We start from the raw sequence: 72,089 nt of genomic DNA, 5'->3' as shown, positions 1-72,089 counted from the left end.
TCGCCGTGTACTCACTCTCTGTCCAGTTAACCTCCCCTTGATCTAACTCGCTGTCCCTTTAAGTTCCCAGTGATCTCACTCTCTTTCCCTTTAGCCTTCCCATGATCTCACTCCCTGTCCCTTTAACCTTCCCGTTATCTCACTCTCTGTCCTTTTAACCTCCCCGGGATCACACTATCTTTCACTTTAAACTCCCCGTGATCTCAATCTCTGTCCCTTTAACCTCCCCGTGCTCTCACTCTCTGTCCATTAATCTCCCCATGATCGCACTCACTGTCCAGTTATCCTCCCCGTGATCTCAATCTCTCTCCCTTTAACCCCCCCGTGAACTCAATCTCTGTACCTTTAAACTTCCCGTGACCTCACACTCTGTCCCATTAACTTCCCTGTGCTCTCATTCCCTGTCCCTTTAAGCTCACCGTGAACCCACTCTCTGTCCCTATAACCACCCCGTGATCTCACTCTCTGTCCCTTTAAACTCCCCGTGATCTCACTCTCTTTCCCTTTAACCTCCCTGTGATCTCACTCTCTGTCGCTTTAACCACCCCGTGATCTCATTCTCTGTCCCTTTAACCTCCCCGTGATATCACTCTCTCTCCCTTTAACCTCCCTGTGATCTCACTGTCTGTCCCTTTAACCTCCACGTGATCTCACTCTCTGTCCCATTAACCTCATCGTGTTCTCACTCTCTGTCACTTTAACCTCCCCGTGATCTCACTCTCTGTCCCTTTAACCTCCCCGTAATCTCCCTCTGTCCCTTTAACCTGCCCGTGATCTCACTCTCTGTCCCGTTAACCTCCCCGTGATCTAAATCTCTGTCCCTTTAACTTCCCAGTGATCTCACTCTCTGTCCCTTTAACCTACCTGTGATCTCAATCTCTGTCCCTTCAACCTCCCCGTGATCTCAATCTCTGTCCCTTTAACGTCCCAGTGATCTCAGTCTGTCCCTTTAACCTCCCCGTGATCTCAATCTCTTTCCCTTTAACGTCCCAGTGATCTCACTCTCTGTCCCTTTAACCTACCCGTGATTTCACTCTATGTCCCTTTAACCTCCCCGTGATTTCACTCTCTGTCCCTTTAACCTCCCCGTGATCTCACTCTCTGTCCCTTTAACCTCCCTGTGATCTCAATCTCTGTCCCTTTAACGTCCCAGTGATCTCACTCTGTCCCTTCATCCTCCCCGTAGTCTCATTCTCTTTCCTTTCAACATCCCAGTGATCTCACTCTATCCATTTAATCTTCCCGTGATCTAAATCTCTGTCCATTTAACCTGCCCGAGATCTCACTCTGTCGCTTTAACCTCCCCATAATCTCTCACTGTCCTTTAACCTCCCCGTGATCTGACTCTCGGTCCCTTTAACGTCACCATGATATCACTCTCTGTCCCTTTAACCTCCCCGTGATCTCACTCTCTGTTCCACTAAACCTCCCCGTGATCTCAATCTCTGTCCCTTTAACGTCCCAGTGAACTCACTCTGTCCCTTTAACCTCCCCGTGATCTCAATCTCTGTCCCTTTAAGGTCCCAGTGATCTCACTCTGTCCCTTTAACCTCCCCGTGACCTCAATCTCTGTCCCTTTAACGTCCCAGTGAACTCACTCTCTTTCCTTTCAGCCTCCCTGTGATTTCACTCCCTGTCCCTTTAGCCTCCCCATGATTTCTCTCTCTATCCCTTTAACCTCCCCGTAATCTCACTCTCTGTCCCTTTAACATCCCCGTGATCTCACTCACTGTCCAATTAACCTCCCTATGATCTCACTCTCTGTCCCTTTAACCTCTACATGATCACACTCTCTGTCCCATTAACCTCACCGTGAGCTCACTCTCTGTCGCTTTAACCTCACCGTAATCTCTCTCTGTCCCTTTGACTTCCCAGTGATCTCACTCTCTGTCCCTTTAACCTCCCTGATGAAGCACTCTGCCCCTTTAACCACCCCGTGATCTCAGTCTCTGCCCCTTTAACCTCCCCGTGATCTCAGTCTCTGTCCCATTAACCTCCCCGTGATCTCACTCTCTGTCCCTTTAACCTCCCCGTGATCTCACTCTCTGTCACGTTTACTTCCCCGTGATCTCACTCTCTGCCCCTTTAAAGTCCACGTGATCTCACTCTCTGTCCATTTAATCTCACAGTGACCACTGTCTTTCCCTTTAAACTCCCCGTGTTCTCACTCTCTGTCCATTTAACCTCTCCGTGATCTCACTCCCTGTCCGTTTGACCTCCCCGTAATCTCACTCATTGTCCAGTTAACCTACCTCTGATCTCACTCTCTGCCCCTTTAACCTCCCCGTGATCTCACTCTCTGTCCCTTTAACCTCCCTGTGATCTCATTGTCTGTCCCTTTAACGTCCACGTGATCTCACTCTGTCCCTTTAACCTCCCCATGAACTCACTCTCTGTCCCGTTAACCTCCCCGTGAACTCATTCTCTGTCCCTTTAACCTACCCGTGATCTCACTCTCTGTCCCTTTAACCTCCCCATAATCTCACTCTCTGTCCCTTTAACCTTCCAGTGATCTCACTCTCTGTCCCTTTAACCTCCCTGTGATCTCACTCTCTGTCCCTTTATCCTCCCCGTGATCTCACTCTCTGTCCATTTAAGCTGCCCGTGATCTCACTCTCTCTCCCTTTAACCTCCCTGTGATCTCACTCACTGTCCCTTTAACCTCCCCATGATCTCACTCTCTGTCCCTTTAACCTCCCGGTGATCTCACTCTCTGTCCCTTTAATCTTCACGTGATCTCACTCTCTGTCCCATTAGTCACCCCGTGATCTCACTCTGTGTCGCTTTAACCTCCCCGTAATCTCTCTCTGTCCCGTTAACCTCCCCGTGATCTAAATCTCTGTCCCTTTAACTTCCCAGTGATCTCACTCTCTTTCCTATTAGCCTCCCCGTGGTCTCACTTTCTGTCACTTAAGCCTCCCCGTGATCTCACTCTCTGTCAATTTAACCTCCCCGTAATCTCACTCCCTGTCCCTTTAACATCCCATGATCTCACTCTCTGTCCATTTAACCTCCCCGTGATCTCACTCTCTGTCCCATTAATCTCACCATGATCTCACTCTCTGTCCCTTTAACTTCCCAGAGATCTCACTCTCTGTCCCTTTAACCTCCCTGATGTAGCACTCTGGCCCTTTAACCTCCCCGTGATCTCAGTCTCAGACCCTTTAACCTTCCCGTGATCTCCCTCTGTCGCTTTATTCTCCCCATAATCTCTCACTGTCCCTTTAACCTCCCCGTGATCTCACACTCTGTCCCTTTAATCTCCCAGTGATCTCTGTCTTTCCCTTTAAGCTCCCCGTGTTCTCACTCTCTGTCCCTTTAACATCAGCGTGATATCACTCTCTGTCCCTTTATCCTCCCCGTGATCTCAATCTCTGTCCCTTTAAGGTCCCAGTGATCTCACTCTGTCCCTTTAACCTCCCCGTTATCTCAATATCTGTCCATTCAACCTGCCCGTGATCTCACTCTCTGTTCCTTTAACCACCCTGTGATCTGACTCTCTGTCCCTATAACCTCCCCGTGATCTCACTCTCTGTCCCTATAACCTCCCCGTGATCTCACTCTCTGTCCCTTTCACCTCCCCGTGATCTCACTCTCTGTCCAGTAAACCTCCCCGTGATCTAAATCTCTGTCCCTTTAACCTCCCCGTGCTCTCACTCTCTGTCCTATTAACCTCCCCGTGTTAGCACTCACTGTCCATTTATCCTCCCCGTGATCTCACTCTCTGTCCCATTAACCGCCCCGTGATCTCACTCTCTGTCCCATTAACCTCCCCGTGATCTCACTCTCTGTCCCTTTCAACTCCCCGTGATCTCACTCTCTCTCCCTTTAACCTCCCTGTGATCTCACTCTCTGTCCCTTTAACCTCCCCGTGATCTCACTCTCTGTCCCATTAACCTCCCCGTGATCTCACTCTCTGTCCCTTTCAACTCCCCGTGATCTCACTCTCTCTCCCTTTAACCTCCCTGTGATCTCACTGTCTGTCCCTTTAACCTCCCCGTGACCTCACTCTCTGTCCCTTTCACTGTATCTGATCTCACTCTCTGTCCCATTAACATCTCCGCTATCGCTTTCTGTCCCTATAACTTCCCCGTGATCTCACTCTCTGTGCCTTTAACCTCCACGTGATCTCATTCTATCCCTTTAAACTCACCGTGTTCTGAATCTCTGTCCCTTTAAACTCCCCGTGATCTCACTCAATGTCCCTTTTAAACTCCAATAATGCAGCACACCCTCAATTATTGAAACTCCAATAGTGCAAAAAACCCTCAATTACTGACCCTCCAATAGTGCAGCAAACCCTCAATTACTGACACTCCAATAGTGCAGCACACCCTCAATTACTGACACTCCAATAGTGCAGCACACCCTCAATTACTGACTCCCGAATAGTGCAGCACACCCTCAATTACTGACCCTCCAATAGTGCAGCACACCCTCAATTGCTGACACTCCAATAGTGCAGCACACCCTCAATTACTGACACTCCAATAGTGCAGCACACCCTCAATTACTGACACTCCAATAGTGCAGCACACCCTCAATTACTGACACTCCAATAGTGCAGCACACACTCAATTACTGACCCTCCAATAGTGCAGCACACCCTCAATTACTGACACTCCAATAGTGCAGCACACCCTCAATTACTGACACTCCAATAGTGCAGCACACCCTCAATTGCTGACACTCCAATAGTGCAGCACACCCTCAATTACTGACACTCCAATAGTGCAGCACACCCTCATTTACTGACACTCCAATAGTGCAGCACACACTCAATTACTGACACTCCAATAGTGCAGCACACCCTCAATTACTGACACTCCAATAGTGCAGCACACCCTCATTTACTGACACTCCAATAGTGCATCACACCCTCAATTACTGACTCCCCAATAGTGCAGCACAACCTGAATAAATGACACTAAAATTTTGCAGCAAAACTTCAATTACTGACCCTCCAATAGTGCAGCACACCCTCAATTACTGACTCCACAATAGTGCAGCACACCCTCAGTTACTGACACTCCAATAGTGCAGCACATCCTCAATTACTGACACTCCAATAAATCAGCAAACCCTCAATTGCTGACACTCCAATAGTGCAGCACACCCTCAATTACTGACACTCCAATAGTGCAACACACCCTCAATTACTGACCCTCCAATAGTGCAGCACACCATCAATTACTGACACTCCAATAGTGCAGCACACCCTCAATTACTGACACTCCAATAGCGCAGGAAACCCTCAATTACTGACACTCCAATAGTGCAGCACATCCTCAATTACTGACGCTCCAATAGTGCAGCACACCCTCATTTACTGACACTCCAATAGTGCAGCACACCCTCAATTACTGACACTCCAATAGTGCAGCACACCCTCAATTACTGACACTCCAATAGCGCAGCAAACCCTCAATTACTGACACTCCAATAGTGCAGCACATCCTCAATTACTGACGCTCCAATAGTGCAGCACACCCTCATTTACTGACACTCCAATAGTGCAGCACACCCTCAATTACTGACACACCAATAGTGCAGCACACCCTCAATTACTGACTCCCCAATAGTGCAGCACACCCTCAATTACTGACACTCCAATAGTGCAGCACACCCTGAATAAATGACACTAAAATTTTGCAGCAAAACTTCAATTACTGACCCTCCAATAGTGTAGCACACCCTCAATTACTGACACTCCAATAATGCAGCACACCCTCAATTACTGACACTCCAATAGTGCAGCACACCCTCAATTACTGACACTCCAATAGTGCAGCACAGCCTCAATTACTGACTCCACAATAGTGCAGCACACCCTCAGTTACTGACACTCCAATAGTGCAGCACAGCCTCAATTACTGACTCCACAATAGTGCAGCACACCCTCAGTTACTGACACTCCAATAGTGCAGCACATCCTCAATTACTGACACTCCAATAGTGCAGCAAACCCTCAATTACTGATACTCCAATAGTGCAGCACACCCTCAATTACTGACACTCCAATAGTGCAGCACATCCTCAATTACTGACACTCCAATAAATCAGCAAACCCTCAATTGCTGACACTCCAATAGTGCAGCAAACCCTCAATTACTGATACTCCAATAGTGCAGCACAACCTCAATTACTGACACTCCAATAGTGCAGCACACCCTCAATTACTGACACTCCAATAGTGCAACACACCCTCAATTACTGACCCTCCAATAGTGCAGCACACCCTCAATTACTGACACTCCAATAGTGCAGCACACCCTCAATTACTGACACTCCAATAGTGCAGCACACCCTCAATTACTGACACTCCAATAGTGCAGCACACCCTCAATTACTGACACTCCAATAGTGCAGCACACCATCAATTACTGACCCTCCAATAGTGCAGCACACCCTCAATTACTGACACTCCAATAGTGCAGCACACCCTCAATTACTGACACTCCAATAGTGCAGCACATCCTCAATTACTGACCCTCCAATAGTGCAGCACACACTCAATTACTGACACTCCAATAGTGCAGCACACCCTCAATTACTGACACTCCAATAGTGCAGCACACCCTCAATTACTGACACTCCAATAGTGCAGCGCACACTCAATTACTGACACTCCAATAGTGCAGCGCACACTCAATTACTGACACTCCAATAGTGCAGCGCACACTCAATTACTGACACTCCAATAGTGCAGCACACCCTCAATTACTAACACTCCAATAGTGCAGCAAACCCTCAATTACTGACTCTCCAATAGTGCAGCAAACCCTCAATTACTGACTCTCCAATAGTGCAGAACACCCTCAATTACTGAGTGGTGTGGGCAGTGGTGTAGCGCTGTGGGAGTGGCGTGGGCAGTGGTGTAGCGCTGCAGGAGTGGTGTGGGCAGTGGTGTAGCGCTGTGGGAGTCTTGTGGTCAGTGGTGTAGCGCTGTGGGAGTGGTATGGGCAGTGGTGGAGCACTGTGGGAGTGGTGTGGGCAGTGGTGTAGCGCTGTGGGAGCGGTGTGGGCAGTGGTGTAGCGCTGTGGGAGTGGTGTGGGCAGTGGTGTAGCGCTGTGGGAGTCTTGTGGTCAGTGGTGTAGCGCTGTGGGAGTGGTATGGGCAGTGGTGGAGCACTGTGGGAGTGGTGTGGGCAGTGGTGTAGCGCTGTGGGAGCGGTGTGGGCAGTGGTGTAGCGCTGTGGGAGTGGTGTGGGCAGTGGTGTAGCGCTGTGGGAGTGGTGTGGGCAGTGGTGTAGCGCTCTGGGAATGTTGTGCGCAGTGGTGTAGCGCTGTGGGAGTGGTGTGGGCAGTGGTGTAGTGCTCTGGGAATGGTGTGGGCAGTGGTGTAGCGCTGTGGGAATGGTGTGGGCAGTGCTTTAGCGCTGTGGGAGTGGTGTGGGCAGTGGTGTAGCGCTGTGGGAGTGGTGTGGGTTGTGGTGTCGCGCTGTGGGAGTGGTGTGGGCAGTGGTGTAGCGCTGTGGGACTGGTGTGGGCAGTGGTGTAGTGCTGTGGGTGTGGTGTGGGCAGTGGTGCAGTGCTGTGGGAGTGGTGTGGGCAGTGGTGTAATGCTGTGGGAGTGGTGTGGGCAGTGGTGTAGTGCTGTGGGAGTAGTGTGGGCAGTGGTGTAACGCTGTGAGAGTGCTGTGGGCAGTGTTGTAGTGCTTTGGGAGTGGCGTGGGCAGTGGTGTAGCGCTGTGGGAGTGGTGTGGGCAGTGGTGTAGTGCTGTGGGAGTGGTGTGGGTTGTGGTGTAGCGCTGTGGGAGTGGTGTGGGCAGTGGTGTAGCGCTGTGGGAGTGGTGTGGGCAGTGGTGTAGCGCTGCGGGAGTGGTGTGGGCCGTGGTGTAACGCTGTGGGAGTGGTGTATGCAATGGTTTAGTGCTGTGGGATTGGTGTGGGCAGTGGTGTAGCGCTGTGGGAATGGTGTATGCAATGGTTTAGTTCTGTGGGATTGGTGTGGGTAGTGGTTTAACGCTGTGGGAGTGGTGTGGGTAGTGGTGTAGTGCTCCGGGAGTGGTGTGCGTTGTGGTGTAGCGCTGTGGGTGTGGTGTGGGGAGTGGTGTAGCACTGTGAGAGTGGTGTGGGCAGTGGTGTAGTGCTGTGGCAGTGGTTGGGTTGTGGTGTAGTGCTGTGGGAGTGGTGTGGGCAGTGGTGTAGCGCTGTGGGTATGGTGTGGGTTGTTTTATAGCGCTGTGGGAGTGGTGTGGGCAGTGGTGTAGCGCTGTGGGAGTGGTGTGGGCAGTGGTGTAGCGCTTTGAGAGTTGTGTGGGCAGTGGTGTAACGCTGTGTGAGTGGAGTGGGTTGTGGTGTAGTTCTGTGGGAGTGGTGTGGGTTGTGGTCTAGCGCTGTGGGAGTGTTGTGGTCAGTGGTGTAGAGCTGTGGGTGCGGTGTGTGTAGTGTTGTAGAGCTGTGGGAGTGGTGTTTGCAGTGGTGTAGAACTGCGGAAGTGGTGTGGGCAGTTGTCTAGCGCTGTGGGAGTGGTGTGGGCAGTGGTGTAACGCTGTGGGAGTGGTGTGGGCCGTGGTGTAGTGCTGTGGGAGTGGTGTGGGCAGTGATGTAGCGCTGTGGGAGTGGTGTGGGCAGTGGTGTAGCGCTGTGGGAGTGGTGTGGGCCGTGGTGTAGTGCTGTGGGAGTAGTGTGGGCAGTGGTGTAGCGCTGTGGGAGTGGCGTGGGCAGTGGTGTAGCGCTGCCGGAGTGGCGTGGGCAGTGGTCTAGCGCTGTGGGAGTGGTGTGGGTTGTGGTGTAGTGCTGTGGGAGTGGTGTGGGTTGTGGTGTAGCGCTGTGGGAGTGTTGTGGGCAGTGGTGTAGTGCTGTGGGAGTGGTGTGGGCAGTGATGTAGCGCTGCCGGAGTGGCGTGGGCAGTGGTCTAGCGCTGTGGGAGTGGTGTGGGCAGTGGTGTAGAGCTGTGGGTGTGGTGTGGGTAGTGGTGTAGAGCTGCGGGAGCAGTGTGGGCAGTGGTGTAGAGCTGCGGAAGTGGTGTGGGCAGCGTCTAGCGCTGTGGGAGTGGTGTGTGTTGTGGTGTAGCGCAGTGGGAGTGGTGTGCGCAGTGGTGTAGCGCTGTGGGAGTGGTGTGGGCATTGGTGTAGTGCTGTGGGTGTGGTGTGGGTTGTGGTGTAGTGCTGTGGGAGTGGTGTGGGCAGTGGTGTAGTGCTGTGGGAGTGGTGTGGGCTGTGGTGTAGCGCTGTGGGAGTGGTGTGGGCAGTGGTGTAGCGCTGCGGGAGTGGCGTGGGGAGTGGTCTAGCGCTGTGGGAGTGATGTGGGTTGTGGTGTAGCGCTGTGCGAGTGGTGAGGGCAGTGGTGTATCGCTGCTGGAGTGGTTTGGACAGTGGTGTAGTGCTGTGGGAGTGGTGTGGGCAGTGGTGTAGTGCTGTGGGAGTAGCGTGGGCAGTGGTGTAGCGCTGTGGGAGTGGTGTGGGCAGTGGTGTAGTGCTGTGGGAGTGGTATGGGCAGTGGTGTAGTGCTGTGGGAGTGGTGTGGGCAGTGGTGTAGCGCTGTGGGAGTGGTGTGGGCAGTGGTGTAGCGCTGTGGGAGTAGCGTGGGCAGTGGTGTAGTGCTGTGGGAGTAGCGTGGGCAGTGGTGTAGTGCTGTGGGTGTGGTGTGGGCAGTGTTGTAGAGCTGTGGGTGTGGTGTGGGTTGTGGTGTAGTGCTGTGGGAGTGGTGTGGGCAGTGGTGTAGCGCAGTGGTTGTTTAGTGGGCAGTTGTGTAGCGCTGTGGGTGTGGTGTGGGTTGTGGTTTAGTGCTCTGGGAGTGGTGTGGGCATTGGTGAAACGCTGTGGGAGTGGTGTTAGCAGTGGTGTAGTGCTGTTGGATTGGTGTGCGCAGTGGTGTAGCGCTGTTGGAGTGGTGTGGGCAGTGGTGTAGTGCTGTAGGAGTGTAGTGGGCAGTGGTGAATAATAGTCATCAATATTATTACAATATAAACAGTGCCACATCATAAACACTATATAAAAAGTGACCCATCATAAACACTATATAAACAGTGCCCCCACCATAAACACTATATAAACAGTAGCCCCATCATAAACACTATATAAACAGTGCCCCCATCATAAACACTATATAAACAGTGCCCCCATCATAAACACTATATAAACAGTGCCCCCACCATAAACACTATATAAACATTGCCCCCATCATAAACACTATATAAACAGTGCCCCATCATAAACACTATATAAACAGCGCCCCAATCATAAACACTATATAAACAGTGCCCCACCATAAACACTATATAAACAGCGCCCCCATCATAAACACTATATAAACAGTGCCCACATCAGAAACACTATATAAACAGTGCCCCCATCATCAAAACTATATAACAGTGCCCCCACCATAAACACTATATAAACAGTGCCCCCATCATAAACCCTATATAACAGTGCCCCCATCATAAACACTATATAAACAGTGTCCCCATCATAAACATTATTTAAACAGTGCCCCCATCATAAACACTATATAAACAGTGCCCCCATCATAAACACTATATAAACAGTGCCCCCATCATAAACACTATATAAACAGTGCCCCCATCATAAACCCTATATAAACAGTGCCCCCATCATAAACACTATTTAAACTGTGCTCCCATGATAAACACTATATAAACATTCCCCCCATCATAAACACTATATAAACAGTGCCCCCATCATAAACACTAAATAAACAGTGCCCCATCATAAACACTATATAAACAGTGACCCCATCTCAAACACTATATAAACAGTGCCCCCATAATAAACAATATATAAACAGTGGCCCATCATAAACACTATATAAACAGTGCCCCCAATCATAAACACTATATAAACAGTGCCCCCATCATAAACACTATTTAAACAGTTCCCAATCATAAACACTATATAAACAGTGCCCCCATCATAAACACTATATAAACAGTGCCCCCATCATCTACACTATAGAAACAGTGCCCCCATCATAAACACTATATAAACAGTGCCCCCATCATAAACACTATATAAACAGTGCCACATCATAAACACAATATAAACAGAGCCTCCGTCATAAAAACTAAATAAACAGTGCCCGCATCATAAAGTCTATATAAACAGTGCCCCCATCTTAAACACTATTTAAACAGTGCCCCCATCATAAACACTATATAAACAGTGCCCCCATCATAAACACTACTTAAACAGTGCCCGCATCATAAACACAATATAAACAGTGCCCCCATCATAAACACTATATAAACAGTGCCCGCATCATAAACACTATTTAAACAGTGCCCCCATCATAAACACTATTTAATCAGTGCCCCCATCTTAAACACTATATAAACAGTTCCCACATCATAAACAATATATAAACAGTGCCCCATCATAAACACTATATAAACAGTTTCCCCATCATAAACACTATATAAACAGTGCCGCATCATAAACACTATATAAACAGTGCCACATCATAAACACTATGTAAACAGTGCCCCCATCATAAACACTATTTAAACAGTGCCACCATCATAAACACTATATTAACAGTGCCCCCATCGTAAACACTTTTTAAACAGTGCCCCCATCATAAACACTATATAAACAGTGCCCCCATCATAAACACTATATAAACAGTGCCCCCAACATAAACACTACATAAATAGTGCCCCCATCATAAACACTATATAAACAGTGCCCCCATCATAAACACTATTTAAACAGTTCTCCCATCATAAACACTATATAAACAGTGCCCCCGTCATAAACACTATATAAACAGAGCCCCGATCACAGACACTATATAAACAGTGCCCTCATTAAAAACACTATATAAACAGTGCCCCATCATAAACACTATATAAACAGTGCCTCCATCATAAAAACTAAATAAACAGTGCCCCCATCATAAACAGTATTTTAACAGTGCCTCCATCATTAAGTCTTTATAAACAGTGCAGCCATCATAAACACTATTTAAACAGTGCCCCCATCTTAAACACAATATAAACAGTGCCCCCATCATAAACACTATATAAACAGTGCTCAATTACAAACACTACATAAACAGTGCCCCCATCATAAACCCTATATAAACAGGGCCCCATCATAAAAACTATTTAAACAGTGCTCCCATCATAAACACTATTTAAAAAGTGCCCCCATCAAAAGCACTATTTAAACAGTGCCCCCATCATAAACACTACATAAACAGTGCCCCATCATAAACACTATATAAACAGAGCCCCCATCATAAACACTATATAAACAGTGCCCCCATCATAAACACTATATAAACAGTGCCCCCATCACAAACACTATATAAACAGTGCCCCCATCGTAAACACTATATAAACAGTGCCCCCATCATAAACACTATTTAAACAGTTCTCCCATCATAAACACTATATAAACAGTGCCCCCATCATAAACACTATATAAACAGTGCACCGATCATAGACACCATATAAACAGTGCCCTCATTAAAAACGCTATATAAACAGTGCCCCATCATAAACACTATATAAACAGTGTCCCCATCATCAACACTATATAAACAGTGCCCCATCATAAACACTATATAAATAGTGCCTCCGGCATAAAAACTAAATAAACAGTGGCCCCATCATAAACACTATATAAACAGAGCCCCCATCATAATTACTATATAAACAGTGCCCCTATCATAAGCACTATTTAAACAGTGCTCCCATCATAAACACTATTTAAACAGTGCCCCCATCAAAAACACTATATGAACAGTTCCCCCATCATAAACACTATATAAACAGTGCCCCCATCATAAACCCTAGATAAACAGTGCCCCCATCATAAACACTATATAAACAGTGCCCCCATCATAAAACCTATATAAACAGTGCTCCCATCATAAACACTATTGAAACACTGCCCCCATCAAAAACACTATTTAAACAGTGCCCCATTAAACAATATATAAACAGTGCCCCCATCATAAACACTATGTGAACAGTGCCCCCATCATAAACACTAGATGAACAGTGCCCCCATCATAAACACTATATAAACAGTGCCCCCATCATAAACACTATATAAATAGTGCCCCTATTATAAGCACTATTTAAACAGTGCTCCCATCATAAACACTATTTAAACAGTACCCCATCAAAAACACTATATAAACAGTGCCCCCATCATAAACAATATATAAACAGTGCCCCCATCATAAACCCTAGATAAACAGTGCCCCCATCATAAACACTATATAAACAGTGCCCCCATCATAAAGATAAAAACAAAAAGCTAAAAGCTTCTGCGGATGCTGGAAATCCAAAACAAAATAAAAACAGAATTACCTGGAAAAACTCAGCAAGTCTGGCAGCATCGGTGGAGAAGAAATCAGTCAACGTTTCGAGCCCTCATGGCCCTTCAGCAGAACTGAAGCATAGTTTCAACAAGGGAGAAATATAAATTGGTTTAAGGTGGGTGGGGGGGAAGAGACACATTGAGGGTGTGGTGTGAGCAGATAATCAAAAGATGTCAGAGACAAAAGGGTCAAAGAGGTGTTGAAGGTGGTGGTCTTGGTCTGAGAAAAGTGCAATTAAGAATGCAAGACAGGATATTCAAGGTACAGCTCTAGTGGCCCATCATAAACCCTATATAAACAGTGCTCCCATCATAAACACTATTGAAACACTGCGCCCATCAAAAACACTATTTAAACAGTGCCCCATTAAACAATATGTAAACAGTGCCCCCATCATAAACGCTATGTGAACAGTGCCCCCATCATAAACACTAGATGAACAGTGCCCCCATCATAAACACTATATAAACAGTGCCCGCATCATAAACACTATATAAATAGTGCCCCTATTATAAGCACTATTTAAACAGTGCTCCCATCATAAACACTATTTAAACAGTACCCCATCAAAAACACTATATAAACAGTGCCCCCATCATAAACAATATATAAACAGTGCCCCCATCATAAAACCTAGATAAACAGTGCCCCCATCATAAACACTATATAAACAGTGCCCCCATCATAAACACTATATAAACAGTGCTCCCATCATAAACACTATTTAAACAGTTCGCAATCATAAACACTATTTAAACAGAGCCCCCATCATAAAAACTATTTAAACAGTGCCCCATCATAAACACTATTTAAACAGTGCCCCCATCATAAACACTATATAAACAGTGCCCCCAACATAAACACTATATAAACAATGCCCCTTCATAAAAACTATATAAACAGTGCCCCCATCATAAACACTACTTAAGCAGTGCCCCATTATAAACATTATTTAAACAGTGCCTCCATCATAAACCCTATATAAACAGGGCCCCATCATGAACACTATATAAACAGTGCCCCCATCATAAACACTATATAAATAGTGCCCCAATCATAAACACTATTTAAACAGTTCTCCCATCATAAACACTATATAAACAGTGCCCCCATCATAAACACTATATAAACAGTGCCCCGATCATAGACACTATATAAACAGTGCCCTCATTAAAAACACTATATAAACAGTGCCCCATCATAAACACTATATAAACAGTGCCCCCATCATCAACACAATATAAACAGTGCCCCCATCATTATCACGATATAAACAGTGCCCCCATCATAAACACTATATAAACAGTGTCCCATCATAAACACTATATAAATAGTGCCTCCGGCATAAAAACTAAATAAACAGTGCCCCCATCATAAACCTTATTTAAACAGTGCTCCATCATAAACACTATATAAACAGTGCCTCCATCATAAATACTATATAAACAGTGCCCCTATCATAAGCACTATTTAAACAGTGCTCCCATCATAAACACTATTTAAACAGTGCCTCCATCAAAAACACTATATAAACAGTGCCCCCATCATAAACACTATATAAACAGTGCCCCCATCATAAACCCTAGATAAACAGTGCCGCCATCATAAACACCATATAAACATTGCCCCCATCATAAACCCTATATAAACAGTGCTCCCATCATAAACACTATTGAAACAATGCCCCCATCAAAAACACTATTTAAACAGTGCCCCATTAAACAATATAAAAACAGTGCCCCCATCATAAACACTATGTGAACAGTGCACCCGTTATAAACACTATAAGAACAGTGCCCCCATCATAAAAACTATATAAACAGTGCCCCCATCATAAACACTATATAAACAGTGCCCCTATCATAAGCACTATTTAAACAGTGCTCCCATCATAAACACTATTTAAACAGTGCCCCCATCAAAAACAATATATAAACAGTGCCGCCATCATAAACAATATATAAACAGTGCCCCCATCATAAACCCTAGATAAACAGTGCCCCCATCATAAACACTATATAAACAGTGCCCCCATCATAAACCCTATATAAACAGTGCTCCCATCATAAACACTGTTCAAACAGTGCCCCATCATAAACACTATTTAAACAGTGCCCCCATTATAAACACTATATAAACAGTGCCCCCAACATAAACACTATATAAACAATGCCCCATCATAAAGACTATATAAACAGTGCCCCCATCATAAACACTACTTAAACAGTGCCCAATTATAAACACTATTTAAACAGTGCCTCCATCATAAACCCTATATAAACAGGGCCCCATCATGAACACTATATAAACAGTGCACCCAGCATAAACACTATATAAACAGTGCCCCCATCATAAACCCTATATAAACAGTGCCCCCATCATAAACACTATATAAACAGTGCCCCATCATAAACACTATATAAACAGTGCCCTCATCATCACTATATAAACAGTGCCCCCATCATAAACACTATATAAACACTGACCCATCATAAACACTACATAAACAGAGCCACCATCATAAACCCTATATAAACAGTGCCCCATCATAAACACTATTCAAACAGTGCCCCCATCATTAACACTATGTGAAAAGTGTCCCCATCATAAACCCTATGTAAACAGTGCCCCCATCATAAACACTATATAAAGAGTGCCCCATTATAAACACTATTTAAACAGTGCCCCCATCATAAAACCTAATATAAACAGTGCCCCATTATAAACACTATATAAAAAGTGCCCCCATCATAAACCCTATATAAACAGGGCCCCATCATAAACACTATTTAAAAAGTGCCCCCATCAGAAACCATGTATAAACAGTGCCCCCACCATAAACACTATATAAACAATGCCCCCATCATAAAACCTATATAAGCAGTGCCCCCAACATTAACACTATATAAACAGTGCTCCCATCATAAACACTATATAAACAGTGCCCCCAACATAAACCCTTTATAAACAGTGCCCCCATCATAAACACTATATAAACAGTGCCCCATCATAAACACTATATAAACAGTGCCCCCATCATCATCACTATATAAACAGTGACCTCATCATAAACACTATATAAACACTGCCCCCATCATGAACATTATATAAAAAGTGCCCCCATCATAAACCCTATATAAACAGCGCCACATCATAAACACTATTTAAACAGTGCCAACATCATAAACACTATATAAACTGTGGCCCCATCATAAACACTATTTAAACAGAGCCCCCATCAAAAACACTATGTAAACTGTGCCCCCATTATAGACACTATTTAAACAGTGCTCCCATCATAAACACTGTATAAACAGTGCCCCCATCATAAACACTATATAAACAGTTCCACCATTATAAACACTATATAAACAGTGCCCCCATAATAAACACATTAAAAACAGTGCCTCATCATAAACACTATAATAACCGTGCCCCCATCATAAACACTATATAAACAGTGCCCCCATCATAAACACTACATAAACAGTGCCCCATCATAAATTCTATATAAATAGTACCTCCGGCATGAAAACTAAATAAACAGTGCCCCCATCATAAATACTATATAAACAGTGCCCCTATCATAAGCACTATTTAAACAGATCTCCCTTCATAAACACTATTTAAACAGTGCCCCCATCAAAAACACTATATAAACAGTGCCCCCATCATAAACACTATATAAACAGTGCCCCCATCATAAAAACTATATAAAGTGTGCTCCCATCATAAACACTATTTAAACACTGCCCCCATCAAAAACACTATTTAAACAGTGCCCCATTAAACAATATATAAACAGTGCCCCCATCATTAACACTATGTGAAAAGTGCCCCCATCATAAACCCTATATAAACAGTGCCCCCATCATAAACACTATCTAAACAGTGCCCCTTATAAACACGATTTAAACAGTGCCCCCATCATAAACCCTAATATAAACCATGCCTTATTATAAACACTATATAAAAAGTGCCCTTATCATAAACCCTATATAAACAGGGCCCCATCATGAACACTATTTAAACAGTGCCCCCATCATAAACCCTATATAAACTGTGCCCCCATCATAACCACTATATAAACAGTGCCCCCATCATAAACACTATATAAATAGTGCCCCCATCATAAACCCTATACAAACAGATCCCCAAACATAAACACTAAATAAACGGTGCTCCATTATAAACACTATATAAACAGTGCCCCCATCATAAAACTTATATAAACAGTGCCCCCATCATAAACACTATACAAACAGAGCCCCATTATATACACTATATAGACAGTGCCCCCATCATCAACACTATATAAACAGTGCCCCAATCATAAACACTATATAAACACTGCACCCATCATAAACACTATATAAACAGTGCCCCCATCATAAACCCTATATAAACAGTGCCCCCATCATAAACACTATATAAACAGTGCCCCCATCAGAAACACTATTTAAACATTTATCCCATCATAAACACGATATAAACAGTGCCCCCATCATAAACACGATATAAACAGTGCCACCATCATAAACACTATATAAACAGTGACCCCATCATAAAAACTATTTAAACAGTGGGGCCATCATAAACACAATATAAACAGTGCCCCGATCATAAACCCTATATAAACAGTGCCCCCATCATAAACACTATATAAACAGTTCCTTATTATAAACACTATTTAAACAGTGCCCCCATCATAAAACCTAATATAAACAGTGCCCCATTATAAACACTATATAAAAAGTGCCCCCATCATAAACCCTATATAAACAGGGCCCAATCATAAAAACTATTTAAACAGTGCCCACATCAGAAACCATGCATAAACAGTGCCCCCATCATAAAACCAACATAAACAGTGCCCACATCATAAACACTATATAAACAGTGCTCCCATCATAAACACTATATAAACAGTGCCCCCATCATAAACCCTATATAAAAAGTGCCCCCATCATAAACACTATATAAACAGTGCCCCATCATAAACACTATATAAACAGTGCCCCATCATAAACACTGTATAAACAGTGCCCCCATCATAAACACTGTATAAAAAGTTCCACCATTATAAACACTATATAAACAGTGCCCCCATCATAAACACAATATAAACAGTGCCTCATCATAAACACTATAATAACCGTGCCCCCATCATAAACACTATATAAACAGTGCCCCAATCATAAACACTACATAAACAGTGCCCCATCATAAATAATATAGAAATAGTACCTCCTGCATAAAAAATAAATAAACAGTGCCCCCATCATAAACACTATTTAAACAGTGCCCCATCATAAACACTATATAAGCAGTGCCCACATCATAAATACTATATAAACAGTGCCCCTATCATAAGCACTCTTTAAACAGTGCTCCCATCATAAACACTATTTAAACAGTGCCCCCATCAAAAACACTATATAAACAGTGCCCCCATCATAAACACTATATAAACAGTGCCCCCATCATAAAACCTATATAAACAGTGCCCCCATCATAAAAACTATATAAACAGTGCCCCCATCATAAACCCTATATAAACAGTGCTCCCATCATAAACACTATTTAAACACTGCCCCCATCAAAAACACTATTTAAACAGTGCCCCATTAAACAATATATAAACAGTGCCCCCATCATTAACACTATGTGAAAAGTGCCCCCATCATAAACACTATATGAACAATGCCCCCTTCATAAACACTATATAAACAGTGCCCCCATCATAAACACTATTTAAACAGTGCCCCTTCATAAACACTATTTAAACAGTGCCCGCATCATAAACACTATTTAAACAGTGCCCGCATCATAAACTCTATTTAAACAGTGCCTCATCATAAACACTATAATAACCGTGCCCCCATCATAAACACTATATAAACAGTGCCCCCATCATAAACACTACATAAACAGTGCCCCATCATAAATACTATATAAATAGTACATCCGGCATAAAAACTAAATAAACAGTGCCCCCATCATAGACACTATTTAAACAGTGCCCCATCATAAACACTATATAAGCAGTGCCCACATCATAAATACTATATAAACAGTGCCCCTATCATAAGCACTATTTAAACAGTGCTCCCATCATAAACACTATTTAAACAGTGCCCCCATCAAAAACACTATATAAACAGTGACCCCATCATAAACACTATATAAACAGTGCCCCCATCATAAACCCTATATAAACAGTTCCCCCATCATAAAAACTATATAAACAGTGCCCCCATCATAAACCCTATGTAAACAGTGCTCACAACATAAACACGATTTAAACACTGCCCCCATCAAAAACACTATTTAAACAGTGCCCCATTAAACAATATATAAACAGTGCCCCCATCATTAACACTAAGTGAAAAGTGCCCCCATCATAAACACTATATGAACAGTGCCCCCTTCATAAACACTATATAAACAGTGCCCCCATCATAAACACTATTTAAACAGTGCCCCTTCATAAACACTATTCAAACAGTGCCCGCATCATAAACCCTAATATAAACAGTGTCCCATTATAAACACTATATAAACAGTGCCTCCATCATAAACCCTATATAAACAGGGCCCCATCATGAACACTATATAAACAGTGCCCCCATCATAAACACTATATAAACAGTGCCCCATCATCATCACTATATAAACAGTGCCCCCATCATAAACACTATATAAACAGTGCCCCATCATAAACACTATTCAAACTGTGCCCCCAACATAAACACTATATAAACAATGGCCCCATCATAAACACTATTTAATCAGAGCCCCCATCATAAACACTATATAAACAGTTCCCCTATCATAAACACTATTTAAACAGTGCTCCCATCATAAACACTATATAAACAGTGCCCCCATCATAAACAATATATAAACAGATACCCCATGATAAACAATATATAAACAGTACCCCATCATAATCAACATATAAACAGTGCCCCCATCATAAACACTATTTAAACAGTGCCCCCATCATAAACACTATATAAACAGTGCCCCCATCATAAACCCTAATATAAACAGTGCCCCATAATAAACACTATATTAACAGTGCCCCCATCATAAACACTATTTAAACAGTGCCCCCATCATAAACACTATATAAACAGTACCCCCATCATAAACACTATATAAACAGTGGCCCATCATAAACACTATATAAACAGTGCCCCATCATAAACCCTATATAAACAGAGCCCACATCATAAACCCTATATAAACATTGCCACCATCATAAACACTATTTAAACAGTGCTCCCATCATAAACACTATTTAAACAGTGCCCCCATCAAAAGCACTATATAAACAGTGCCCCCATCATAAACACTAAAAAACAGTGCCCCATCATAAACACTATATAAACAGTGCCCCCATCATAAACACTATGTGAACAGTGCCCCCATCATAAACACTATATGAACAGTCCCCCAATCATAAAATCTATATAAACAGTGCCCCCATCATAAACACTATATAAACAGTGCCCCCATCATAAACATTATTTAAACAGTGTCCCCATCATAAACACTATATAAACAGTGCCCCCATCATAAACCCTATATAAACAGTGCCCCCATCATTAACACTATCTAAACAGTGCCCCTTATAAACACTATTTAAACAGTGCCCCCATCATAAACCCTAATATAAAACATGCCCTATTATAAACACTATATAAAAAGTGCCCTTATCATAAACCCTATATAAACAGGGCCCCATCATGAACACTATTTAAACTGTGCCCCCATCATAAACCCTATATAAACTGTGCCCCCATCATAACCACTATATAAACAGTGCCCCCATCATAAACCCCTTATTAAATAGTGCCCCCATCATAAACCCTATATAAACAGTGCCCCCATCATAAACACTAAATAAACAGTGCTCCATTATAAACACTATATAAACAGTGCCCCCATCATAAACCTTATATAAACAGTGCCCCCATCATAAACACTATACAAACAGTGCCCCATTATATACACTATATAGACAGTGCCACCATTATCAACACTATATAAACAGTGCCCCAATCATAAACACTATATAAACACTGCACCCATCATAAACACTATATAAACAGTGCCCCCATCATAAACCCTATATATACAGTGCCCCATCATAAACACTATTTAAACAGTGCCTTCATCATTAACACTATATAATCAGAGCCCCCATCATAAACACTATTTAAACAGAGCCCCCATCATAAACACTATATAAAAAGTGCCCCCATCATAAACACTATTTAAATAATGCTCCCATCATGAACACTATATAAACAGTGCCCCATCATAAACAATATATAAACAGTGCCCCCATCATAAACATTATATAAACAGTGACCGCATCGTAAACACTATGTAAACAGTGCCCCCATCATAAACACAATATAAACAGAGCCCCCATCATAAACACTATATAAACAGTGCCCCCATCAGAAACACTATTTAAACATTTATCCCATCATAAACACGATATAAACAGTGCCCCCATCATAAACACGATATAAACAGTGCCCCCAACATAAACACTATATAAACAGTGCCCCCATCATAAAAACTATTTAAACAGTGGGGCCATCATAAACACAATATAAACAGTGCCCCCATCATAAACCCTATATAAACAGTGCCCCCATCATAAACACTATATAAACAGTTCCCCATTATAAACACTATTAAAACAGTGCCCCCATCATAAAACCTAATATAAACAGTGCCCCATTATAAACACTATATAAAAAGTGCCCCCATCATAAAACCTATATAAACAGGGCCCCATCATAAAAACTATTTAAACAGTGCCCACATCAGAAACCATGTATAAACAGTGCCCCCATCATAAACACTATATAAACAGTGCCCCCATCATAAAACCTACATAAACAGTGCCCACATCATAAACACTTTATAAACAGTGCTCCCATCATAAACACTATATAAACAGTGCCGCCATCATAAACACTATATAAACATTGCCACCATCATAAACACTATTTAAACAGTGCCCCTATCAAAAGCACTTTATAAACAGTGCCCCAATCATAAACACTAAAAAACAGTGCCCCATCATAAACACTATATAAACAGTGCCCCCATCATAAACACTATGTGAACAGTGCCCCCATCATAAACACTATATGAACAGTCCCCCAATCATAAAATCTATATAAACAGTGCCCCCATCATAAACACTATATAAACAGTGCCCCCATCATAAACATTATTTAAACAGTGTCCCCATCATAAACACTATATAAACAGTGCCCCCATCATAAACCCTATATAAACAGTGCCCCCATCATTAACACTATCTAAACAGTGCCCCTTATAAACACTATTTAAACAGTGCCCCCATCATAAACCCTAATATAAACCATGCCCTATTATAAAAACTATATAAAAAGTGCCCTTATCATAAACCCTATATAAACAGGGCACCATCATGAACACTATTTAAACAGTGCCCCCATCATAAACCCTATATAAACTGTGCCACCATCATAACCACTATATAAACAGTGCCCCCATCATAAACACTATATAAATAGTGCCCCCATCATAAACCCTATATAAACAGTGCCCCCATCATAAACACTAAATAAACAGTGCTCCATTATAAACACTATATAAACAGTGCCCCCATCATAAACCTTATATAAACAGTGCCCCCATCATAAACACTATACAAACAGTGCCCCATTATATACACTATATAGACAGTGCCCCCATCATCAACACTATATAAACAGTGCCCCAATCATAAACACTATATAAACACTGCACCCATCATAAACACTATATAAACAGTGCCCCCATCATAAACCCTATATATACAGTGCCCCATCATAAACACTATTTAAACAGTGCCTTCATCATAAACACTATATAAACAGAGCCCCCATCATAAACACTATTTAAACAGAGCCCCCATCATAAACACTATATAAAAAGTGCCCCCATCATAAACACTATTTAAATAATGCTCCCATCATAAACACTATATAAACAGTGCCCCATCATAAACAATATATAAACAGTGCCCCCATCATAAACATTATATAAACAGTGACCGCATCGTAAACACTATGTAAACAGTGCCCCCATCATAAACACAATATAAACAGTGCCCCCATCATAAACACTATATAAACAGTGCCCCCATCAGAAACACTATTTAAACATTTATCCCATCATAAACACGATATAAACAGTGCCCCCATCATAAACATGATATAAACAGTGCCCATATCATAAACACTATATAAACAGTGCACCCATCATATTAACTATTTAAACAGTGGGGCCATCATAAACACAATATAAACAGTGCCCCCATCATAAAACCTATATAAACAGTGCCCCCATCATAAACACTATATAAACAGTTCCCCATTATAAACACTATTTAAACAGTGCCCCCATCATAAAACCTAATATAAACAGTGCCCCATTATAAACACTATATAAAAAGTGCCCCCATCATAAACCCTATATAAACATGGCCCCATCATAAAAACTAATTAAACAGTGCCCGCATCAGAAACCATGTATAAACAGTGCCCCCATCATAAACACAATATAAACAGTGCCCCCATCATAAAACCGACATAAACAGTGCCCACATCATAAACACTATATAAACAGTGCTCCCATCATAAACACTATATAAACAGTGCCCCCATCATAAACACTATATAAACAGTGCCCCCATCATAAACACTATATAAACAGTGCCCCATCATAAACACTATATAAACAGTGCACGCATCATCATCACTATATAAACAGTGCCCTCATCATAAACACTATATAAACACTGCCCCCATCATAAACACTATATAAAAAGTGCCCCTATCATAAACCCTATATAAACAGTGCCCCATCATATACACTATTTAAACAGTGCCCCCATCATAAACACGATATAAACAGTGGCCCCATCATAAACACTATTTAAACAGTGCCCCCATCATAAACACTATATAAACAGTGCCCCCATGATAAACCATATATAAACAGTGCCCCATCATAAACACTATATAAAAAGTGCCCCCATCATAAACACTATATTAACAGTGCACCCATCATAAACACTATATAAACAGTTCCCCCATCATAAACACTATATAAACAGCGCCCCCATCATAAACACTATATAAACAGTGCCCCAATCATAAACACTATTTAAACAGTGCCACCATCATAAACAGTATATAAAAAGTGCCCCCATCATAAACACTATATAAACAGTGCCCCATCATAAACACTAAAAAAACCGTGCCCCCATCATAAACACTATATAAACAAAGCCCCCATCATAAACACTACATAAACAGTACCCCATCATAAACACTATATAAACTGTGCCCCAATCATAAACACTATACAAAAAGTGCCCCCATCATAAACACTATATAAAAGTTGCCAAATCATAAACACTATTTAAACCGCCCCCCCATCATAAACACTATATAAACTGTGCCCCCATCATAAAAGCTATATAAACAGGGCCCCATCATAAACACTATTTAAACAGTGCCCCCATCAGAAACCCTGTATAAACAGTGCCCCCATCATAAACACTATATAAACAGTGCCCCCATCATAAACCCTATATAAACAGTGCCCCCATCATAAACACTATATAAACAGTGCTCCCATCATAAACACTATATAAACAGTGCCTCCATCATAAACCCTATATAAACGGTGCCCCCATCATAACCACTATATAAACAGTGCCCCATCATAAACACTATATAAACAGTGCCCCCATCATCATCACTATATAAACAGTGCCCTCATCATAATCACTATATATACACTGCCCCCAACATAAACACTATATAAACCGTGGCCCATCATAAACCCTATATAAACAGTGCCCCATCATAAATGCTATTTAAACAGTGCCCCCATCATAAACACTATATAAACAGAGGCCCCATCATAAACACTATTTAAACAGAGCCCCTATCATAAACACTATGTAAACAGTGCCCCCATCATCATCACTATATAAACAGTGCCCTCATCATAAACACTATATAAACACTGCCTCCATCATTAACACTATAAAAACAGTGCCCCCATCATAAACCCAACATAAACAGTGCCCCTTCATAAACACTATTTAAACAGTGCTCCCATCATAAACACTATATAAACAGCGCCCCCATCATAAACACTATATAAACTGTGCCCCCATGATAAACAGTATATAAACAGTGCCCCATCATAAACACTGTATAAATAGCACCCTCATCATAAACTCTATATAAACAGTGCCCCCATCATAAACACTATATAAACAGTGACCCATCATAAACACTATATAAACAGTGCCCCCATCATAAACACCATATAAACATTGCCCCCATCATAAACACTATTTAAACAGTGCCCCCTTCAAAAACACTTTTTAAATAGTTCACCCATCATAAACAGTATTTAAACAGTGCCCCCATCATAAACCCTGTATAAACAGTGCCCCCATCATAAACACTATATATACAGTGCCCCAATCAAAAACCCTATATTAACAGAGCCAGCATCATAAACACTATATAAACAGGGCCCCCATCATAAACACTATTTAAACAGTGCTCCCATCATAAACACTATATAAACAGTGCCCCCATCATAAACACTATATAAGCAGTGCCCCCATGATAATCACTATATAAACAGTGCCCCATCATGAACACTATATAAACAGTGTCCCCATCATAAACACTATATAATCAGTGCCCCCATCATAAACACTATATAAACAGTGCCCCCATCATAAACACTATTTAAACAGTTCACCCATCATAAACACTATATAAACAGTGCCCCCATCATAAACACTATATAAACAGTGCCCCGATCAAAAACACTATATAAACAGTGCCCTCATTAAAAACACTATATAAACAGTGCCCCCATCATAAACACTATATAAACAGTGCACCACTATAAACACTATTGAAACAGTGTCCCCTTCATAAACTCTGATATAAACAATGCCCCATTATAAACACTATATAAAAAGTGCCCCCATCATAAACCCTATAAAAAAAGGGCCCCATCATAAACACTATTTAAACAGTGCCCCCATCATAAACCCTATATAAACAGAGCCACCATCATAAACACTGTATAAACAGTGCCCCCATCATAAACACTATTTAAACAGTGCTGCCATCATAAGCACTATATAAACAGTGCCCCCATCATAAACACTATATAAACAGTGCCCCCATCATAAACACTATATAAACAGTGACCCATCATAAACACTATTTTAACAGTTCACCCATCATAAACACTATATAAACAGTGCCCCCATCATAAACACTATATAAACAGTGCCCCCATCATAAACACTATATAAACAGTGCCCTCATTAAAAACACTATATAAACAGTGCCCCATCATAAATACTATATAAACAATGCCCACATCATCAATACTATATAAACAGCGGCCCCATCATAAACACTATATAAACAGTGCCACCATCATAAACACTATATAAACAGTGCCCCCAACATAAACCCTATATAAACAGTGCCCCCATCATAAATACTATATAAACAGTGCCCCCATCATAAATCCTATATAAACAGTGCTCCCATCATAAACACTATTTAAACACTGCTCCCATCATAAACACTACATAAATAGTGCCCCCATCATAAACCCTATATAAACAGAGCCCCCATCATAAACACTATATAAACAGTGCCCCCATCATAATCCCTATATAAACAGTGCCCCATCATAAACTCTATTTAAAAAGTGCCTTCATCATAAACACTATATAAACAGTGCCCCCATCATAAACACTATTTAAACAGTGACCCCATCATAAACACTATATAAACAGTGCCCCTATGATGAACACTATATAAACAGTGCCCCATCATAAACACTATATAAACAGTGCCCACATCATAAACATTATATAAACAGTGACCCCATCATAAACACTATATAAACAGTGCCCCCATCATAAATCCTATATAAACAGTGCTCCCATCATAAACACTATTTAAACACTGCTCCCATCATAAACACTACATAAATAGTGCCCCCATCATAAACCCTATATAAACAGAGCCCCCATCATAAACACTATATAAACAGTGCCCCCATCATAATCCCTATATAAACAGTGCCCCATCATAAACTCTATTTAAAAAGTGCCTTCATCATAAACACTATATAAACAGTGCCCCCATCATAAACACTATTTAAACAGTGACCCCATCATAAACACTATATAAACAGTGCCCCTATGATGAACACTATATAAACAGTGCCCCATCATAAACACTATATAAACAGTGCCCACATCATAAACATTATATAAACAGTGACCCCATCATAAACACTATATAAACAGTGCCCCCATCATAAACACAATATAAACATTGCCCCCATCATAAACACTATATATACATTGCCCCAATCAGAAACACTATTTAAACATTTCTCCCATCATAAACACTATATAAGCAGTGCCCCCATCATAAACACTATATAAACAGTGCCCCTATCATAAACACTATATAACCAGTGCCCCCATTAAAAACACTATATAAACAGTGCCCCCATCATAAACACTACATAAACAGTGCCCCCATCATTAACACTATATAAACAGTGCCCCCATCATAAACACCATTTAAAGAGTGCCCCCATCATAAACACTATTTAAACAGTGCCCCCCTCATAAACCCTAATAAAAACAGTGCCCCATTATAAACACTATATAAAAAGTGCCCCCATCATAAACCCTATATAAACAGGGCCCCATCATAAACACTATTTAAACAGTGGCCCCATCAGTAACCCTGTATAAACAGTGCCCTCATCATAAACACTATATAAACAGTGTCCCCATCATAAACCCTATATAAACAGTGCCCCATCATAAACACTATTTAAACAGTGCCCTCATCATAATCACTATATAAACAGTGCCCCCATCATAAACACTATTTATACCGTGTTCCCATCATAAACACTATATAAACAGTGCCCCCATCATAAACGCCATTTAAACAGTGCCCCCATCATAATTACTATGTAAACAGTGCGCCCATCATAAACCCTATATAAACAGTGCCCCCATCATAACCACTATATAAACAGTGCCCCTATCATAAACACTATATAAACAGTGCCCCCATCATAAACCCAATATAAACAGTGCCCCCATCATAAACACTATAAAAACAGTGCCCCCATCATAAACACTATTTAAACAGTGCCCCCATCATAAACACTATAAAAACAGTGCCCCTATCATAAACACTTTATAAACAGTGCCCCCATCATAAACCCTAATATAAACAGTGCCCCATTGTTAACACTATATAAACAGTGCCCCCATCATAAACACTGTATAAAAAGTGCCCCCATCATAAACACTATATAAACAGTGCCTCTATCATAAACACTATATAAACAGTGCCCCCATCATAAACACTATATAAACAGTGCCCCATTACAAACACTCTTTAAACAGTGCCCCCATCATAAACCCTAATATACAGAGTGACCCATTGTTAACACTATTTAAAACAGTGCCCCCATCATAAACACTATATAAAAAGTGCCCCATCATAAACACTATATAAACAGGGCCCCATCATAAACACTATTTAAACAGTGCCCCCATCATAAACACTATATAAACAGTGCCCCCATCATAAACCCTAATATAAACAGTGACCCATTATAAACACTATATAAAAAGTGCCCCCTTCATAAACCCTATATAAACAGGGCCCCATCATAAACACTATATAATAAGAGCCCCTATCTTAAACACTATATTAACAGTGCCCCCATCATAAACACTATATAAACAGTGCCCCATTATAAACACTATTTAAACAGTGCCTCCATCATAAACCCTAATATAAATAGTGCCCCCATCATAAACGCTATTTAAACAGTGTCCCCATCATAAACACTATATAAACAGTGCCCCCAAAATAAAAACTATTTAAACAGTGCCCCCATCATAAACACTATATAAACAGTGACCCCATTAGAAACACTATTTAAACATTTTTCCCATCATAAACACTATACAACGAGTGCCCCCTTCATAAACACTATTTAAACAGTGCCCGCATCATAAACACTATATAAACAGTGAGCCATCATAAACCCTATATAAACAGTGCCCCCATCATAAACACTATATAAACAGTGCCCCATTATAAGCGGTATTTAGACAGTGCCCCAATCATAAACCCTAATATAAACTGTGCCCCATTATAAACACTATATAAAAAGTGCCCCCATCATAAACCCTATACAAACAGGGACCCATCATAAACAGTATTTAAACAGTGACCCCATCATAAACCCTGAATAAACCGTGCCCACATCATAAAAACTATATAAACAGTGCCCCCATCATAAACACTATGTGAACAGTGCCCCCATCATAAACACTATATGAACAGTCCCCCAATCATAAAATCTATATAAACAGTGCCCCCATAATAAACACTATATAAACAGTGCCCACATCATAAACATTATTTAAACAGTGTCCCCATCATATACACTATATAAACAGTGCCCCCATCATAAACCCTATATAAACAGTGCCCCCATCATAAACACTATCTAAACAGTGCCCCTTATAAACACTATTTAAACAGTGCCCCCATCATAAACCCTAATATAAACCGTGCCCCATTATAAACACTATATAAAAAGTGCCCTTATCATAATCCCTATATAAACAGGGCCCCATCATGAACACTATTTAAACAGTGCCCCCATCATAAACCCTATATAAACTGTGCCCCCATCATAACCACTATATAAACAGTGCCCCCATCATAAACACTATATAAATAGTGCCCCCATCATAAACCCTATATAAACAGAGCCCACATCATAAACACTAAATAAACAGTGCTCCATTATAAACACTATATAAACAGTGCCCCCATCATAAACCTTATATAAACAGTGCCCCCATCATAAACATTATACAAACAGTGCCCCATTATATACACTATATAGACAGTGCCCCCATTATCAACACTATATAAACAGTGCCCCCATCATAAACACTATAAAAACAGTGCCCCCATCATAAACACTATTTAAACAGTGCCCCCATCATAAACACTATAAAAACAGTGCCCCTATCATAAACACTATATAAACAGTGCCCCCATCATAAACCCTAATATAAACAGTGCCCCATTGTTAACACTATATAAACAGTGCCCCCATCATAAACACTGTATAAAAAGTGCCCCCATCATAAACACTATATAAACAGTGCCTCTATCATAAACACTATATAAACAGTGCCCCCATCATAAACACTATATAAACAGTGCCCCATTACAAACACTCTTTAAACAGTGCCCCCATCATAAACCCTAATATACAGAGTGACCCATTGTTAACACTATTTAAAACAGTGCCCCCATCATAAACACTATATAAAAAGTGCCCCATCATAAACACTATATAAACAGGGCCCCATCATAAACACTATTTAAACAGTGCCCCCATCATAAACACTATATAAACAGTGCCCCCATCATAAACCCTAATATAAACAGTGACCCATTATAAACACTATATAAAAAGTGCCCCCTTCATAAACCCTATATAAACAGGGCCCCATCATAAACACTATATAATAAGAGCCCCTATCTTAAACACTATATTAACAGTGCCCCCATCATAAACACTATATAAACAGTGCCCCATTATAAACACTATTTAAACAGTGCCTCCATCATAAACCCTAATATAAATAGTGCCCCCATCATAAACGCTATTTAAACAGTGTCCCCATCATAAACACTATATAAACAGTGCCCCCAAAATAAAAACTATTTAAACAGTGCCCCCATCATAAACACTATATAAACAGTGACCCCATTAGAAACACTATTTAAACATTTTTCCCATCATAAACACTATACAACGAGTGCCCCCTTCATAAACACTATTTAAACAGTGCCCGCATCATAAACACTATATAAACAGTGAGCCATCATAAACCCTATATAAACAGTGCCCCCATCATAAACACTATATAAACAGTGCCCCATTATAAGCGGTATTTAGACAGTGCCCCAATCATAAACCCTAATATAAACTGTGCCCCATTATAAACACTATATAAAAAGTGCCCCCATCATAAACCCTATACAAACAGGGACCCATCATAAACAGTATTTAAACAGTGACCCCATCATAAACCCTGAATAAACCGTGCCCACATCATAAAAACTATATAAACAGTGCCCCCATCATAAACACTATGTGAACAGTGCCCCCATCATAAACACTATATGAACAGTCCCCCAATCATAAAATCTATATAAACAGTGCCCCCATAATAAACACTATATAAACAGTGCCCACATCATAAACATTATTTAAACAGTGTCCCCATCATATACACTATATAAACAGTGCCCCCATCATAAACCCTATATAAACAGTGCCCCCATCATAAACACTATCTAAACAGTGCCCCTTATAAACACTATTTAAACAGTGCCCCCATCATAAACCCTAATATAAACCGTGCCCCATTATAAACACTATATAAAAAGTGCCCTTATCATAATCCCTATATAAACAGGGCCCCATCATGAACACTATTTAAACAGTGCCCCCATCATAAACCCTATATAAACTGTGCCCCCATCATAACCACTATATAAACAGTGCCCCCATCATAAACACTATATAAATAGTGCCCCCATCATAAACCCTATATAAACAGAGCCCACATCATAAACACTAAATAAACAGTGCTCCATTATAAACACTATATAAACAGTGCCCCCATCATAAACCTTATATAAACAGTGCCCCCATCATAAACATTATACAAACAGTGCCCCATTATATACACTATATAGACAGTGCCCCCATTATCAACACTATATAAACAGTGCCCCAATCATAAACATTATATAAACACTGCACCCATCATAAACACTATTTAAACAGTGCCTTCATCATAAACACTACATAAACAGAGCCCCCATCATAAACACTATTTAAACAGAGCCCCCATCATAATCACTATATAAAAAGTGCCCCCATCATAAACACTATTTAAATAGTTCTCCAATCATAAACACTATATAAACAGTGCCCCCGTCATAAACACTATAAAAACAGTGCCCCCATGATAAACACTATATAAACAGTGCCCCATCATAAACAATATATAAACAGTGCCCCCATCATAAACATTATATAAACAGTGAGTGCATCGTAAACACTATGTAAACAGTGCCCCCATTATAAACACAATATAAACAGTGCCCCCATCATAAACACTATATAAACAGTGCCCCCATCAGAAACACTATTTAAACATTTATCCCATCATAAACACGATATAAACAGTGCCCCCATCATAAACACGATATAAACAGTGCCCCCATCATAAACACAATATAAACAGTGCACCCATCATAAACCCTATATAAACAGTGCCCCCATCATAAACACTATATAAACAGTTCCCCATTATAAACGCTATTTAAACAGTGCCCCCATCATAAAACCTAATATAAACAGTGCCCCATTATAAACACTATATAAAAATAGGCCCCATCATAAAACCTATATAAACAGGGCCCCATCATAAAAACTATTTAAAATGTGCCCACATCAGAAACCATGTATAAACAGTGCCCCATCATAAACACTATATAAACAGTGCCCCCATCATAAAACCTACATAAACAGTGCCCCCATCATAAACACTATATAAACAGTGCCCCATCATAAACCCTCTATAAATAGTGCCCCCATCATAAACACTATATAAACAGTGCCCCCATCATAAACACTATATAAACAGTGCCCTCATCATAAAGACTATATAAACACTGCCCCCATCATAAACACTATATAAAAAGTGCCCCTATCTGAAATCTATATAAACAGTGCCCCATCATATACACCATTTAAACAGTGCCCCCATCATAAACACGATATAAACAGTGGCCCCATCATAAACACTATTTAAACAGAGCCTCCATCAAAAAACTATGTAAACTGTGCCCCCATCATAGACACTGTTTAAACAGTGCTTCCATCATAAACACTATTTAAACAGTGCCCCCATCATAAACACTATATAAACAGTGCCCCCATCATAAACCTTATATAAACAGTGCCCCCATCATAAACATTATACAAACAGTGCCCCATTATATACACTATATAGACAGTGCCCCCATTATCAACACTATATAAACAGTGCCCCAATCATAAACATTATATAAACACTGCACCCATCATAAACACTATATAAACAGTGCCCCCATCATAAACCCTATATAAACAGTGCCCCATCATAAACACTATTTAAACAGTGCCTTCATCATAAACACTATATAAACAGAGCCCCCATCATAAACACTATTTAAACAGAGCCCCCATCATAAACACTATATAAAGAGTGCCCCCATCATAAACACTATTTAAATAGTTCTCCAATCATAAACACTATATAAACAGTGCCCCCGTCATAAACACTATAAAAACAGTGCCCCCATGATAAACACTATATAAACAGTGCCCCATCATAAACAATATATAAACAGTGCCCCCATCATAAACATTATATAAACAGTGAGTGCATCGTAAACACTATGTAAACAGTGCCCCCATTATAAACACAATATAAACAGTGCCCCCATCATAAACACTATATAAACAGTGCCCCCATCAGAAACACTATGTAAACATTTATCCCATCATAAACACGATATAAACAGTGCCCCCATCATAAACACGATATAAACAGTGCCCCCATCATAAACACAATATAAACAGTGCACCCATCATAAACCCTATATGAACAGTGCACCCATCATAAACACTATATAAACAGTTCCCCTTTATAAACACTATTTAAACAGTGCCCCCATCATAAAACCTAATATAAAGAGTGCCCCATTATAAACACTATATAAAAATAGGCCCCATCATAAAACCTATATAAACAAGGCCCCATCATAAAAACTATTTAAAAAGTGCCCACATCAGAGACCATGTATAAACAGTGCCCCATCATAAACACTATTTAAACAGTGCCCCCATCATAAACACTATATAAACAGTGCCCCCATCATAAACCCTAATATAAACAGTGACCCATTATAAACACTATATAAAAAGTGCCCCCTTCATAAACCCTATATAAACAGGGCCCCATCATAAACACTATATAATAAGAGCCCCTATCTTAAACCCTATATAAACAGTGCCCCCATCATAACCACTATATAAACAGTGCCCCTATCATAAACACTATATAAACAGTGCCCCCATCATAAACCCAATATAAACAGTGCCCCCATCATAAACACTATAAAAACAGTGCCCCCATCATAAACACTATTTAAACAGTGCCCCCATCATAAACACTATAAAAACAGTGCCCCTATCATAAACACTTTATAAACAGTGCCCCCATCATAAACCCTAATATAAACAGTGCCCCATTGTTAACACTATATAAACAGTGCCCCCATCATAAACACTGTATAAAAAGTGCCCCCATCATAAACACTATATAAACAGTGCCTCTATCATAAACACTATATAAACAGTGCCCCCATCATAAACACTATATAAACAGTGCCCCATTACAAACACTCTTTAAACAGTGCCCCCATCATAAACCCTAATATGCAGAGTGACCCATTGTTAACACTATTTAAAACAGTGCCCCCATCATAAACACTATATAAAAAGTGCCCCATCATAAACACTATATAAACAGGGCCCCATCATAAACACTATTTAAACAGTGCCCCCATCATAAACACTATATAAACAGTGCCCCCATCATAAACCCTAATATAAACAGTGACCCATTATAAACACTATATAAAAACTGCCCCCTTCATAAACCCTATATAAACAGGGCCCCATCATAAACACTATATAATAAGAGCCCCTATCTTAAACACTATATTAACAGTGCCCCCATCATAAACACTATATAAACAGTGCCCCATTATAAACACTATTTAAACAGTGCCTCCATCATAAACCCTAATATAAATAGTGCCCCCATCATAAACACTATTTAAACAGTGTCCCCATCATAAACACTATATAAACAGTGCCCCCAAAATAAAAACTATTTAAACAGTGCCCCCATCATAAACACTATATAAACAGTGACCCCATTAGAAACACTATTTAAACATTTTTCCCATCATAAACACTATACAACGAGTGCCCCCTTCATAAACACTATTTAAACAGTGCCCGCATCATAAACACTATATAAACAGTGAGCCATCATAAACCCTATATAAACAGTGCCCCCATCATAAACACTATATAAACAGTGCCCCATTATAAGCGGTATTTAGACAGTGCCCCAATCATAAACCCTAATATAAACTGTGCCCCATTATAAACACTATATAAAAAGTGCCCCCATCATAAACCCTATACAAACAGGGACCCATCATAAACAGTATTTAAACAGTGACCCCATCATAAACCCTGAATAAACCGTGCCCACATCATAAAAACTATATAAACAGTGCCCCCATCATAAACACTATGTGAACAGTGCCCCCATCATAAACACTATATGAACAGTCCCCCAATCATAAAATCTATATAAACAGTGCCCCCATAATAAACACTATATAAACAGTGCCCACATCATAAACATTATTTAAACAGTGTCCCCATCATATACACTATATAAACAGTGCCCCCATCATAAACCCTATATAAACAGTGCCCCCATCATAAACACTATCTAAACAGTGCCCCTTATAAACACTATTTAAACAGTGCCCCCATCATAAACCCTAATATAAACCGTGCCCCATTATAAACACTATATAAAAAGTGCCCTTATCATAATCCCTATATAAACAGGGCCCCATCATGAACACTATTTAAACAGTGCCCCCATCATAAACCCTATATAAACTGTGCCCCCATCATAACCACTATATAAACAGTGCCCCCATCATAAACACTATATAAATAGTGCCCCCATCATAAACCCTATATAAACAGAGCCCACATCATAAACACTAAATAAACAGTGCTCCATTATAAACACTATATAAACAGTGCCCCCATCATAAACCTTATATAAACAGTGCCCCCATCATAAACATTATACAAACAGTGCCCCATTATATACACTATATAGACAGTGCCCCCATTATCAACACTATATAAACAGTGCCCCAATCATAAACATTATATAAACACTGCACCCATCATAAACACTATTTAAACAGTGCCTTCATCATAAACACTACATAAACAGAGCCCCCATCATAAACACTATTTAAACAGAGCCCCCATCATAAACACTATATAAAAAGTGCCCCCATCATAAACACTATTTAAATAGTTCTCCAATCATAAACACTATATAAACAGTGCCCCCGTCATAAACACTATAAAAACAGTGCCCCCATGATAAACACTATATAAACAGTGCCCCATCATAAACAATATATAAACAGTGCCCCCATCATAAACATTATATAAACAGTGAGTGCATCGTAAACACTATGTAAACAGTGCCCCCATTATAAACACAATATAAACAGTGCCCCCATCATAAACACTATATAAACAGTGCCCCCATCAGAAACACTATTTAAACATTTATCCCATCATAAACACGATATAAACAGTGCCCCCATCATAAACACGATATAAACAGTGCCCCCATCATAAACACAATATAAACAGTGCACCCATCATAAACCCTATATAAACAGTGCCCCCATCATAAACACTATATAAACAGTTCCCCATTATAAACACTATTTAAACAGTGCCCCCATCATAAAACCTAATATAAACAGTGCCCCATTATAAACACTATATAAAAATAGGCCCCATCATAAAACCTATATAAACAGGGCCCCATCATAAAAACTATTTAAAATGTGCCCACATCAGAAACCATGTATAAACAGTGCCCCATCATAAACACTATATAAACAGTGCCCCCATCATAAAACCTACATAAACAGTGCCCCCATCATAAACACTATATAAACAGTGCTCCCATCATAAACACTATATAAACAGTGCCCCATCATAAACCCTCTATAAACAGTGCCCCCATCATAAACACTATATAAACAGTGCTCCCATCATAAACACTATATAAACAGTGCCCCCATCATAAACCCTATATAAACAGTGCCCCCATCATAAACACTATATAAACAGTGCCCTCATCATAAAGACTATATAAACACTGCCCCCATCATAAACACTATATAAAAAGTGCCCCTATCTGAAATCTATATAAACAGTGCCCCATCATATACACCATTTAAACAGTGCCCCCATCATAAACACGATATAAACAGTGGCCCCATCATAAACACTATTTAAACAGAGCCTCCATCAAAAAACTATGTAAACTGTGCCCCCATCATAGACACTGTTTAAACAGTGCTTCCATCATAAACACTATTTAAACAGTGCCCCCATCATAAACACTATATAAACAGTGCCCCCATCATAAACCTTATATAAACAGTGCCCCCATCATAAACATTATACAAACAGTGCCCCATTATATACACTATATAGACAGTGCCCCCATTATCAACACTATATAAACAGTGCCCCAATCATAAACATTATATAAACACTGCACCCATCATAAACACTATATAAACAGTGCCCCCATCATAAACCCTATATAAACAGTGCCCCATCATAAACACTATTTAAACAGTGCCTTCATCATAAACACTATATAAACAGAGCCCCCATCATAAACACTATTTAAACAGAGCCCCCATCATAAACACTATATAAAGAGTGCCCCCATCATAAACACTATTTAAATAGTTCTCCAATCATAAACACTATATAAACAGTGCCCCCGTCATAAACACTATAAAAACAGTGCCCCCATGATAAACACTATATAAACAGTGCCCCATCATAAACAATATATAAACAGTGCCCCCATCATAAACATTATATAAACAGTGAGTGCATCGTAAACACTATGTAAACAGTGCCCCCATTATAAACACAATATAAACAGTGCCCCCATCATAAACACTATATAAACAGTGCCCCCATCAGAAACACTATGTAAACATTTATCCCATCATAAACACGATATAAACAGTGCCCCCATCATAAACACGATATAAACAGTGCCCCCATCATAAACACAATATAAACAGTGCACCCATCATAAACCCTATATGAACAGTGCACCCATCATAAACACTATATAAACAGTTCCCCTTTATAAACACTATTTAAACAGTGCCCCCATCATAAAACCTAATATAAACAGTGCCCCATTATAAACACTATATAAAAATAGGCCCCATCATAAAACCTATATAAACAAGGCCCCATCATAAAAACTATTTAAAAAGTGCCCACATCAGAGACCATGTATAAACAGTGCCCCATCATAAACACTATATAAACAGTGCCCCCATCATATAACCTACATAAACAGTGCCCCATCATAAACACTATATAAACAGTGCTCCCATCATAAACACTATATAAACAGTGCCCCATCATAAACCCTATATAAACAGTGCCCCCATCATAAACACTATATAAACAGTGCTCCCATCATAAACACTATATAAACAGTGCCCCATCATAAACACTATATAAACAGTGCCCGCATCATCATCACTATATAAACAGTGCCCTCATCATAAACACTATATAAACACTGCGCCCATCATAAACACTATATAAAAAGGGCCCCTATCTGAAATCTATATAAACAGTGCCCCATCATATACACTATTTAAACAGTGCCCCCATCATAAACACGATATAAACAGTGGCCCCATCATAAACACTATTTAAACAGAGCCTCCTTCAAAAAACTATGTAAACTGTGCCCCCATCATAGACACTGTTTAAACAGTGCTTCCATCATAAACACTATTTAAACAGTGCCCCCATCATAAACACTTTATAAACAGTGTCCCGATCATAAACACTATATAAACAGTGCCCCCATCATAAACACTATATAATCAGTTCCCCCATCATATACACTATATAAGCAGTGCCCCCATCATAAACACTATATAAACAGTGCCCCCATCATAAACACTATTTAAACAGTGCCACCATCATAAAGAGTATATAAACAGTGCCCCCATCATAAACACTATATAAACAGTGCCCCATCATAAACACTATAAAAACCGTTCCCCCATCATAAACACTATATAAACAGTGCCCCCATCATAATCACTACATAAACAGTGCCCCATCATAAACACTATATAAAGAGTGCCCCCATCATAAACACTATATAAACAGTGCCACCATCACAAACGCTATACAAAAAGTGCCCCCATCATAAACACTATATAAAAGTTGCCCCATCATAAACACTATATAAACACTGCCTCCATCATAAACACTATATAAACAGTTCCCCCATCTTAAACCCAACATAAACAGTGCCCCTTCATAAACACTATTTAAACAGTGCTCCCATCATAAACACTATATAAACAGTGCCCCCATCATAAACACTATATAAGCTGTGCCCCCATGATAAACAGTATATAAACAGTGCCCCATCATAAACACTGTATGAATAGTGCCCCCATCATAAACTCTATATAAACAGTGCCCCCATCATAAACACTATATAAACAGTGCCCCCATCATAAACACTATATAAACAGTGCCCCCATCATAAACACTAAAAAACAGTGCCCCATCATAAACACTATTTAAACAGTGCCCCCATCAAAAACACTATTTAAACAGTTCACCCATCATAAACAGTATTTAAACAGTGCCCCCATCATAAACACTGTATAAACAGTGCCCCCATCATAAACACTATATATACAGTGCCCCAATCATAAACCCTATATTAACAGAGCCAGCATCATAAACACTATATAAACAGGGCCCCCATCATAAACACTATTTAAACAGTGCTCCCATCATAAAAACTATATAAGCAGTGCCCCCATGATAATCACTATATAAACAGTGCCCCATCATAAACACTATATAAACAGTGCCCCCATCATAAACACTATATAAACAATGCCCCCATCATAAACACTATATAAACAATGCCCCATCATAAACAGTATTTAAACTGTGCCCCATCATAAACACTATTGAAACAGTGTCCCCATCATAAACCCTAATATAAACAGTGCCCCATTATAAACACTATATAAAAAGTGCCCGCATCATAAACCCTATATAAACAGGGCCCCATCATAAACAATATTTAAACAGTGCCCCCATCATAAACCCTGTATAAACAGTGCCCCATCATAAACACTATATAAACAGTGCCCCCATCATAATCGCTATTTAAACAGTGCTCCCATCATAAACACTATATAAGCAGTGCCACCATCATAAACACTATATAAACAGTGCCCCCATGATAATCACTATATAAACAGTGCCCCATCATACACACGATATAAACAGTGCCCCCATCATAAACACTATATAAACAGTGACCCCATCATAAACACTATAAAAACAGTGCCCCCATCATAAACACTATATAAACAGTGCCCCCATCATAAACACTATATAAACAGTGACCCCATCATAAACACTATATAAACAGTGCCCCGATCATAAACACTATATAAACAGTGCCCTCAATAAAAACACTATATAAACAGTGCCCCATCATAAATACTATATAAACAATGCCCCCATCATCAACACTATAAAAACAGCGGCCCCATCATAAATACTATATAAACAGTGCCCCCATTATAAACACTATATTAACAGAGCCCCATCATAAACACTATATAAACAGTGCCACCATCATAAACACTATATAAACAGTGCCCCCATCATAAACCCTATATAAACAGTGCCCCCATCATAAATACTATATAAACAGTGCCCCCATCACAAATCCTATATAAACAGTGCTCCCCTCATAAACACTATTTAAACACTGCCCCCCTGATAAACACTATATAAATAGTGCCCCCATCATAAACCCTATATAAACAGAGCCCCCATCATAAACACTATATAAGCAGTGCTCCCATCATAAACACTTTATAAACAGTGCCCCATCATAAACACTGTATAGACAGTGCCCCCATCATAAAACTATAAAAACAGTGCCCCCATCATAAACACTATTTAAACAGTGTCTCCATCATAAACACTATATAAACAGTGCCCCTATCATAAACACTATATAAACAGTGCCCCCATCATAAACACTATATAAACAGTGCCCCCATCATAAACACTATATAAACAGTGCCCCTATCATAAACACTATATAAACAGTGCACCCATCATAAACCCTAATATAAACAGTGCCCCATTGTTAACACTATATAAACAGTGCCCCCTTCATAAACATTGTATAAAAAGTGCCACCATCATAAACACTATATAAACAGTGCCCCTATCATAAACACTATATAAACAGTGCCCCCATCATAAACACTATAAAAACAGTGCCCCATTACAAACACTCTTTAAACAGTGCCCCCATCATAAACCCTAATATAAACAGTGCCCCATTGTTAACACTATTTATTCAGTGCCCCAATCATAAACGCTATATAAAAAGTGCCCCATCATAAACACTATATAAACAGGGCTCCATCATAAACACTATTTAAACAGTGCCCCCATCATAAACACTATATAAACAGTGCCTGCATCATAAACCCTAATTTAAACAGTGCCCCATTATAAACACTATATAAAAAGTTCCCCCTTCATAATCCCTATATAAACAGGGCCCCATCATAAACACTATATAAAAAGTGCCCCTATCTTAAACACTATATTAACAGTGCCCCCATCATAAACACTATATAAACAGTGCCCCATTATAAACACTATTTAAACAGTACCCCCATCATAAACCCTAATATAAATTGTGCCCCCATCAAAAAAACTATTTAAACAGTGTCCCCATCATAAACCCTGTATAAACCGTGACCACATCATAAACACTATATAAAAAGTGCCCCCATCATAAACCCTATATAAACAGTGCCCCCATCATAAACACTATATAAGGAGTGGCCCCATCATAAACACTATTTAAACAGAGCCCCCATCATAAACACTATATAAACAGTGCCCCCATCATAAACACTATTTAAACAGTGATCCCATCATAAACACTATATAAACAGTGCACCCATCATAAACACTATATAAACAGAGCTCCCATGATAAACAGTATATAAACAGTGCCCCATCATAAACACTATATAAACAGTGCCCCCAGAATAAACACTATATAAACAGTGCCCCCATCATAAACACTATTTAAACAGTGCCCCCATCATAAACACTATATAAACAGTGACCCATCATAAACACTATATAAACAGTGACCCATCATAAACACTATTTAAACAGTGCCCCCATCATAAACACTATATAAACAGTGCCCCTATCATAAACACTATATAAACAGTGCCCCCATCATAAACACTATATATACAGTGCCCCCATCATAAACACTATATAAACAGTGCCCCCATCATAAACCCTAATATAAACAGTGCCCCATTGTTAACACTATTTAAACAGTGCCCCCATCATAAACAATGTATAAAAAGTGCCCCCATCATAAACACTATATAATCAGTGCCCCTATCGTAAACACTATACAAACACTGCCCCCATCATTAACTCTATATAAACAGTGCCCCATTATAAACACTATTTAAACAGTGCCCCCATCATAAACCCTAATATAAACAGTGCCCCACTGTTAACACTATTTAAACAGTGCCCCCATCATAAACACTATATAAAAAGTGCCCCCATCATAAACACTATATAAACAGGGCCCCATCATAAACACTATTTAAACAGTGCCCCCATCATAAACACTATGTAAACAGTGGCCCTTCATAAACCCTAATATAAACAGTGCCCCATTATAAACACTATATAAAAAGTGCCCCCATCATTAACCCAATATAAACAGGGCACCAGCATAAACACTATATAAAAAGTGCCCCAATCTTAAACACTATATTAACAGTGCCCACATCATAAACACTATATAAACAGTGACCCCATTAGAAACACTATTTAAACATTTTTCCCATCATAAACACTATATAACCAGTGCCCCCTTCATAAACACTATTTAAACAGTGCCCGCATCTTAAACCCTATATACACAGTGCCCCCATCATAAACACTATAAAAACAGTGCCCCATTTTAAGCGGTATTTAGACAGTGCTCCAATCATAAACCCTAATATAAACAGTGCCCCCATCATAAACTCTATATAAACAGTGTTCCCAACATAAACAATATATAAACAGTGCAACATCATAAACACTATTTAAACAGTGCCCACATCACAAACACTATATAAACAGTGCTCCCATCATAAACACTATTTAAACAGTGTCCCCATCATAATCACTATATGAACAGTGCCCCCATCATAAAAGCTATGTAAACAGTGCCCCATCATAATCACTATTTAAACAGTGCCCCATCATAAACACTATATAAACAGCGCCCCATAATAAACACGATATAAACAGTGACCCCATCATAAACACTAATTAAACAGTGCCCCATCATAAACCCTATATAAACAGTGCCACCATCATAAAAACTATATAAACAGTGCCCCCATCATAAACACTATTTATACAGTGTTCCCTTCATAAACACTATATAAACAGTGCCACCATCATAAACACTATTGAAACAGTGCCCCCATCATAAATACTACATAAACAGTGCGCCCATCATAAACCCTATATAAACAGTGCCACCATCATAACCACTATATAAACAGTGCCCCCATCATAAACACTATTTAAACAGTGCCCCCATCATAAATACTATATAAACAGTGCACCCATCATAAACCCTATATAAACAGTGCCCCCATCATAAACACTATATAAACAGTGCTCCCATCATAAACCCTAAATAAACAGTGCCCCCATCATAAACACTATAGAAACAGTGCCGCATCATAAACACTATATAAGCAGTGCCCACATCATCATCACTATATAAACAGTTCCCCCATCATAAACACTATATAAACAGTGCCCCCAGCATAAACACTATATAAACAGTGCCCCATCATAACCACTCTTTAAACTGTGCCCCCATCATAAACACTATATAAACAGTGGCCCCATCATAAACACTATTTAAACAGAGCCCCCATCATAAACACTATATAAACAGTTTCCCCCAGCATAAACACTATATAAACAGTGCCCCATCATAACCACTCTTTAAACTGTGCCCCCATCATAAACACTATATAAACAGTGGCCCCATCATAAACACTATTTAAACAGAGCCCCCATCATAAACACTATATAAACAGTGCCCCCATCATAAACACTATTTAAACAGTGCTCCCATCATAAACACTATATAAACAGTGCCCCCATCATAAACACTATATAAACAGTGCCCCCATGATAAACAGTATATAAACAGTGCCCCATCATAAACACTATATAAACAGTGCCCCCATCATAAACACTATATAAACAGTGCCCCCATCATAAACCCTATATAAACAGTGCCTCCATCAAAAACACTATATAAACAGTGCCTCCATCATAAACACTATTTAAACAGTGCCCCCATCATAAACACTATATAAACAGTGCCCCTATCATAAACACTATATAAACAGTGCCCCCATCATAAACCCTATATAAACAGTGCCTCCATCAAAAACACTATATAAACAGTGCCCCCATCATAAACACTATATAAACAGTGCTCCCATCATAAACCCTATATAAACAGTGCCCCCATCATAAACACTATAGAAACAGTGCCGCATCATAAACACTATATAAGCAGTGCCCACATCATCATCACTATATAAACAGTTCCCCCATCATAAACACTATATAAACAGTGCCCCCAGCATAAACACTATATAAACAGTGCCCCATCATAACCACTCTTTAAACTGTGCCCCCATCATAAACACTATATAAACAGTGGCCCCATCATAAACACTATTTAAACAGAGCCCCCATCATAAACACTATATAAACAGTGCCCCCATCATAAACACTATTTAAACAGTGCTCCCATCATAAACACTATATAAACAGTGCCCCCATCATAAACACTATATAAACAGTGCCCCCATGATAAACAGTATATAAACAGTGCCCCATCATAAACACTATATAAACAGTGCCCCCATCATAAACACTATATAAACAGTGCCCCCATCATAAACCCTATATAAACAGTGCCCCCATCATAAACACTATATAAACAGTGCTCCCATCATAAACCCTATATAAACAGTGCCCCCATCATAAACACTATATAAGCAGTGCCCACATCATCATCACTATATAAACAGTTCCCCCATCATAAACACTATATAAACAGTGCCCCCAGCATAAACACTATATAAACAGTGCCCCATCATAACCACTCTTTAAACTGTGCCCCCATCATAAACACTATATAAACAGTGGCCCCATCATAAACACTATTTAAACAGAGCCCCCATCATAAACACTATATAAACAGTGCCCCCATCATAAACACTATTTAAACAGTGCTCCCATCATAAACACTATATAAACAGTGCCCCCATCATAAACACTATATAAACAGTGCCCCCATGATAAACAGTATATAAACAGTGCCCCATCATAAACACTATATAATCAGTGCCCCCATCATAAACACTATATAAACAGTGCCCCCATCATAAACCCTATATAAACAGTGCCTCCATCAAAAACACTATATAAACAGTGCCTCCATCATAAACACTATTTAAACAGTGCCCCCATCATAAACACTATATAAACAGTGCCCCTATCATAAACACTATATAAACAGTGCCCCCATCATAAACTCTATATAAACAGTGCCCCCATCATAAACACTATATAAACAGTGCCCCCATCATAAACCCTAATATAAACAGTGCCCAATTGTTAACACTATTTAAACAGTGACCCCATCATAAACACTGTGTAAAAAGTGCCACCATCATAAACACTATATAAACAGTTCACCTATCATAAAAACTATATAAACAGTGCCCCCATCATAAAGCCTAATATAAATAGTGTCTCCATCATAAACACTATTTAAACTATGCCCTCAGCATAAACACTATATAAACAGTGCCCCATCATAAACACTATTTAAACAGTGCCCTCATAATAAACACTATATAAACAGTGACCACATTAGAAACACTATTTAAACATTTTTCCCATCATAAACACTATTTAAACAGTGCCCCCATCACAAACACTATATAAACAGTGCCCCCATCATAAACACTATATAAAAAGTGCCCCTATCTTAAACACTATATTAACAGTGCCCCCATCATAAACACTATATAAACAGTGCACCATTATAAACACTATTTAAACAGTGCCCCCATCATAAACACTATATAAACAGTGCTCCCATCATAAACCCTATATAAACAGTGCCCCCATCATAAACACTATAGAAACAGTGCCGCATCATAAACACTATATAAGCAGTGCCCACATCATCATCACTATATAAACAGTTCCCCCATCATAAACACTATATAAACAGTGCCCCCAGCATAAACACTATATAAACAGTGCCCCATCATAACCACTCTTTAAACTGTGCCCCCATCATAAACACTATATAAACAGTGGCCCCATCATAAACACTATTTAAACAGAGCCCCCATCATAAACACTATATAAACAGTGCCCCCATCATAAACACTATTTAAACAGTGCTCCCATCATAAACACTATATAAACAGTGCCCCCATCATAAACACTATATAAACAGTGCCCCCATGATAAACAGTATATAAACAGTGCCCCATCATAAACACTATATAAACAGTGCCCCCATCATAAACACTATATAAACAGTGCCCCCATCATAAACCCTATATAAACAGTGCCTCCATCAAAAACACTATATAAACAGTGCCTCCATCATAAACACTATTTAAACAGTGCCCCCATCATAAACACTATATAAACAGTGCCCCTATCATAAACACTATATAAACAGTGCCCCCATCATAAACTCTATATAAACAGTGCCCCCATCATAAACACTATATAAACAGTGCCCCCATCATAAACCCTAATATAAACAGTGCCCAATTGTTAACACTATTTAAACAGTGACCCCATCATAAACACTGTGTAAAAAGTGCCACCATCATAAACACTATATAAACAGTTCACCTATCATAAAAACTATATAAACAGTGCCCCCATCATAAAGCCTAATATAAATAGTGTCTCCATCATAAACACTATTTAAACTATGCCCTCAGCATAAACACTATATAAACAGTGCCCCATCATAAACACTATTTAAACAGTGCCCTCATAATAAACACTATATAAACAGTGACCACATTAGAAACACTATTTAAACATTTTTCCCATCATAAACACTATTTAAACAGTGCCCCCATCACAAACACTATATAAACAGTGCCCCCATCATAAACACTATATAAAAAGTGCCCCTATCTTAAACACTATATTAACAGTGCCCCCATCATAAACACTATATAAACAGTGCACCATTATAAACACTATTTAAACAGTGCCCCCATCATAAACCCTAATATAAATAGTGCCCCCATCATAAACACTATATAAACAGTGACCCCATTAGAAACAAAATTTAAACATTTTTCCCATCATAAACACTATATAACCAGTGCCCCCTTCATAAACACTATTTAAACAGTGCCCCCATCATAAACACTATATAAACAGTGCCCCATTATAAGCGGTATTTAGACAGTGCCCAAATAATAAACCCCAATATAAACAGCGCCCCATTATAAACACTATATAAAAAGTGCCCCCATCATAAACCCTATACAAACTGGGCCACATCATAAACACTATTTAAACAGTGCCCCCATCAAAAACCCTGTATAAACCGTGCCCACATCATAAACACTATATAAGCAGTGCCCACATCATCATCACTATATAAACAGTTCCCCCATCATAAACACTATATAAACAGTGCCCCCAGCATAAACACTATATAAACAGTGCCCCATCATAACCACTCTTTAAACTGTGCCCCCATCATAAACACTATATAAACAGTGGCCCCATCATAAACACTATTTAAACAGAGCCCCCATCATAAACACTATATAAACAGTGCCCCCATCATAAACACTATTTAAACAGTGCTCCCATCATAAACACTATATAAACAGTGCCCCCATCATAAACACTATATAAACAGTGCCCCCATGATAAACAGTATATAAACAGTGCCCCATCATAAACACTATATAATCAGTGCCCCCATCATAAACACTATATAAACAGTGCCCCCATCATAAACCCTATATAAACAGTGCCTCCATCAAAAACACTATATAAACAGTGCCTCCATCATAAACACTATTTAAACAGTGCCCCCATCATAAACACTATATAAACAGTGCCCCTATCATAAACACTATATAAACAGTGCCCCCATCATAAACTCTATATAAACAGTGCCCCCATCATAAACACTATATAAACAGTGCCCCCATCATAAACCCTAATATAAACAGTGCCCAATTGTTAACACTATTTAAACAGTGACCCCATCATAAACACTGTGTAAAAAGTGCCACCATCATAAACACTATATAAACAGTTCACCTATCATAAAAACTATATAAACAGTGCCCCCATCATAAAGCCTAATATAAATAGTGTCTCCATCATAAACACTATTTAAACTATGCCCTCAGCATAAACACTATATAAACAGTGCCCCATCATAAACACTATTTAAACAGTGCCCTCATAATAAACACTATATAAACAGTGACCACATTAGAAACACTATTTAAACATTTTTCCCATCATAAACACTATTTAAACAGTGCCCCCATCACAAACACTATATAAACAGTGCCCCCATCATAAACACTATATAAAAAGTGCCCCTATCTTAAACACTATATTAACAGTGCCCCCATCATAAACACTATATAAACAGTGCACCATTATAAACACTATTTAAACAGTGCCCCCATCATAAACACTATATAAACAGTGCTCCCATCATAAACCCTATATAAACAGTGCCCCCATCATAAACACTATAGAAACAGTGCCGCATCATAAACACTATATAAGCAGTGCCCACATCATCATCACTATATAAACAGTTCCCCCATCATAAACACTATATAAACAGTGCCCCCAGCATAAACACTATATAAACAGTGCCCCATCATAACCACTCTTTAAACTGTGCCCCCATCATAAACACTATATAAACAGTGGCCCCATCATAAACACTATTTAAACAGAGCCCCCATCATAAACACTATATAAACAGTGCCCCCATCATAAACACTATTTAAACAGTGCTCCCATCATAAACACTATATAAACAGTGCCCCCATCATAAACACTATATAAACAGTGCCCCCATGATAAACAGTATATAAACAGTGCCCCATCATAAACACTATATAAACAGTGCCCCCATCATAAACACTATATAAACAGTGCCCCCATCATAAACCCTATATAAACAGTGCCTCCATCAAAAACACTATATAAACAGTGCCTCCATCATAAACACTATTTAAACAGTGCCCCCATCATAAACACTATATAAACAGTGCCCCTATCATAAACACTATATAAACAGTGCCCCCATCATAAACTCTATATAAACAGTGCCCCCATCATAAACACTATATAAACAGTGCCCCCATCATAAACCCTAATATAAACAGTGCCCAATTGTTAACACTATTTAAACAGTGACCCCATCATAAACACTGTGTAAAAAGTGCCACCATCATAAACACTATATAAACAGTTCACCTATCATAAAAACTATATAAACAGTGCCCCCATCATAAAGCCTAATATAAATAGTGTCTCCATCATAAACACTATTTAAACTATGCCCTCAGCATAAACACTATATAAACAGTGCCCCATCATAAACACTATTTAAACAGTGCCCTCATAATAAACACTATATAAACAGTGACCACATTAGAAACACTATTTAAACATTTTTCCCATCATAAACACTATTTAAACAGTGCCCCCATCACAAACACTATATAAACAGTGCCCCCATCATAAACACTATATAAAAAGTGCCCCTATCTTAAACACTATATTAACAGTGCCCCCATCATAAACACTATATAAACAGTGCACCATTATAAACACTATTTAAACAGTGCCCCCATCATAAACCCTAATATAAATAGTGCCCCCATCATAAACACTATATAAACAGTGACCCCATTAGAAACAAAATTTAAACATTTTTCCCATCATAAACACTATATAACCAGTGCCCCCTTCATAAACACTATTTAAACAGTGCCCCCATCATAAACACTATATAAACAGTGCCCCATTATAAGCGGTATTTAGACAGTGCCCAAATAATAAACCCCAATATAAACAGCGCCCCATTATAAACACTATATAAAAAGTGCCCCCATCATAAACCCTATACAAACTGGGCCACATCATAAACACTATTTAAACAGTGCCCCCATCAAAAACCCTGTATAAACCGTGCCCACATCATAAACACTATATAAACAGTGCCACCATCATAAACCCTATATAAACAGTGCCCCGATCATAAACACTATATAAACAGTGCCCCATCATAAACACTATATAAACAGTGCCCACATCATAAACACTATATAAACAGTGCCCCCATCATAAACACTATATACACAGTGCCCCCATCATAAACACTATATAAACTGTGCTTCCAACATAAACACTATATAAACAGTGCCCCCATCATAAACACTATTTAAACAGTGCCCCCATCATAAACACTATATACACAGTGCCCCCATCATAAACACTATATAAACAGTGCCCCCATCATAAACACTATTTAAAGAGTGCCCCCATCATAAGCACTATTTAAACAGTGTCCCCATCATAATCACTATATGAACAGTGCCACAACATAAACGCTATGTAAACAGTGCCCAATCATAATCACTATTTAAACAGTGCCCCATCATAAACACTATATAAACAGCGCCCCATAATAAACACGATATAAACAGTGACCCCATCATAAACACTAATTAAACAGTGCCCCATCATATACACTATATAAACAGTGCTCCCATCATAAAAACTATACAAACAGTGCCCCCATCATAAACACTATATAAACAGTGCCCCCATCATAAACACTATTTAAACAGTGCCCCCATCATAAAAACTATCTAAACACTGGCCCCATCATAAACACTCTATAAGCAGTGCCCCCATCACAAACCCTATATAGACAGTGACCCATCATAAACACTATTTAACCAGTGCTTCATCATAAACACTATATAAACAGTGCCCCCATCATAAACACTATTTAAACAGTGCCCTATCATAAACACTATTTAAACAGTATCCATCATAAACACTATTTAATCATGCCCCCATCATATACACTATATAAACAGTGCCCCCATCATAAACACTATTTAAACAGAGCCCCCATCATAAACACTATATAAACAGTGCCCACATCATAAACACTATATAAACAGCGCCCCCATAGTAAACATCATATAAAAATTGCCCCCATCATAAACACTATTTAAAAAGAGCCCCCATCATAAACACTATTTAAACAGTGGCCCCATCATAAACACTATATAAACAGTACCCCATCATAAACACTATTTAAACAGTGCCCCCATCATAAACACTATTTAAAAAGAGCCCCCATCATAAACACTATTTTATCAGTGCTCCCATCATAAACACTATATAAACAGTGCCCCCATCATAAACATTATATAAACAGTTCCCCCATCATAAACACTATTTAAACAGTGCCCCAGCATAAACACTATTTAAACAGTGCCCCATCATAAACCCTTTTTAAACGGTGCCCACCTCATAAAGACTACATAAACATTATTTAAACAGTGCCCCATCATAAACACTATATAAACAGTGCCCCATCATAAACACTATATAAACAGTGTCCCCATCATAAACACTATATAAACAGTGCCCCCATCATAAACACTATTTAAATAGTGCCCCCATCATAAATACTATTTAAACAGTGCCCCATCATAAACACTATTTAAATAGTGCCCCCATCATAAATACTATTTAAACAGTGCCCCATCACAAACATTATTTAAACAGTGCCCCCATCATAAACACCATATAATCAGTGCCCCATCATAAACACTATTTAAACAGTGCCCCCATCATAAACACGATATAAACAGTGCCCCCATCATAAACACTATTTAAACAGTGCCCCATCATAAGCACTATTTATACAGTGCCCCCAACATAAATACTATATAAACAGTGCCCCCATCATAAACACTATTTAAACAGTGCCCCATCATAAACACTATTTAAACAGTGCCCCCATCATAAACACTGTATAACCAGTCCCCCCATCATAAACACTATTTAAACGGTGCCCCATCATAAACTCTATTTAAACAGTGCCCCCATCATAAATACTAGTTAAATAGTGCCCCATCATAAACAGTATTTAAACAGTGCCCTCATCATAAACACTATATAAACAGTGCCCCCATCATAAACACTATATAAACAGTAACCCATCATAAACATTATATAACCAGTGCCCCATCATAAACACTATATATACAGTAACCCATCATAAACACTATTTAAACAGTGCCCCATCATAAACACTATTTAAACAGTGCCCCAATCATAAACACTATTTAAACAGTGCCCCCATCATAAATACTAGTTAAATAGTGCCCCATCATAAACAGTATTTAAACAGTGCCCTCATCATAAACACTATATAAACAGTGCCCCCATCATAAACACTATTTAAACAGTGCCCCATCATAAACACTATTTAAACAGTGCCCCAATCATAAACACTATTTAAACAGTGCCCCATCACAAACATTATTTAAACAGTGCCCCCATGATAAACACTATATAATCAGTGCCCCATCATAAACACTATTTAAACAGTGCCCCCATCATAAACACTATATAAACAGTGCCCCCATCATAAACACTATTTAAACAGTGCCCCATCATAAGCACTATTTATACAGTGCCCCCAACATAAATACTATATAAACAGTGCCCCCATCATAAACACTATTTAAACAGTGCCCCATCATAAACACTATTTAAACAGTGCCCCCATCATAAACACTATATAACCAGTCCCCCCATCATAAACACTATTTAAACAGTGCCCCCATCATAAATACTAGTTAAATAGTGCCCCATCATAAACAGTATTTAAACAGTGCCCTCATCATAAACACTATATAAACAGTGCCCCCATCATAAACACTATATAAACAGTAACCCATCATAAACATTATATAACCAGTGCCCCATCATAAACACTATATAAACAGTAACCCATCATAAACACTATTTAAACAGTGCCCCATCATAAACACTATTTAAACAGTGCCCCAATCATAAACACTATTTAAACAGTGCCCCCATCATAAACACTATTTAAACAGTGCCCCCATCATAAACACTATATAAAAAGTGCCCCCATCATATTCACTATTTAAACTGTGCCCCATCATAAACACTATATAACAGTGCCCCATCATAAACATTATTTAAACTGTGATGTGCACTGTCCCAGGACTGAATTGAAATTCTGTCCCCATCTCTGTGCTGTGCACTTTCTGATGACTGGCTTTAAATTATAGCCCCATCGCTGTTCTATGTATTGCCCCAGGTTTGACTTTAAATTATGGCGCCAACAATTTGCTGTGCACTGTCCCAGGACTGACTTTAAATTCTGGCCCCATCACTATTTAAACAGTTCCCCATCATAAACACTATATAAACAGTGCCCAATCATAAACAGAATATAAACAATGTCCCATCATTAACACTATTTAAACTGCTTTAATAGCGTTTATGATGGAGCACTGGTTAAATAGTGATTATGATGGCGCACTGTTTAAATAGTGTTTATGATGTGGGACTGTTTATATAGTGTTTATGATGGGGGCACTGTTTAAATAGCGTTTATGATGGGGGCACTGTTTATATAGTGTTTATGATGGGGGCACTGATTATAGTGTTTATGATGGGGGCACTGTTTAAATAGTGTTTATGATGGGGACACTGTTTAAGTAGTGTTTATGATGGGGACACTGTTTATATAGTGTTTATGATGGGGGCACTGTTTAAATAGAGTTTATAATGGGGGCACTGTTTATACAGTTTAAACAAAAAAACCATTCACAACACCAACAAAATCAACAACAACCTCAATATTGAAAATCTTCATCAAATTCAATGACCTCAACTTTGAAAAACACTAACAAATTCAACAACAACCTCAACTTTTAAAAATACAAACAAGTTCAATAAAAAACATTGATAACACCAACAACCTCAACAAGTTAAAACACCAACAAATTCAACAACAAACTCAACATTGAAAAACGCCATCAGTTTCAACAACAACCTCAATATTGAAAATCCCAAAAAATTCAACAACAACCTCAGCTTTTAAAAGTACAAAAAAGTCAACAAAATAAACGTTGATAATACCAACAAATTAAACAACAACCTCCATATTGAAAATCACCAACAATTCCAACAACAAACTCAACATTGAAAAACACCAATAATTTGAACAACAACCTTAACTTTTAAAAGTATAAACAAGTTCAACAGAAAAACATTGATAACACCAACAAATTCAAAAACAACCTCAACATTGAAAAACACCAACAAATTCAAGAACAACCTCAACAATGAAAAATACCAACAAATTCAACAACAACCTCAACATTGAAAAATACAAAACAGTTCAATACATAACATTGATGACACCAAGAAATTCAACATCAACCTCAATATTGAAAATCACCAACAAATTCAGCAACAACCTCAACTTTGAAAAACACAAAAAAGTGCAAAAACACCAGTCATAACACCAACAAATTCAACAACAACCTGAATATTGAAAATCACCAACAAATTCAACGACCTCAACATTGAAAAACACCAACAAATTGAACAACAACCTCATCATTGAAAAACACCAATAAATTCAACAACCTCAACATTGAAATGCACCAACAAATTCAACTACAACCTCAACATTGAAAAACACCAACAATGTGAACAACAACTTCAACATTGAAAAATATCAACAATAACAACAACAACCTCAACATTGAAAAATGCAAAAAATTGCAACAACAACCTCAACAATGGAAAACACCAACAAATTCAACCACAACCACAACATTGAAAAACACCAACAAACTCAACAACCTCAACACTGAGCATCATCAACACATTCAGCAACAGCCTCAACTTTGAAAAACACAAAAAAGTTCAAAAAAATCATTCAGAACACCAACAAATTCAACAACAACCTCAGTATTGAAAATCACTAACAAATTCAACGACCTGAACTTTGAAAAACACAAGTAAATTCAACATCAACCTCAACATTGAAAAACAACAACAAATTCAACAACAACCTCAACGTTCAAAAATACAAAAAAGTTCAAAAAATAACATTGATAACACCAACAAATTCAACAACAACCTCAACATTGATAAACACCCACAAATTCAACGACAACCTCAATATTGAAAAACAACAACAAATTCAACAACAACTTCAACTTTGAAAAATACAAAAGGTTTCAGAAAAATAACATTGATAACACCAACAATTTCAACAACAACCTCAATATTGAAAATCCCAACAAATTCAAGAACAACCTCAACTTTTAAAAGTACACAAAAGACAACAAAAGTACACAAAAGACAACGTTGATAACACCAACAAATTTAACAACAACCTCAATATTGAAAATCACTGACAAATTCAACAACCTTAACATTGAAAAACACCAACTAATTCAACAACAACATCAACTTTGAAAATACAAAAAGTTTCAAAAAAATAACATTGATAACACCAACATATTAAACAACAACCTCAATATTGACAATCATCAACAATACGAACAACAAACTCAACATTGAAAAACTCCAACAAATTCAACAACAACCTCAACTATTAAAAGTAAAAAAAGTTCAACAAAATAAACGTTGATAACATCAACAAATTTAACAACAATCTAAATATTGAAAATCTCCAACAAATTCAACGACCTCAACTTTGAAAAACACCAGCAAATTCAATGACAACCTCAACTTTAAAAAATACAAACAAGTTCAACAAAAAACATCGATAACACCAAAAAATTCAACAAGAAACTCAATGTTGAAAATCACCAACGAATTCAACAACAACCTGAATATTGAAAAACGTCAACATATTCAACAACAACCTCAATATTCATAATCACCAACAAATTCAACAACCTCAACTTTGAAAAACACGAACAAATTCAACAACAAACTCAACTTTGAAAAATACCAACAACTTCAACAACAACCACAACTTTCAAATGTACAAAAAAGTTGAAAAAAGAACGTTGATAACACCAATAAATTCAGCAACAAACTCAACTTTGAAAATCAGCAACAAATTCAAAAATCTCAACATTTAAATACACCAACAAATTCAACAAGAACCTTAACTTTTAAAATTACAAACTAGGTCAACAAAAAAACATTGATAACACCAGCAAATTCAACAACAACCTCAATATTAAAAATTAACAACAAATTCAACGACCTCAACTTTGAAAAATACCAACAAATTCAACAACAACCTCAGCATTGAAATACGTCAACAAATTCAACAACAACCTCAATATTGAAAATCACCAACAAATTCAACAACATCAACATTGAAAAAAACAAAAAAGTTAAAAAAAAACCATTCATAACATCAATAAATTCAACAACAAACTCAATATTGAAAATCACCAACAAATTCAACAACATCAACATTGAAAAAAACAAAAAAGTTAAAAAAAAACCATTCATAACATCAATAAATTCAACAAGAACCTCAATAATGAAAATCACAAACAAATTCAACAACAACCTCAACATTTTAAAATACTAACAAGTTCAACAAAAAACATTGATAACACCAACAAATTCAACAACAACTTCAACATTGAATAACACCAACAAATCCAACAACAACGTCAACAATGAAAAACACCAACAAATTCAAAATCAACCTCAATTTTTAAAAGTACAAAAAAGTTCAACAAAATAAACATTGATAATATCAATAAATTCAGCAAAAACCACAACTTTGAAAAACACAAAAAAGTAAAAAAAAAACCATTGATAACCCCAACAAATTCAAAAACAACCTCAATATTGAAAATCACCAACAAAATCAACGACCTCAACTTTGAAGAACATCAATAAATTCAACAACAACCTCAATATTGAAAATCACCAACAAATTCAACAACATCAACATTGAAAAAAACAAAAAAGTTAAATAAAAACCATTCATAACATCAACAAATTCAACAAGAACCTCAATATTGAAAATCACCAACAAATTCAACGACCTCAACTTTGAAAAACACCAACAAATTCAACAACAACCTCAACTTTTAAAAATACAAACAAGTTCAACAAAAATAACATTGATAACACCAACAAATGGAACAACAAACTCAATATTGAAAATCACCAACAAATTCAACAACATCAACATTGAAAAACACAAAAAAGTTCAAAATAAAAAATTCATAACACCAACAAATTTAACAAGAACCTCAATATTGAAAATCAACAACAAATTCAGCGACCTCAACTTTGAAAAACACCAACAAATTCAACAACAACCTCAACTTTTAAAATACAAACAAGTTCAACAAAAATAACATTGATAACACCAACAAATGGAACAACAAACTCAATATTGAAAATCACCAACAAATTCAACAACATCAACATTGAAAAACACAAAAAAGTTCAAAATAAAAAATTCATAACACCAACAAATTTAACAACAACCTCAATATTGAAAATCAACAACAAATTCAATGACCTCAACTTTGAAAAACACCAACAAATTCAACAACAACCTCAATATTCAAAAGCGACAACAAATTCAACAACAACCTCAATATTGAAAATCACCAACAAATTCAACAACCACAACAATGAATATCAACAACAAATTCGCAACAACCTCGACTTTGAAAAACACAAAAAAGTAAAAAAAAATATATTCATAACACCAACAACTTTAATATCGAAAATCACCAACAAATTCAACGACCTAAACTTTGAAAACCACCAACAAATTCAGCAACAACCACAACTTTTAAAAATACAAACAATTTCAACAAAAAAAACCTCAATATTGAAAATCAACAACAAATTCAACAACCTCAACACTGAATATCACCAACAAATTCACAACAACTTCAACTTTGAAAAACACAAAAAAGTTCAAAATAAAACATTCATAACACCATCAAATTCAACAACAACCTCAATATTGAGAAACACCAACAAATTCAACAACAGCCTCAACAAAGAAAAACGCCAACAAATTCAACTACAACCTCAATATTGAAAATCACCAACAAATTAAATAACCTCAACACTGAATATCACGAACAAATTCACAACAACCTCAACTTTGAAAAACACAAAAAAGTTTAAAAAAAACAATCATAACAACAACAAAATCAACAACAACCTTAATATTGAAAATCACCAACAAATTCAACGACCTCAACATTGAAAACACCAATAAATTCAACAATAATCTCAACATTGTAAAACACCAACAAATTCAACAACAACCTCAACATTGAAAATCACCAAAGAATTCAACAACTTCAACAATGAATATCACCAACAAATTCGCAACAACCTCAACTTTGAAAAACACAAAAAAGTAAAAAAAAACATTCATAACACCAACAAATTCAACAACAACCTTAATATCGAAAACCACCAACAAATTCAATAACAACCTCAACTTTTAAAAATATAAACAAGTTCAACAAAAATAACATTGATAACACCAACAAATTAAACAACAAACTCAATATTGAAAATCACCAACAAATTCAACGACCTCAACTTTGAAAAACACCAACAAATTCAACAACAACCTCAATATTGAAAATCAACAACAAATTCAACAACCTCAACAATGAATATCAACATCAAATTCGCAACAACCTAGACTTTGAAAGAGACAAAAATGAAATAAAAAACCATTCATAACACCAACAACTTTAATATCGAAAATCACCAACAAATTCAACGACCTAAACTTAGAAAACCACCAACAAATTCAGCAACAACCTCAATATTGAAAATCACCAACAAATTCAACAACAACCTCAACATTGAAAAATAACAACAAATTTAACAACAACCTCAACAATGAAAGCACCAAAAAACTCAACAAAAACCCCACCATTGAAAAACACCAACAAATTCAACAACAACCTCAACATTGAAAAGTACCAACAAATTCAACAACAACCTCAACATTGAAAAACACCAACAAATTCAACAACAATCTCAATATTGAAAATCACCAACAAATTCAACAACAACGTAAACATTGAAAAACGCCAAAAAATTCAAAAACTGAATATCACCAACAAATTCAGCAACAACCTCAACTTTGAAAAACACAAAAAAGTTAAAAAAAACCATTGAAAATCACCAACAAATTCAACGACCTCAACTTTGAAAAACACAAACAAATTCAACAACAACCTCAACAATGAAAAACACCAACAAATTCAACAACAACCTCAACATTGAAAAACACCAACAAATGCAACAACAACCTCAATATTGAAAATCACCAACAAATTCAACAACCTCAACACTGAATATCACCAACAAATTCAGCAACAACCTCAACTTTGAAAAACACAAAAAAGTTCATAAAAAACCATTCATAACACCAACAAATTCACCAACAACCTCAATATTGAAAAGCACCTACAAATTCAATGACTTCAACCTGAAAAACACCAACAAATTAAACAACCTCAACTTTTAAAAATACAACCAAGTTCAACAAAAAAACATTGATTACACCAACAAATTCAACAACCACCTCAACATTGAAAAACACCAACAAATTCAACAACAATCTCAACATGGAAAAACGCCAACAATTTCAACAACAAGCTCAATATTGAAAATCCCAAAAAATTCAACAATAACCTCAACTTTGAAAAGTACAAAAAAGTTCAACAAAATAAACGTTGATAACACGAACAAATTCATCAACATCCTCAATATTGAAAATCACCAACAAATTCAACAACCACCTCAACATTGAAAAACACCAAAAAATTCAACAACAACCTCAACATTGAAAAACGCCAAAAAATTCAACAACCTCAATATTGAAAATCATCAACAAGTTCAACAACCTCAGCACTGAATATTACAAACAAATTCAACAACAACCTCAACTTTTTAAAATACTAACAAGTTCAACAAAAAACATTGATAACACCAACAAATTCAACAACCACCTCAACAATGAAAAACACCAACAAATTCAACAACAACCTCAACAATGAAAAACACCAACAAATTCAACAACCATCTCAACATTGAAAAACACCAACAAATTCAACAACAACCACAATATTGAAAATCACCAACAAATTCAAAGGCCTCAACTATGATAACACCTACAAATTAAACAACAACCTCAACTTATAAAAATACAAACACGTTTAACAAAAAAAAACATTGATAACTCCAACAAATTGAACAACAAACTCAATATTGAAAATCACCAACAAATTCAAAAACAACCTCAACATTGAAAAGCACCAACAAATTCAACAACCTCAACAAATTCAACAACATCCTTAACTTATAAAAATACAAACATGTTCAACAACAACCTCAACAATGAAAAATAGCGAAAAATTCAACAACAACCTCAGCATTGAAAAATACAAAAAAGTTCAAAAAATAACATTGAAAACACCAACAAATTAAACAATAACCTCAACGTTGAAAAACGCCAATTTTAATTTAAATTTAAACAAAAAAATTGATAACACCAACAAATTCAACAATATCCTCAACAATGAAAAACACCGACAAATTCAACAACCTCAATATTGAAAAACACCAACAAATTCAACAACAACCTCAACATTGAAAAACACCAACAAATTCAACAACAACCTCAATATTGAAAATCACCAACAAATTCAACGACCTCAACTTTAAAAAAAACCCAACAAATTCAACAACAACCTCAACATTGAAAAACATCAACACATTCAACAACAAACTGAACATTGAAAAACACCAACAAATTCAACTACAACCTCAACATTGAAAAATACCATCAAATTCAACAACAACTTCAACTTTGAAAAATACAAATAAGTTCGAAAAATAACATTGATAACACCAACAAGTTTAACAACAACCTCAACATTGAAAAACACCAACAAATACAACAACAACCTCAACATTTAAAAGTACAAAAAAGTTCAAAAAAGAACATTGATAACACCAACAAATTCAACAACAAGCTCAACAATGAAAAACACCAAAAAATTCAACAACAACCACAACATTGAAAAACGCCAACAAATTCAACAACAACCTCAACTATGAAAAACACCAACAAATTCAACAACAACCTCATCATTGAAAAACACCAACAACTTCAACAACAACCTCAACATTGAAAAACACCAACAAATTGAAGAATAACCTCAACATTGAAAAACGCCAACAAATTCAACAACAACCTCAACATTGAAAAATACCAACGAATTCAACAACAACATCAACATTGAATATCGCCAACAAGTTCAACAACAAACTCAACAATGAAAAAAAACAAAAATTCAACAACAACCTCTACATTGAAAAACACCAACAAATTCAACAACAAACTCAACTTTTAAAAGTACAAACTGGTTCAACAAAATAAACATTGATGACACTATCCAATTCAGCAACAACATCAACATTGAAAAACAATAAAAAAATTTCAGCCACAACCTCAACTTTTAATAATACAAAAATGTTCAACAAAATAAATATTGACAAAACCAACAAATTCAACTACAACCTCAATGTTGAAAATCACCAACAAATTGAAGAACAACCTCAACATTGAAAAACGCCAACAAATTCCACAACAACCTCAACATTGAAAAACACCAACAAATTCAACAACAACATCAACATTGAATATCGCCAACAAGTTCAACAACAAACTCAACAATGAAAAAAAACAAAAATTCAACAACAACCTCTACATTGAAAAACACCAACAAATTCAACAACAAACTCAACTTTTAAAAGTACAAACTGGTTCAACAAAATAAACATTGATGACACTATCCAATTCAGCAACAACATCAACATTGAAAAACAATAAAAAAATTTCAGCAACAACCTCAACTTTTAATAATACAAAAATGTTCAACAAAATAAATATTGACAAAACCAACAAATTCAACTACAACCTCAATGTTGAAAATCACCAACAAATTCAAAAACAACCTCAACATTGAAAAATGCCAACAAATTCAACAACAACCTCAACAATGAAAAAAAAAACAACAAATTCAACAACATCCACAACATTGAAAAATACAAAACAGTTCAAAAAATAACATTGATAACACCAACAAATTCAACAACAACCTCAATATTGAAAATCACCAACAAATTCAACAACAACCTCAATATTGAAAATCACCAACAAATTCAACGACCTCAACTTTAAAAAAAAACCAACAAATTCAACAACAACCTCAACATTGAAAAACATCAACACATTCAACAACAAACTGAACATTGAAAAACACCAACAAATTCAACTACAACCTCAACATTGAAAAATACCATCAAATTCAACAACAACTTCAACTTTGAAAAATACAAATAAGTTCGAAAAATAACATTGATAACACCAACAAGTTTAACAACAACCTCAACATTGAAAAACACCAACAAATGCAACAACAACCTCAACATTTAAAAGTACAAAAAAGTTCAAAAAAGAACATTGATAACACCAACAAATTCAACAACAACCACACATTGAAAATCACCAACAAATTCAACAACCTCAATATTGAAAATCACCAACAAATTCAACAACAACCTCAACATTGAAAAGCACCAACAAATTCAACAACAACCTGAATATTGAAAAACAACAAGCTCAACATTGAAAAAGAATAAAAAATTCAGCAACAACCTCAACTTTTAAAAGTACAAAAAAGTTCAACAAAATAAACGTTGACAACTCCAACAAATTCAACTACATCCTCAATGTTAAATCACCAACAAATGCAATAACCTCAACATTGAAAAACACCAACAAATTTAACAACCAACTCAACAATGGAAAGACCAAAAAATTCAACAAAAACCTCACCATTGAAAAAAAACCAACAAATTCAACAACATCCTCAACATTGAAAAACACCAGCGAATTCAAGAACAGCCTCAACATTGAAAAATACAAAAAAGTTCAAAAAATAGCATTAATAACACCAACAAATTCAACAACAACCTCAATATTGAAAATCACCAACAAAATTCAACAACCTGAACATTGAAAAACGCCAACAAATTCGACAACAACCTCAATGTTGAAAATCACCAAAGAATTCAACAACCTCAACACTGTATATCACCAACAAATTCATCGACAACCTCAACTTTGAAAAACACAAAAAAGTTCAAAAAACCCATTGATAACACCAACAAATTAAACAACAACCTCTATATTGAAAATCAACAACAAATTCAACGACCTCAACATTGAAAAACACCAACAAATTCAACAACAACCTCAACATTGAAAATCACCAACAAATTCAACAACAACCTCAACAATGAACAGCACCAAGAAATTCAACAACAACCTCAACATTGAAAATCACCAACAAATTCAACAACAACCTCAACAATGAACAGCACCAAGAAATTCAACAACAACCTCAACATTGAAAACACAAACAAATTCAACAACAACCTCAACAATGAAAAACAACCAACAAATTCAAAATCAACCTCAACGTTTAAACATACAAAAAAGTTCAACAAAATAAACATTGATAACATCAATAAATTCAGCAAAAACCTCAACTTTGAAAAGCACAAAAAAATTCAAAAAAATCCATTGATAACCCCAACAAATTCAACAGCAACAGCAATATTGAAAATCACCAACCAATTCAACGACCTCAACTGTCAAAAACACCAACAGATTCAACAATATCCTCAACTTTTAAAAATACAAACAAGTTCAACAAAAAAATTGATAACACCAACAAATTCAACAACATCCTCAACAATGAAAAACACCAACAAATTCAACAACAACATCAACATTGAAAAACATCAGCAAATTCAACAACAAACTCAACATTGAAAAACACCAACAAATTCAACTACAAACTCAACATTGAAAAATACCAACAAATTCAACAACAACTTCAACTATTATAAGTTCCAAAAAGTTCAACAAAATAAACGTTGATAACACGAACAAATTCAACAACAACCTCAACATTGAAACACACCAACAAATTCAAGAACAACCTCAACATTGAAAAACGCCAACAAATTCAACAACAACCTCAATATTGAAAATCACCAACAAATTCAACAACCTTAACGCTGACTATCACCGACAAATTCGCAACAACCTCAACTTTGAAAAACACAAAAAAGTTGAAAAAAAACATTCATAACACCAACAAATTCTACAACAACCTCAACATTGAAAAACACCAACAAATTCAACAACAACATCAACATTGAAAAACGCCAACAAATTCAACAACAACCGCAATATTGAAAAACACCAACAAATTCAACAACAACCTGAACAATAAAAAAAACCAAAAAATTCAACAACAACCTCAACATTGAAAAAAACCAACAAATTCAAAAACAAACTCAACTTTTAAAAGTACAAACTAGTTCAACAAAATAAACATTGCTGACACTATCCAATTCAGCTACAACATCAACATTGAAAAACAATAAAAAAATTTCAGCATCAACCTCAACTTTTAAAACTACAAAAATATTCAATAAAATAAATATTCACAAAAACAATAAATTCAACTACAACCTCAATATTGAAAATCACCAAAAAATTCTATAACATCCGCAACAGTGAAGAACACCAACAAATTTAAAAACAACCTCAACAATGAAAACACCAAAAAATTCAACAAAAACCCTCACCGTTGCAAAACACCCACAAATTCAACAAAAAATTCAACTTTAAAAAATACAAACAAGTTGAACAAAAAAAAAACATTGATAACACCAACAAATTCAACAACAAACTCAACAATGAAAAACACCAACAAATTCAACAACAGCCTAAACATTTAAAAATACAAAACAGTTCAAAAAATAACACTGATAATACCAACAAATTCAACAACAAAATCAATATTGAAAATAAGCAACAAAATTCAACAACCTCAACATTGAAAAACACCAACAAATTCAACACAAACCTCAATATTGAAAATCACAAACAAATTCAACAACCTCAATATTGAAAATCACCAACAAATTCAACAACAACCTGAACAATGAAAAGCACCAACAAATTCAACTACAACCTCAACATTGAAAAACACCAACACATTCAACAACAACCTCGACATGGAAAAACACCAACAAATTCAACAACAACTATCACTTTGAAAAATACAAAAAACTTTGACCTAAACTTTGAAAAACAACAACAAATTCAACAACAACCTCCTCTTTTAAAAATACATACAAGTTCAATGAAAAAAAAAATTATAACACCAAGAAATTCAACAACAAACTCAATATTTAAAATCACCAACAAATTCAACAACATCAACATTGAAAAACACCAATAAATTCAACAACAACCTCAACATTGAAAAACACAAAACAAATTCAACAACAACCTCAACATTGAAAAAGAATAAAAAATTCAGCAACAACCTCAATTTTTAAAACTACAAAAAAGTTCAACAAAATAAACATTGACAACACCAACAAATTCAACTTCATCCTCAATGGTGAAAATCACCAACAAATGCAACAACCTCAACATTGAAAAACACCAACAAATTTAACAACCAACTCAACAATGGAAAGACCAAAAAATTCAACAAAAACCTCACCATTGAAAAACACCAACAAATTCAACAACAACATCAACATTGAAAAACACCAACAAATTCAAGAACAACCTCAACAATGAAAAAAACCAAAAAAGTCAACAACAACCTCAACATTGAACAAAACCAACAAATTCAACAACAAACTCAACTTTTAAAAGTACAAACTAGTTCAACAAAACAAACATTGATGACACTATCCAATTCAGCAACAACATCAACATTGAAAAACAATAAAAAAATTTCAGCAACAACCTCAACTTTAAAAACTACAAAAATGTTCAACAAAATAAATATTGACAAAAACAACAAATTCAACTACAACCTCAATATTGAAAATCGCCAAAAAATTCAATAACATCCTCAACATTGAAAAACACCAACAAATTTAAAAACAACCTCAACAATGAAAAACACCAACAAATTCAACAACACCCTCAACATTTAAAAATACAAAACAGTTCAAAAAATAACATTGTCAATACCAACAAATTCAACAACAACCTCAATATTAAAAATCACCAACAAATACAACAACCTCAATATTCAAAATCACCAACAAATTCAACAACAACCTCAACATTGAAAAGCACCAACAAATTCAACAACAACATCAACATTGAAAAACACCAACAGATGCAACAACAACCACGACATGGAAAAACACCAACAAATTCAACAACAACTTCCACTTTGAAAAATACAAAAAACTTTGACCTAAACTTTGAAAAACAGCAACAAATTCAACAACAACCTCAACTTTTAAAAATACATACAAGTTCAACGAAAAAAAACATTGATAACACCAAGAAATTCAACAACAAACTCAATATTGAAAATCACCAACAAATTCAACAACATCAACATTGAAAAACACCAATAATTTCAACAACAACCTCAACATTGAAAAACACAAAACAAATTCAACAAAAACCTCACCATTGAAAAACGCCAACAAATTCAACAACAACCTCAATATTGAAAATCACCAAAAAATTCAACAACCTCAAAAATGTATATCACCATCAAATTCATCAACAACCTCAACAATGAAAAACACCAACCAATTCAACAACAACTTCAACATTGAAAAACACCAACAAATTCAACAACAATCTCAACTTTCAAAAACACAAAAAAGTTCAAAAAAACCCATTGATAACACCAACAAATTCAACAACGACCGCTATATTGAAAATCACCAACAAATTTAACGACCTCAACTTTGAAAAACACCAACCAATTCAACAACAACCTCAACTGTTAAAAGTACAAAAAGTTGAAAAAAGAACATTGATAAAACCAACAATTTCAACAACAAACTCAACAAAGAAAAACAACAACAAATTCAAAATCAACCTCAACTTTTAAAAGTACAAAAAAGTTCAACAAAATAAACATTGATAACACCAATACATTCAAGAACAACCTCAACTTTGAATAGCTCCAACAAATTCAACAACCTCAACATTGAAAAACACCAACCACATCAACAACAATCTTAACTTTTAAAAATACAAACAAGTTCAACAACAAACATTGCTAACACCAGCAAATTCAACAGCAACCTCAACAATGAAAAACACCAACAAATTCAACAACAACGTCAACATTGAAAAACACCAACAATTTCAACAACAACCTCAACATTGAAAAACACCAACAATCTCAAGAGCAACCTCAACATTGAAAAACGCCATCAAATTTAACAACATCCTCAATATTGAAAATCACCAACAAATTCAACAAGCTCAACACTGAATATCACCAACAAATTCGCAACAATTTCAACTTTGAAAAACACAAAAAAGTTAAAAAAAAACCATTCATGATACCAACAAATTCAACAACAAGCTTAATATTGAAAATCACCAACAAATCCAACGACTTAAACTTTGGAAAACACCAACAAATTTAACAACAAACAACTTTTAAAAATACAAACAAATTAAAAAAAAAACATTGATAACACCAACAAATTGAACAACAAACTCAATATTGAAAATCACCAACAAATTCAACAACAACATCAACAGTGAAAGACACCTGCAAATTGAAAAACAACCTCAACATTGAAAAACACCAACAAATTCAACAACAACCTCAACAATGAAAAACATCAACAAATTCAACAACAACCTCAACATTGAAAAACACCAGCAAATTCAACAACAACCCCAACTTTGTAAAACGCCAACAATTTCAACAATAACCACAACAATGAAACATACCAATAAATTCAAAATCAACCTCAACTTATAAAAGTACAAAAAAGTTCAACAAAATAAACATTGATATCACCAATGAATTCAGCAACAACCTCAACTTTGAAAATCACCAACAAATTAAACAAACTCAACATTGAAAAACAAAAATTACAAACAAATTAAAAAAAAACATTGATAACACCAACAATTTGAACAACAAACTCAATGTTGAAAATCACCATCAAATTCAACAAAAACCTCAACTTTTAAATATACATACAAGTTCAACAAAAAATAAGATTGATAACACCAACAAATTCATCAACAAGTTTAATATTGAAAATCACCAAGAAATTCAACAACCTCAACACTGAATTACACCAACAAATTCGCAACAACTTCAACTTTGAAAAACACAAAAAAGTTAAAAAAAAACATTCATGACACCAACAAATTCAACAATATGCTTAATATTGAAAATCACCAACAAATCGAACGACCAAAACTTTGAAAGACACCAATAAATTCAACAACAAACAACTTTTAAAAATATAAACAAATTAAAAAAAAACATTGATAACACCAACAAATTGAACAACAAACTCATTATTGAAAATCACCAACAAATTCAACAACATCAACATTGAAAAACAGAAATAAGTTCAACAACAACCTCAACATTGGAAAACACCAACAAATTCAACAACAACCTCAACTTTTAATTTTACAAACAAGTTCAACAAAAAAAAACATTGATAACACCAACAAATTCAACAACAAACTCAACATTGAAACATACCATCCAATTCAACAACATCGTCAACATTGAAGAAAACCAACAAATTCAACAACAACCTCAACTTTTAAAAGTACAAAAAAGTTGAAAAAAGAACATTGATAACACCAACAAATTCAACAACAACCTCAACATTGAAAAACACCAACAAATTCAAAATCAACCTCAACTTTTAAAAGTACAAAAAAGTTCAACAAATTAAACATTGATAACACCAATACATTCAGCAACAACCTCAACTTTGAATACCACCAACAAATTCAACAACATCAACATTGAAAAACACCAACAAATTCAACAACAACCTTAACTTTTAAAAATACAAACAAGTTCAACAAATAACATTGATAACACCACCAAATTCAACAACAACCTCAACATTGAAAAACACCAACAAATTCAACAACAACGTCAACATTGAAAATCACCAACAATCTCAACAACAACCTCAACATTGAAAAACGTCAACAATTTCAACAACATCCTCAATATTGAAAATCACAAACAAATTCAACAACCTCAACACTGAATATCACCAACAAATTCGCAACAACTTCAACTTTGAAAAACACAAAAAAGTTTTTAATAAAACCATTCATGACACCAACAAATTCAACAATAAGCTTAATATTGAAAATCACCAACAAATTCAACGACCTAAACTTTGAAAAACACCAACAAATTCAACAACAAACAACTTTTAAAGATTCAAACAAATTCAAAAAAAAACATTGATAACACTAACTAATTGAACAACAAACTCAATATTGAAAATCACCAACAAATTCAACAACATAATCATTGAAAAACACCAATAAATTCAACAACAACCTCAACATTGAAAAACAGCAACAAATTCAACAACAACCTCAAATTTGAAAAGAAGAGAAAAAGTTCAAAAAAAACATTGATAACACCAACAAATTGAACAACAAACTCAATGTTGAAAATCACCAACAAATTCAACAACAACCTCACCTTTTAAAAATACCAACATGTTCAACAAATAAAACATTGATAACACCATAAAATTCATCAACAAGGTTAATATTGAAAATCACCAACAAATTCAACGACCTTATCTTTGAAAAAAACAAAAAAGTTCAAAAAAAAACCATTCATAACACCAACAAATTCAACAACAACCTCAATATTGAAAATCAACAACAAATTCAACGACCTCAACTTTGAAATCCACCAACAAATTCAACAACAACCTCAATATTGAATAACACCAACAAATTCAACAACAACTTCAACTTTAAAAATCTCCAAAAAATTTTGAAAAACACAAAAAAGTTTTAAAAAAAAATTCATGACACCAACAAATTCAACAATATGCTTAATTTTGAAAATCACCAACAAATCCAACGACCTAAACTTTGAAAAACGCCAACAAACTCAACAATAAACAACGTTTAAAAATACAAACAAATTCAAAAAAAAACATTGATAACTCCAACAGATTGAACAACAAAGTCAATATTGAAAATCACCAACAAATTCAACAAGATCAACATTGAAAAACACCAATAAATTCAACAAAAACCTCAACATTGAAAAACACCAATAAATTCAACAACAACCTCAACATTGAAAAACACCAATAAATTCAACAAAAACCTCAACTTATAAAAATACAAACAAGTTCAAAAAAAAACATTGATAACACCAACAAATTCAACAACAAACTCAACATTGAAACATACCATCCAATTCAACAACAACATCAACATTGAAAAAAACCAACAAATTCAACAACAATCTCAACAATGAAAAACACCAACAAATTCAAAATCAACCTCAACTTTTAAAAGTACAAAAAAATTCAACAAAATAAACACTGATAACACCAATACATTCAGCAACAACCTCAACTTTCAATGTCACCAACAAATTCAACAACCTCAACATTGAAAAACACAAACAAATTCAACAACAACCTTAACTTTTAAAAATACAAACAAGTTCAACAAAAACATTGATAACACCAACAATATCAACAACAACCTCAACAATGAAACACACCAACAAATTCAACAACAATGTCAACATTGAAAAACACCAACAAATTCAACAACAACGTCAACATTGAAAATCACCAACAATCTCAACAACAACCTCAACATTGAAAAATGCCAACAAATTCAACAACATCCTCAATATTGAAAATCACAAACAAATTCAACAACCTCAACACTGAATATCACCAACAAATTCGCAACAACTTCAACTTTGAAAAACACAAAAAAGTTTTTAAAAAACCATTCATGACACCAACAAATTCAACAATAAGCTTAATATTGAAAATCACCAACAAATTCAACGACCTAAACTTTGAAAAACACCAACAAAGTCAACAACAAACGACTTTTAAAAATACAAACAAGTTCAAAAAAAAACATTGATAACACTAACTAATTGAAGAACAAGCTCAATATTGAAAATCAACAACAAATTCAACAACATAAACATTGAAAAACACCAATAAATTCAACAACAACCTCAACATTGAAAAACACCAACAAATTCAACAACAACATCAACTTATAAAAATACAAACAAGTTCAACAAAAAAAACATTGATAACACCAACAA

The sequence above is a fragment of the Cetorhinus maximus genome, unplaced genomic scaffold, assembly GCF_964194155.1.
Source record: "Cetorhinus maximus unplaced genomic scaffold, sCetMax3.hap1.1 HAP1_SCAFFOLD_280, whole genome shotgun sequence".
Lineage (NCBI taxonomy): Eukaryota > Metazoa > Chordata > Chondrichthyes > Lamniformes > Cetorhinidae > Cetorhinus > Cetorhinus maximus.
Note: the sequence above shows the minus strand (reverse complement) of the source record.